The following is a 72089-nucleotide window of genomic DNA, read 5'->3' on the forward strand; positions in this document are numbered from 1 at the left end:
GAAACATTAAGTGAGAAAAGGAGAAACACATTCAGGCTCAAGCAAGATACTGTTCTCTTTCTCAATATTACTTCCTTATCTTCAAAATATACTTTAGATAGAAGCAAGACTCTTCAGCAGCATCTGTATCTTAATACACGTACCTTTTATTCAATTATAATTAATGTTGTTAATATGTATTGTTAGCTGATAGTGCATCCAAGGCAACAACTTTATGCATATTTTACTGTTTTCAGCAGAACATTCTACTGTTCTTAAGTTCAGCAGGGGGGATGCAGTGGCTCAGTGGCTAAGACGCTGACCTTGTCGATCAGAAAGGTCGGCAATTCGTCAGTTCAAATCCCTAGCACCGTGTAATGGAGTGAGCTCCCATTACTTGTTCTACTAGTGTTGGAGAATGAATCCAATGGCACTGGCTTTTCAGCAGCTCATGAAATATTGATCTCTTTGTCTATTACTCTGTCTGCTCTTTGTCTGAAAGATAACCAGCTGAGGTTATTTCCTTCTGCCTTCCTTCCCAGGCACTAATACACAGAACTCATGTGTTGACTTTCCCCATGATACGATAAAGTTATCTAAGAGGTAGACTATGTGTTCCTTCTAATATATTCCCTGTAAATAAATCTGCCTCACTGCTTGAGTGAGATTCCCACTTTAAGAATGTTAACATGCATATAACATTCAAAACTGAAACCCTCCAAATTTAAGCCCAAGGCCTATTGGAGCTTACAAACATCCTCAGGCAACCTATATTTTAGAAGTGAAACCTGCAAGCATAAATAAATATCTAGGGAATAAATTTCACTTGACACAATATCACATCTGAAAGAAATTTCCCAGAAATACATATAAAATAAACTAATCTATACATTAAATGAAGCATTTGAATGCAAGTATTCATAAGGGGACACGGTGGCTCAGTGGCTAAGACGCTGAGCTTCTTCATCAAAAAGGTCGGCAGTTCGGCGGTTTGAAACCCTAGCACTGTGTAACGGAGTGAGCTCCTGTTACTTGTTCCAGCTTCTGCCAAACTAGCAGTTTGAAACCATGTAAAAATGCAAGTAGAAAAATAGTGGCCACCTTTGTGGGAAGGTAACAGCGTTCCGTGTCCCTTCCGCATTTAGCCATGCCGTCCACATGACCACGGAATTGTCTTCAGACAGCGCTGCTCTTCAGCTTTGAAACGGAGATGTGCCCCTAGAGTCGGGAACAACTAGCATGTATGTGCGAGGGGAGCCGTTACCTTTACTTAATATATATGCAATGCAAATTTTGATTAAATGTTTACCACTATCTAGAATTAGTATATTACTGAGATGTACTGCCTATTCGCCCAACCACTCTGAATAATCAAAACAGTGATTAGAGGGTGGAAAGAAACAGTTCAAACAATCTATGTGTCACATGCAGAAGATGCGGGGAGGGGGGATGGAAGGAGAGGGAGAGACAGAGAATCCTGCAAGATGCATATAAATATTCCTATGCAAAACATGACTATAATGCAGAAATACCGTATTTTTTGGAGTATAAGATGCACCTCAAAAAAGAGGCTGAAAATCTGGGTGCGTTTTATACACTAAATACAGCATTTTTTTTGCCTCCTGAAGCTCCACTCCCTTCACCAAAATGGCTGTTCATAGCCTTTAGGAGGCTTTCAGAATGCTCCTGGAGGCTGGGTAGGTAGGGCAGGTAGGGCTGTTTTTTCCTCAGTTTTGCTCCCCTAGTCCCCAGGAGCACTCTATAAGCCTCCTAAAGGCTGTGCATGCCCTTTTTTGACAAAAAATGGGCCCGCTTTTGCAAAATATGGGCCATTTTTGGGAGGTCCACAGAGTGCACAAACTTTTTTTTTAATTTGCCTCTTCAAAATTTTGGTGCATCTTATACTCTGAAAAATACAGTACTTCGGACATCTGATAGCAATGTTATTTTTGTACTATTTTCCCCCCTGAAAATAAATTCTCAAATTGGGCTCCAAGTGGCACAGAATTTTATTTTGTATTTATTTTACTCTCAATATTATGAATTGAAATACAGTGAAAAACACTTTTTTTTTTGCAGAGGCCAGCTTACAGAGATAGAAACTTTTATAATACTCCTGATATTTTGACTATTTGTGCTAGCCCTGAAACATATGCCTGTTAGCAATCTTTAGGAGTGTCTTTTCTGTAATCTGGTTATTATTGTAGGAAATTCTTCTACAAGTGCTAATACACTTGGCATGATGGCTTTAAGGACCCTCTTCTGGTTCCCACATCTGTGAAATGTCCTCTTGGGATAATCTATCAGGCCACTATACATATTTCATACACTAAACTTTCTTGTTGTAGTATTTTGCCTTTAATAAGTTTCATTTTAACTGCTGAATTTTTTTAAATAAATTTTTATTTTTATTACACAGACAACACATACATAAAAAACAACAACAACAAAAAAAGCATCATCACATACAGCATGTCATTTGGTTATAGGTAGGGTGACCAGACGTCCCGCATTTGGCGGGACAGGCACACTTTTTCATAATTTTTCCCGCGTCCCGGGCTGTTCTCAAAAGATCCCGCTTTTTAATTTTGGCGCCTTCTTCGATTGCTCGCTTCCCCGCCCATCCGCTGCCGCTCGCATGGGCGGGGTAGCGTAGCGAGTGAGCGGGCGGATAGGCGGGGGAGCGAGCTTGCCTTTCCAGCCCCACTTCCACCCGGACAAGCCATGGGAAAGCCTCCGCCTCTCCGAAAAGAGCCACCTGTGTGTGTGGCCCTCGGCGGGGTCTGGAAGCGGCACCTTTCCGCCAAAGCATCCCTCGCACACTTCAGGGGCCGGCGGGCGAGGCGAATGCAGCGGCCGAAGACTCCTCCGCGGGACCCCTTCTGACTCCGTCTGCTTCCCAGCCTGTCCCGGCTCTCCTGACTCCCGGGGCTGCCGCTTCCCCGAACTCACCCAAAGAGAGTAAGTGACGAGCATGGGCGGGGTAGCGTAGCGAGTGAGCGGGCGGATGGCGGTGGGATAGCCGCCAGAAGCCTTCCTGCCCACCATCGGCTGCACTGCAGCTGACTTGCCCCGGGCGGGCTGGAAGGCTTTGGGCATCCGGGCGGGAAGAGCCGCGAGCGGATGGTGGTGGGATCGTCGCCCAGGAGCCGCCAGCCTTCCTGCCCAACACCTACTCTCCCCGGACTTGTTTTGATGAGCGCGGGATGACTGACGGTAGTTTGCGCCGGCTGCGCCCGCTCAAACTATCATCAGTCGCCCTGTGTTATAAGATTAAAATCTCTTGAATTAGATTCCGGCTGATGCGGCGGGCGGCGCGGATTGCAGCAGGGACAGCCATCGATTGCAGCCCGATTGTGCCAGGGGCTGCGCTGGCGGGGACGGGCGGGGGGGATGGGACTGGTCCTGCTAAGGGTGTGGAGGACGTGCCTCTTGTCGGTCGAGGCATCGGCTGCCCTCCCTTCTTCTGCCTTATCTCTCCGTCTGTCTACCTTTGCGTTGGGAAAGAGAAGCGGAGTGGGAAAGCAAGACGGATTGCCATTGTCAGTTGCCAGGCGTCCAGCAGGTTGGCTGGACGCCACCCCTGCACTCCCGCCCAGTAGCAGCAGCAGCAGGGCTGGTGCCTGAGTGTATGGTGGAGACACCCACAGCCTTCTCCGGCTCACTGATTCTCCCCAACCCCGCGATTTTCCTCCTTTCCAGCTGGGTGGCGGGAGCGCCTGGGATCTCCCTAGGTCAAAGCCGAGAGGAAGGGGGGAGATTCCATATGAAGGCATCCCAAAGCTCTACTTTAACCCATGCGGGAAGTTGGGGGGGGGTTGCATCTTTTCCCTGGCTTCTCCGAGCTTCGCTCCTCCCGCTTCCGCTCCTTCAGCTGGAGACAATTACACACACACACACCCCAAAGAATCCCAGGCACACAAACAAGCAGCTTCCCCACCGTGGGCTTTGTTCTTAACCGACAGCGGGCAAAGGGAATAGAGAGAGGCGGCGGCGAGGTTACCTTTTGCAGGGAGAGCAGGAGCTTGGCCAACCGTGGAAAGGTGCCCCGGGGCTGGGATCCAAGGCGTGCTTAACTAGGCGAGGAACTTGTGCGGACCTGCCGGGGTGTGGGAACTGAGGAAAAGAATAGAGAGGGGGGCGTGTGGAGAAGAAGGAAAATCGCAGGGTTGGGGAGAATCAGTGAGCCGGAGAAGGCTGTGGGTGTCTCCAACATACACTCAGGCACCAGCCCTGCTGCTGCTGCTACTGGGCGGGAGCGCAGGGGCGGTGTCCAGCCAACCTGCTGGAAGCCTGGCAACTGACAATGGCAATCCGTCTTGCTTTCCCACTCCGCTCCTCTTTCCGAACACAAAGGTAGATGCACGGAGAGATAAGGCAGAAGAAGGGAGGGCAGCTGATGCCTCGACTGACGAGAGGCACGTCCTCCGCACCCTTAGCAGGACCAGTCCCATCCCCCCCGCCCGTCCCTGTCAGCGCAGCCCCTGGCGCAATCGGGCTGCAATCGGCGGCCATCCCTGCTGCACTCTGCACCGCCCGCCGCATCAGTCGGAATCTAATTCAAGAGATCTTAATCTTATAACACGGGGTGACTGACGATAGTTTGAGCGGATGTGGCCGGCGCAAACTACCGTCAGTCGCCCCGCGCTCATCAAAACAATTCCAGGGAGAGTAGGTGTTGGGCAGGAAGGCTGGCGGCTCCCGGGCGGCGATCCCACCACCATCCGCTCGCGGCTAAGTGGAAAGCCAGGGAAAAGATGCACATGCTCAGAGGCCAGGGTGACGCTTGCAAAGGAGAGATGCGAGAGGCACTGGGATTGGTTAGAATCGGATGAAGCTTGGCTTTGGAAAGGTTGGGGGGGGGACAAGCGAAAGTGAAAGCCCCAGAGAGTGACGCAGCCAATAAGAGTTTTGCAGTGTTCCACGGCCTTCCCCCCTCGGGAAAGGAGGGTTGGGATCACAGGCACCTGACTCTATTTGCTTTGGGTGTGTATCATAATGTTGTAAGCCGCCAGGAGTTACCTGTGTGTGAGGTGGGCTGCCCTATGCATTTGCGTGTGTGCGCTGGAGAGAGAAAAAGAGAGGGAGAAATAATTATATTTATTAGATAGATCAGTGTTTCTCCACCTTGGAGACTTGAAAGAATTCTGGGAGTTGAAGTCCACATACTTTCAAGTCTTCAAGGTGGAGAAACACTGAGGTAGATGATAATGAGATGAGGGAGGGAGAGGGAGGGAGGGAGGGAGGGAGGGGAGAGAGAGAGAGAGAGAGAGAGAGAGAGAGAGAGAGAGAGAGAGAGAGAGAGAGCATAACTAGATAGACAGATAGGCAGGCAGATAGACGGATGGATAAAGAGAAAGAGAGAGAGATAGGTAGGCAGTCAGATAGACGGATGGAGAGAGAGAGGGGGAAAGAGGGAGAGGGATACCATAATTAAATAGACAGATAGGCAGGCAGATAGACAGACAGACGGATGGAGGGATAGAGAGGATATGTATAATTAAGGTGACCAGACATCCCTAGCGAGGCTGCGGGCTGGCAGTAACCGCCGCAGCCTAGCTCCCCCCCCCCGGTCAATGGTGTCCCTCTTTACCAATCTGAAAATCTGGTCACCTTAGTTATAGGTGTTTTAACATCCATATTCTCGAATAACATTTACCATCACAGATTTTTCATCTAACTATAACTATAACAGTATAACTAAATACCTCACTTTCATTGTACAGTATATGTTCAATTACGATTAGTATTATTTTTTTCCCAATAAATCAGTTCTCTTACATTCTTGATTATCTATTTGATAACAGTATACCTTTATATAATCCCCATGTGAAAGAAAAGATTTTTTTTACCAACCATTTATATTTATATATCACTATTTTCCATTATACATAATTCCACCAATCAGGTATGCTTATGTTCATTGTTATCCTTGTACCTCATAATTAACTGCTGAATTTTTAATATTTATCAATTTTAATATTTATATCAGTTTATTTCTGTTTTCTTATTTATAAACTTCTTTGACAATATTTGCTACTTAAGATCGTATATGCATTTCCATGTTAATATCTTTTAAGTTCTGAGAGCCATCTTTTCTGTGGGCATCTACTTAGTGTTCATCTTAAATCTAAATCTATAGTGATCAATCTATGGATTTTAGATCGCTGATGGTGCATGAGGATACAAAAGGAAAAATATTTCTTCAGTCAAGTTTCCATGAAGCTTTCTTCCTTAGTTCATGAAAACTAGACTGGAGGGATATTTTTTCTTTTTGTATCATGAACCATCAGCGATCCAAGATCAATAGATTGACCACTATAGAGTTAAGATCAACATTTTCAGTTGTCAGGGCTGAGAAACATTGGTCTGTAGGAAATTAAAACCCATCCCTCTCCTAGAAGAATGAAATATCCTAGGAAACATTGAAAAGGCAGATTATATTTCCCTGGATGTGAAAAGGGAGAAACATGTTTTAAAGACAAGGTAGCTCTGCAGTTTCCTGCCCTTTGTCAATGGGCCATTAAAATGCCCAAGCCAGTCCTTTTACATAATAAAGAGTTCAGTTCCAGAGTCATGGGATTCAGGCATGATAGTATTAGCCCTTTACCCCACTCACCACAAGGCACCTGGAAACTCAACCAAACTTGGGACTCAAAACACAGCCTAGGCAGTTGCCCCTGCATGGCCTCATGGGAGTCTGACAACCAATCAGAATACATTTTCTTACACAGGAACAGGAAACAGAGAGGTGGGGCCATAGAGAGTATAAAGCCAGGAACTTTGAGCATCTGACTCTCTTCTCTTCTTCTGCACCCAACATTGAAGCATGTGATCACCTTTTCTGTTCATGACAGGACCACATGTTCAGCCATGTTGTCCTGTCCACCATTAAACCATCTTTCCAAGTAGCCTCCATGTCTCCAGTGTCTTTTTCCCCACTTGGAGCTGAACCCAGAAGGACATTTCTTACAACAGGTCCACATAATGTTCATATTAGTATATAATGGCTGTCAGAAACAACACGAAGCCATCTACACACTCTTGATAGTTTTTTTAAAGTTACAAGATTCTTTAAAATCATTCCACGTGGTTCGCCATTGCTTTATTGCTAGGCTGAGAAAGTATGACCGTTGTGATGCGCATTACTAGGAATTTTAAAAAAGGAGATACCTAACACTAATTCGATCGCTACACTCATCCTTTCACTCCTACCGCCGCATGATCCTTTTTATCACCCTAAAGTTGGAGCAGACCGTCAGCGTGTGAGTTGTCCCGGGCCATTCCACATTCTTAAAGCATTAGCTAGCAGGAAAGGGAGCAATCTACAGATCATCTGCTGTCCTACCCGCGGACTTTTTTTTTTACAGCATCCGGTTTCTTCATCCCTCAAACCACCCGAGTGAGTTAGAAAACCGAGAGCGGGGAATGTTTCTCCCTACTTTCGCGTGCTCTGCGCATGTGCGTTCTGGCACCCAGTCCGGCCTTCCTGGAGCTGGTTCCAAAAGCTCTCCTACTACGAAAGGGTGATTCCCACGACCGGCAGGTGTGAGCATGCGCATACTTCCCCACCCCCGGCTTACAAAGCTTCTAAGGGGGGCAGGGGCAATTGCTTGTAGCTCCTCCTTTGTCGAAAGCGTGGCGGCCTGTGGGTTTTGGAGCCGGCTGTGAGTAGGAAGGGATGCCCTTTGGCAACCGCAGAGGTAGACGAAGCGGCTGAGCGTCGGGGAGGAGCGGGAGTAGAACTATCGGTGCCAGGGCACCTAACCTCCTGAGAACACAGGAGTTTGAAAGAAACCTTGCTACTGCTGCGGGTGAGGGAGAATCTTGGCTGGGGCTGGGAGATGTCGGGTACCGGGTGGGGCATTTGGCTTTCTCCTAGATTAGGGAGTGGTCATAGTTTCCGCAGTAATACAGAGGATTGATTGAGCAAGTTTGGGGTGCGGTGGGGGAAGGGGAAAAGAGAAAATGGGGCGCCACGTGTTGGAAAATGGGGCGGTTTTTTGCAAGGTTTCTTTCAGACTCCTGTGTTCTCAGGAGGTTAGGTGCTTGTGGGTCCATTGTGTGTATGTGAGAGAGAGATGAAAGAAAGGAGATGTGAAAACCTAGTTGCAATATTGCCCGATTTACCTATTGAGCTTGGGGTTTGTAAGGGCATTATTTAAAGGGCCTGGGCTGTATTTGTGTCTCTATATTCAGACACTGCTTTTTTAAAAATCTGGGATAGGTATTTTTACAGAATGAAATGTGTCTCATGATGTCTGAACTTGGGATATATTTGCAAGTAATTGGGCCAAGGCCTTTTTACGAATCATTTCACAACAGTATATGGAGATTGGTTGTGGCAATATTGGCAATAAAAAGAACAAAAGAAAAACATGGCATCTTCAAAACACAAACACATTTATTATATTATAAATATATGTACTTGGGTAGTCTTCTCAATTAATATTTCACTCCTGCTAATGAAATGACCACATATGTGAACATCTCTTGGCCAAAATCTGGAAGTGGTTTGTTGTTGCCTTTTCATTTTTTTGTTTTTGTTTTTAAACATTTCCCAATCTAGTCTACAAAGTGGATTTTCTGGTGGTCTCCATCAGTTTACTAACCATATTTGATCATGCTTATTTTTTTCTGAGCTGAGGTCAGCCACAATCTGCTAGGTGGGTTGGCTGGACACTTTAGATGGGTGAATATTTATATGGGAATTTTGGATACCTCACGGTTCACCTCTGTACCAACCAGGTTCTTTGCAAAATTGCCTTTTTCTGAGGGAACCTATCTGTCCCACCAGTTTGGATAGGTGAATGCTCCAGGCCCTTTCCTTTGAATGCTGTCATCTGGTGGGACCTTGGAGGCATGCCTTCTCTGTAGCTGGCTCTGAGTCTGGAATAGGCTCCCACTGAGATTCAGACCTTCCATCCCCAATCTTGTTAGCCTTCCTGAATGCTGGGAAGACTGAGCTAGGATGGGGATGAGCCAATGTATATGGAATATGGGTTTTCATGGCGCCATGGAAGGAATGATACAAAGCATTTTTATGTTGTTTTAATGATTTTGTTGTGAGCCACCTATGTCATATTTCTCATAAATAATTCTCATTTTAATTCTATATTACAGATCTCAGGGGGACATTCTTGAGCAAAATATTTCAGTGGAATAATATTTCAATGGAAGGAAGCTGAATTAAATTTATTATGAAAGTTAATCCTATTTTAGCTTATTAACACATAGGGATAAGAAACCTGCTACTCTACTATTTTTTTTACAATCTGACAGATACTGTTAAATCCAATTTATTGTGTTTTACATTTTCATAGAGTAAGCATACTCTTATACAAAGATGAAGTACTCTGGGCAATTTATTTACTTTGATGGTTATGAGAAAGTGAATAGTAAAAGGAAAGAGCAAAGGGAGCAAAGGGAAATAAAATGAAAAAGATGTTCACAATACAAAGATATATATATATATATATATGTATATGTATATGTACACACCACACACACACACACACACACACACACACACACACACACACATATATATATATATATCACCCAATGACAGTTTTGTGAATGGCCACTTTTATTGGCAATTATTATTTGATCTTTTTCATTTTATTTCCCTTTGCTCTTTCTTTTTACTGCTCATTTTCCCACAACCATCAAAATGGTACTCCTCAGAGAGTACTTCATATTTATAGAAGCTTACTCTATGAAAATGTAAAATAAGTTGAATTGGATTTACAAAGTATCTGTAATATGATAAAAATAGTAGAGAATCATTTTGGTAATAAATTAGCTTCTTTCAAACACATTTTGTGCTTTAAGCCTATTAGTTATGTAAACAATACTAAAATGAATTGATTTTTGTTTTTAAAGGCACCATGCTAGAGGTGTTTTGGGAAGGCTTCTTTGATACCTATTAAAAGATGGTATCTAAATAATAATAAAAGGATAAGAAGAAAGAATGAAGAAAGTACACATGAATGAGCGAGGGATTTAAAAATTTCATTGAGGTTAGGGCATCATTAATTAAACATAAATAACTATATATTGCTTTAAAAAACTAAAGAAAATCAGAAAAATCATTCCACTAAATGAATATCAAGAACTGATATAATACAATATAAATCACCTGGTACAATTTTGTGTTGGCTATGTCTTCCAGTAATGGAATAAAATTATCTCCAATTTTCCCAATGGTATCTTGCAAATCATGTGGATTCCATTTAAGGAGATATTATTCTGAGAATTTCAGTTATATTAAGGGTTTTCTAAAGGTTGTGGCTAATCCTGATGTTTTCATTGTTTCCAGATGTCTACTTTGACGAGGCCCAATAATAGTTCGGACCTGAAGAGTTTCCCTAGTCCCATTATGGTAAAATACAAAGAACCTCCAGTTGTTTGTTAGAACTATTTAGGTTCACTCGGATGTTTTGATGTTTTCCTGTTCCATGTTATCATTATTTTTAAAAGTTATAGTTAAGCTTTTTTGGGGGGGGGGGGGGATCTGGTAAATTTGTGCTGTTATTCTTTCTATTCTTAGAGATGATTCTCCAGAGACTACTACAGTTGAATGAAGGTTTATGACACATAGAAATAGAAATCCTAACCAAACCTATTTCACTTTCTTTGGAGGGAGACAGATAGACAGACAGACACATCCCCTCCATCCCAAGGACATTGTTTTGTATTCCTGAAAATCCACAACAGTGAATATTCCTTAAGTCTGGCCAACAAAATGTTAATTTAAACATCAAAGGAAGAGGAAGATTTGCCGTATTATCACATTATAATACATGTAAATAAAAGGCAGTCAATAAATGCTATAAATACAGACTTCAGCTTGCTAATATTCTTAAATTATTCCTAATAGTCTATCTAGATTTGGGGTTGCTTTAGCTAGTAAAAATATAACCTTCAAGGTTAACAATGCTTTGGAAAACTGTTTGCAAATCATTATTTTATTGTTTTTCTTTGAGCTGTGCAACCGCAGTCAAGCTTTGTATGTCTCATTTATCAGACTATTTGTTATCCTTTCCAGCTGCTTCATGTCTGGTTTTTAAATGTGACCAGAACTGAATGTACTCTTCCAGCAGAGTTTTTTCCACTACAAAGTAAAGTGAGAGAAGCAATTTCTGTGTCATGCTTGCCTAATACCTAACCATTATAGTGTACCTTGGCAATAAATGTGTTTGGACATCATGAAAACTATAAATCTCTGGTGTTTCAGTATGATTAATAGCTGAAGTTTTATAAACACTGCATCTTACTTATCCCTTCAATAAATTTCATGCAAAAATCCTCAAGCAGGTTTAATTAACTCCATCTCATGATACAGATATTAGAGTAACAGATAATGCCTTGGCGATAGATGGTAGAGGCCTAACTTTTTCTGCTCAACAGTTGTTTCTGGAATCAATTTTGTATGGAGTAGGTACAGTTGTCTCTAGGGCTTGCGATACCCCATGTATGATAGGAATATTTGGAGTTGTAGTCTAAATCTGAAGGGTAGTGGATTGGAAACAGCTGGTATATGTTTAACTTTTGTTTTTTTCTGACCAGTTGGCTGGGACGATTTAATAGGTGAGCTTGAAAAACAAGTTTAAGGCAGAAATACCGTATTTTTCAGAGTATAAAATGCACCAGAGTATAAGACGCACCAAGGTTTTGAAGAGGCAAATTTAAAAAAAAGTAGGTAGGTAGGTAGAGGGATAGAGAGGGAGAGAAAGAGAGAGAAATACAGTAGGTAGGTAGGTAGATAAAGGGATAGCGAGAGAGAAATAGAAAGAGAGAAATACAATAGGTAGGTAGGGAGAGAGAGAGTGTGTGTAGATAGGTAGGTAGGTAGAGGGATAGAGGGAGAAATAGAAAGAGAAATACAGTAGATAGGTAGGGAGACGGAGAAAGAGTAGGTAGATTGGTAGGTAGAGGGAGAGAGAGAGAGAGAGAAATACAATAGGTAGGTAGAGAGAGAGAGAGAGAAATACAGTAGAGAGAGAGAGAGAGTAGGTAGGGAGGGAGGGAGATGTTTCCAGATGTATTTATCCATGTACTGGAGAAGAAAATCGCTGACAATCTGTAGCACAAACAAAACGGTCAAGTTCTAAAAATGATTGAGTGGAAAATGTGTAAAGATAAAATCTGGCAATGAGTTTAAAACTAAAACATTAAAAAAAGAAACTGAAGGCTTTATTTTGGCTGTTTAAGAACAAGCTATTCAAACTAATGCAATCAAGGCCAGAATTGAAAAATCATTAAATGATTCAAAGTGCAGATTGTGCTAAGAGGCAGAAGAAACTATAGATTATATATTCAGCTCATGCAAGAAAATTGCACAAATTGATTAACAACACCATAACTCTGTCATTATGATTCTCTGGAACATCTCTAAAATTACGTGCTGTTAATGAAAAATTGGTGGAAATATATAGTTTAAAAATAGTTGAAAATGAGTAGGTTAAAATATTGCGGGGTTTTCAAATAAAAAAATGATAAAGTCTTGGCTGACATCAGATTTAACTCTAGTTAAAAAGAAGAAACTGGATAATTGATGTGGCAACACCCCTGGAATAGTAGAATAAAAAATTAAGAATTGAAGTTTACAAAGTATCATGATCTAAAATCAGTGTTGAAAGATTATGACGTAGACCGGCTGTGGCAGTCCCAGTGGTTGTTAGCACACTGGGTATCATACAAAAATATATTGGACAGCATTTAGAAAATTTGTGCATTGACAAAATTTCCATCTGTCTGTTACAAACCTTCAGTCTGCTTCGATTGCACATATATTGAACTGGATATATTATGTTAACCTCAGTTCTTGGGAATAATTTGATGTATATGAAGGCCAACACCAGTTAATAAACCGACAGCTATGGTTTCACATTGTAATGTATTTGATAATATTTCATAGTCAGCCAGATGTTTAGACTGCATTTGGCTTTATTATCTAAGTCAGTGTTTCTCAATCTTAGCAACTTTAAATCCTGTGGACTTCAACTCCCAGAATCCCCCAGCCAGCACAACTGATCTAAGTCATTGTGGAGGACTTGATAGGTGGAAATAAATGCCAAATACAGTCTAAACATTTGACTGACCAACTATAAATAAACCACATAGATAGATTTTCTCCATGACATTCTGTTCCCAACTTGGTCTTTAGGTCTTCCAACAACGTGTTCATTGCTGTTGTAATTTAGTCCATTCACATTATTGCTGGTCATTTTCTTTTTCCTTCCACCATTCTCACCATTGTAGACTTTTCCAGAGAGCTAGACCTTCACCTAATAGTCCTCGACTTACAACAGTTTGTTTAGTGACTTTGTAAAGTTACAATGATACTGAAAAATGGGACTTATTACCTTTTTCATAATTATGATCTTTGCAGCATCCCCATGATCACGTGATCAAACTTCAGATGCTTGGCACCTGGTTTATATTTATGACTGTTGCTGTGTCCCAGGGTCAAGTGATCCGTTTTATGACCTTCTGATAAGCAAAGTCCATTTGGAAGACAGATTCACTTAACAACCAGGATACCAACTTATCAACTGCAGTGATTCACTTAACAACTGAGGCAAGAAAGGTAGTAAAATGAGGCAAAACTCAATAAATGTCTCACTTAACAACAGAAATGTTGGGCTCAATTGTAGTCGTAAGTCGAGGACTACCTGTATATCATATCCATATTATAACATTTGGATCTGGCCATTTGTGCCAAGACTAGCTAAAAGCTGTTAACTAAGATTACACATTTTTGTATATATAATAAAATAAAATGTATATGCTGCTCATCACCCAGTAAATCTGGATGGTTTACAATTGTTAAACCACATTTAAGAATGCTGCTATAGCTTTGATTGAACAAAATTAAGGGAAAAAAAGGTACAAGATAGTACAATGAAGGCAAAGAAAGGATACCTGGAGGGGAACCAAAAGTCATCCTCATCAAAAGCCTGGGTGAGGAGCCAGGTATTTAAAGGAATAGTAGTAGATAGGAATCCATTTGAATTTTGCGGGGATCCTCATTCCAGAGGGCAGGTACTGCTACAGAGAAGTCACACATCTGGAGTCCTGACAGATATTTATTTATTTATTTTATTTATTTGTCTTGTATGCCGCCCACTCCCGGAGGACTCCGGGCGGTTCACGAAGGACAAGGGAAAGGGGGGAACGAGACAAAGACAACATATTAAAAACAAAACCAACATTCACAATTTCCGTGGAGGTAGATGCTTCTCAGCTCCCCCCAGCCTGCTGGAACAGCCAGGACTTGGTGGCTTTGCGGAAGGCCGGGAGGGTAGTAAGGGTCCGGATCTCAACAGGGAGCTCGTTCCAGAGGGCCGGAGCTGCAACAGAGAAGGCCCTCCCCCGGGGAGTCGCCAGCCGACATTGACTGGCAGATGGAATCCGGAGGAGACCCAACCTGCGCGATCTAATTGGTCTGAGAGAGGTAATCGGCAGGAGGCGGTCTCTCAGGTACCCAGGTCCGATGCCATGTAGGGCTTTATAGGTAGCGACCAGCACCTTGAAGCGGATTCGGAGACTAATAGGTAGCCAGTGCAGCTCGCGGAGGATAGGTGTAACGTGGGTGTACCTTGGTGCACCCACAATCGCTCGCGCAGCTGCATTCTGGACTAATTGGAGTCTTCGAACACTCTTCAAGGGCAGCCCCATGTAGAGCGCATTACAATAATCCAATCTTGAGGTCACAAGGGCGTGAGTGACTGTCTGAAGGGCCTCCTGATCCAGGTAGGGTCGCAATTGGAGCACCAGGCGAACCTGGGCAAAGGTCCCCCTGGTCACAGCCAACAGATGGTGTTCTAGAGTCAGCTGTGGGTCCAGGAGGACTCCCAAATTGCAAACCCTCTCTGAGGGGCGTATAATTTCGCCCCCCAGCCTGAGAGATGGAACAGTTGGACAATCTTTGGGAGGAAACATCAGAAGTCACTCGGTCTTGTCTGGATTGAGTGCTAACTTGTTTGCTCCCATCCAGACTCTAACAGCCTCCAGGCACTGGCACATCACTTCTACTGCTTCGCTGAGTTGGCACGGGGCAGACAGATACAGCTGCGTATCGTCTGCATATTGGTGATACTTATTCCCGTGCCGGCGTATGATCTCACCCAGAAGCTTCATGTAGATGTTAAATAGGAGGGGGGGCAGGACTGAACCATGCGGCACCCCATACTATCATTGTTTATTTGATGGAAACCAGAGCCTGCCAAACTTGTTAGATCACTGACTGGGCAGGGACACAGGTAGTACCCGAAGTGACCATGTTGGGCTTTATAGGTGATGGACCAGCACCTGGAATCATGCTCAGAAGTTGAAGTCTTTGTGTTTATAGTATAGGAATGTATAGGTTATGTTATCTCAGTAACGTATAATATATATACATATATACATATACAATGCATATTTGAAATAAATGGAGTGTATGTTTGATAGATATAGAGCAGTTGAAAGATCAAGTAATGTGATGTAGAAGTTAATTGAAAATATTTTAACTCTTCTGGAATTTGTGAATTCTTGAAGTATGACTATTATAGTCTCAAATTGTTGCCACCCCATGGAATCATGACTTGACTAATACAATTGTGTTGTCACTGAATATGGCCAACAATATTAAGGAGATCTACTCCTGGCGAATATATAAAATGAAATAACGAAGAAATGAACAGGGAGGGGGCAGAAACTTTGTTGCCGGTCTACTTTATATGTGCATGCTATATATAGTAATTCTGCTACAACAAACAAGTCATAATGTTTTGTATAGATTAATAAAGAACAGATTTGTCATCTGTTATTTCTCTTGTTATATGCCAGAGTGAGCACAGAGAGAACTAATTGGGAGAATAAACAGAGACTTTTTTGTTTACTTTCAGACACAAAGTAATCCTTCATCAAGTTCATTTATGAATGAAACATGTTGCCAGGCTCCACCAGGCTTCTATTCAGTGAAACCCATCCAGCATAAATCAGGTATTTGCTTTGAATATTAAACCACTGAGCTGAGATTTATTTCTTAGGCATGTCTTTATTATTATTTATTATTATTATTTAATGGATTTATAGGCCGCCCAATCCCGGAGGACTCTGGGCGGTTTACAAAACAAAAGAAAGTAATTAGTGAAAAAATAAAAGAAAAAAAAATTAAAACATCACCATGCACCCAATCTGATCGGGGCTGGACCTCAGTAATGAGGTCAACAGCTCCAGGCCTGCCGGAATAGACAGGTTTAACGGCTTTTCGGAAGGCCATGAGAGTGGGTAAGGTCCGGATCTCTGGGGGTAGTTCATTCCATAGGGTCGGAGCGGCCACAGAGAAGGCCCTCCTCTGGGGAGCCGCCAGCCGACACTGCCTGACTGACGGCACCCGAAGGAGGCCCACCCTGTGCAATCTCACCAGCCGTTGGGAGGTATGCGGCAATAGGCGGTCTCGCAGGTATCCTGGTCCTAAGCCATGTAGGGCTTTAAAGGTAATGACCAGCACCTTGAATTGCGATCGGAGACCAATAGGAAGCCAGTGCAGCTCACGGAGGATAGGTATAACGTGGGTGTATCTTGGTACACCCAATATCGCTCGTGCAGCTGCGTTCTGGACTAATTGTAGTCTCCGAACGCTTTTCAGGGGCAGTCCCATGTAGAGCGCATTACAGTAGTCTAGTCTTGAGGTGACGAGGGCGTGAGTGACCGTTTGAAGTGCCTCCCGATCCAAATAGGGCCGCAACTGATGCACCAGGCGAACCTGGGCAAAGGCCCCCCTGGTCACAGCCGACAGATGGTCTTCCAATGTCAGCTGTGGATCCAGGAGGACCCCCAAGTTGCGGGGCCTCTCTGAGGGGTGTAAATTCTCACCCCTCAGGGTTAAGGATGGACTATCTGGACTGTCCTTCGGGGGCAACATCCACAGCCACTCGGTCTTGTCAGGATTGAGTGCAAGTTTGTTCACTCCCATCCAGATCCTGACAGCTTCCAGCCATCGGCACATCATGTCCACCGCTACACTGAGCTGGCACGGGGTGGAGAGATACAGTTGCGTATCGTCCGCATATTGATGGTATTTAACCCCGTGCTGACGAATGATCTCACCCAGCGGCTTCATGTAGATGTTAAATAGGAGGGGGGACAGGACCGAACCCTGCGGCACACCATATTTAAGGGGCCTAGGGGTTGACCTTTGGCCCCCAACCAACACCGACTGCGACCTGTCGGAGAGGTAAGAGGAGAACCACCGTAAAACGGTGCCTCCCATTCCCACCTCTTCCAGCCGTCGCAGAAGGATGCCATGGTCAATGGTATCGAAGGCCGCTGAGAGGTCAAGGAGCACCAGGATAGAGGAATGTCCCCCATCCCTGGCCCGCCAGAGATCATCGGTCAGTGCGACCATAGCGGTTTCAATGCTGTACCCAGGCCTGAAACCAGACTGAAAGGAATCTAGGTAATCTACTTCATCCAAGGTCCGTCAGAGTTGAAGAGCCACCACCTTCTCAACAACCTTCCCCAAAAAAGGAAGGTTGGAGACAGGATGGTAGTTCTTAAGAATAGCTGGGTCCAGAGAAGACTTCTTGAGGAGGGGTCTTACCACCGCTTCCTTCAAAGGTTGCGGCAAAGATCCCTTCTGTAAGGACGCATTCGTAATCATCTCGTGTTACCTCCCTGCTGGTCGAGACCAGCCAGGAGGGGCACGGGTCCAGTAAACAGGTGGAGGCACTCATCGCTCCCATGGCCTTGTCCACTTCCTCAGGGGTGACAAGCTCGAACTCATTCTAGGAAATCTGATCAAGACTCTCCCTCGGCATCTCCGCTAGTACTGCCCAAGTGGAGTCCAGATCTGCCCGAATCTGAGTGATTTTGTCCGACAGAAACTGAGCGAACTCCTCAGCCCTTCCCTGTAAGGGTTCCCCTGAATCCTCACCCTTCAAGAGGGAGCGGGTTATCTAAACAGGGCGGCTGGGCGAGATTCTGCGGACGCAATAAGAGCGGAAAAATGTGCACATTTTGCCGCCCGTATCGCCACTAAATAAGTCCTAATAAAGGCTCTTAATAGTGTTCGGTCGGATTCGGAGTTACTAGCCCTCCAGCGTCGCTCTAGGCATCTCTTTTGGTGCTTCATCTCCCGGAGTTCCTCGGTAAACCAAGGTGCCCTCCTGGATCCACTGCCGCGAAGAGGCTGCAAAGGCGCAATCCGATCCAGCGCCTCAGTCGCCGCAGCATTCCAGGCAGCGACCAAGGACTCTGTCGGATTGTGGACAAGGGAGTCAGGTATCTCTCCAAGCTCCTTCTGAAATCCCAACGGGATTTCCTTCTGAAATCCCAATGGGTCCATCAGGCGCCTGGGGCGGAACCACTTAATCGGCTCCACCTCCTTGCAATGGGGGAGTAGCTTCCCAAAGTCAAGCCTCAGCAAGGAGTGATCTGACCATGACAAGGGCGAGATCTCTAGTCCCCTTAATTCAAGATCACGTCTCCACTGCCCCGAGAGAAATACGAGGTCGAGCGTGTGTCCCGCTCTATGAGTCGGACCCTGAACTACTTGGGTCAAGTCCATGGTTGTCATGGAAGCCATGAACACCTGACCCCGTCAGAGTGTTCGCCCAGAGATGGCAGGTTAAAGTCCCCCAGTACCATTAGTCTGGGGAACTCCACCGCCAACCTTGCTACTGTCTCTAGGAGCGCAGGCAGGGCTGTTGTGACGCAGCTGGGAGTTAGGTACGTCAGAAACAAGCCCAATTGAACCCCTAGGTACAACTTCAAGAGAAGAGACTCACACCCCACGATCCCTGGAGCAGGGATCCTGCGAGGAACTAATGACTTTCGGATAATAACTGCTACTCCCCCACCCCTTTCTCTGGTGTCGTGGTTGGTGGAGCACCTGGAACCCTTCTGGGCATATTTCTGAGAGGGGGACTCCTCCCTCATGGCCCAGCCAGGTTTCAGTAATACATGCCAGGTCTGCCCCCTCGTCTAATATTACATCCCGGACGAGGGGAGCTTTATAAACCACAGACCTGGCATTTAGCAACAGCAACCTGAGACCAGGGCCCTGATTTCCTCTGTCACCAGGTCCTTGAGTTGAACTTGAAGGGCCAGAACAAGGGATCGCTGTGATGTAGCGAGCCCTTCTTCCCTGGTAATGGCTAGCCCTGCAGCTCCCGTCATATCTGCCCCTCCCGGTCTTAACCAAGATGCTCCAACCTTCCCCCATCCCCGTAGACCCACCCCTCCCATGGCCCCCATTCTTCCCAGCAGGCAGCGCATACCATTCGTTCTAGGATGGGAGGCAGGTCTGGGCCTCCATCCACTTCTTCTTCTGCACTCAGTGGAGGGGGCTCCAGGCCGCACTCTCAGTCCTATCATGTATACCACACAAGCACTCTCCTCATACACCCCCCCACAATAATAATTAAAAAATACAACAATATAATAAAATAATAAATTAGTTAAGTTAAAAGTGGGTACATTCTTCTTCATTCAGACATTCACACACACACTCCACAAACAGGTTAAACGCAGATCTTGATTCCGCCCAAGCGGTGCATGCAAGTTCGAATAGCTGGGACTGATGATGGTTTGGGAGGGAGAGTTCCTTGTTCTCTTTTTCCCTCCTGCGAGGCCCAGAAAAGTGCAAAAAAGGGTCCATAAGTCTAGGGTGGCTGAAGTGGTTGGGGGGGGAGAGGAGGGGGTAGGCGCCAGTTGGAAGGGGCGCTGGATCCCCATCCACGTCTTCTTCGTCTTCCGTTGTCTCCTTCTGTAAGGGGTGTGTGACACGAGGCAAAACGCAGAAGTTGCCGACATGCCAGAAGATCATCATAGTCGTTGCAGTGGTGGTGTAGTCTGAAGGTAAACGGAAGAGAAGAAAGTGAGGCTCCGGCCGGAGCCAGGAATGGCGGCAGCTGGGGGGGGGGTGATCGCTCGACGGTGCCGAAGACAAAATGGTCTGAGAAACAGCGCCGTCCGAGGAGGCGTTCCTGGGGCAGCAGTGGACGGCGGCAACCGTAGCAGAAGAGGCCAGACGCAGGATCCCAAAAGCCGAGGTTGAGACAGTTAAAGCGTCGGGCAGTGAGAAGCCCTGCAGCGGTGGTGGCAGGGCAGAGCGAGGCTGTGGCAGGAAAGGAGGAGGGGTGGTGATGCCCGGAACAGCAATGGCGGTGGCAGACAGAGCCAGCCGCCCAGTCCCGGAGCACATCTCTAAGTGTTCAAAATGTTGACCTTGTGTGGAATTCTTGGTGCTGTTAGTGCTTGGTTGTTGCAGATGTTTATTCCCTGTTTAGGTAACATCACAAGTACAAGTAAGTGTGGGGTTTGCTTCCTGTTTATATACAATAGCTTGCTCTATCAGTGTTGGTAAATGCTGGAACCTGTGGAAACTTATTCTATAAAAGATGTTTGTTTCTGATGGCATAGATCAGAGGTGTCAAACTCAACTCGCGCTGGGTGCTTAGATCTGGGATGCTCTGAAGACAGCAAAGGACTGGCCTGTGGTGCCTCTGCCAGCAAAAACGGGCTCCCAATCTTCATTTATGGCTGGGATGGCCTCTTGCAACCTTTTACCTGTAAAAACGGGTTGCAGGAGGCCATCCCAGTGAAAACGGAGATTGGGAGCCTGTTTTCACTGGCAGAGCACTTGGGCTGCCTGAGGCGCCCCTGACACGAGTGATGTCAAGCTGCCTATGGCCATGGCCTCCACGCCCCCCCGAAGTCAATACAACCCTGATGCGACCCTCAATGAAATTGAGTTTGACACCCCTGGCATAAATTGATATAAGCTTAGCAGTTATCAATATATCAATTATTTATGCTTAAAAGTAGTTTATTCAGAGAGATAAATATAGTGAAGACAGGGGAAGCAAGGCTTCTCTTTGCCACCCACACCTTGCCCAATATTTTCAAGAATACCAATTGCACAAAATGTACAGGGGGTAGTCCTCAGCTTATGACCACGTGTCCCAAAATTTCTGCTGCTAAGGGAGCCATTTGTTAAGTGAATTTTGCCCCATTTTGTGAACTTTCTTGCCACAATTATTAAATGAATCACTACAGTTGTTAAGTTAGCAACAGAGTTAAGTGAATCTGGATTCCCCATTGACTTTGCTTGTCAGAAGGTAGCAAAAGGTGATGATTCCAGGGCGCTGCCACCATCATAAATATGAGTCAGTTGCCAAGGGTCTGAATTTGGATCATGTGACCATGGGTATACTGCAGTGGTTGTTAAATGTGAAAAACGGTCATGCCACTTTTTTCATTGTAATTTTGAACAGTCGATGAACTGTTGTAAGTTGAGCACTACCTGTACTGCAGAAGCCCAGATAATCATTAGATTGCAGCAGAGAGGACCAAATGGTTCTCCTGTGCTACAAACTAGAGGCCACGGTCTGCTAAATCAAGTCTTCATTTTGTATGGTTCTGCCTTTTTAGTTAAACCTTAGCTAAATCAATGGGGCATTAATCCAGTAAATGATAGCATAGCAAAAATAACTGAGCTTTGTAAGATTGAGGGGCATGAAAAGAAGGGGACAACAATGGGCAAGGGAATGAATGTGTTCATTGCCAGTGCAATGCTGGAAGCCTTGTTGGTTGCTTCTGGGCACACAGGTCAGAGTTGTGGACAGTTGTCCATACAGTTTCCAAGAGCCAGCCCCAACACAGTCCAGATGAGACTCTACTAATGTCCTTGAGTTTCCTTAGCTATTTTGTGAAGATGAATACAGATTGCTCCTAGGCTCATTTAATATAATTTTAAAGCAATCCTACTGCAAGATAGGTTAGAAGGGCAGGTGCTATAATTATGGTAAAACAATTGATTGCCATCTTACACATTTAAAAAAATGGCAAGGTCATTCTGTTTCATTCTAGCAAAAAGTATGTTAGGAGAGTAGTTATACAAGGATATGTCTAGCATTTCTGATTAAAACCACAGGTAGAATAAATAGCAAAAGTAACACTTGTTTTATGGCTGTCTGAGCACAACTTGGACATAGCAATGAGTCAAGCTTTTTTTTGGTGTGAAAGAAAGCTGTTTAACCTTTGATGTGTCAGATGGGAAAAACTGATTGAAATAGCCTCTACATTGGCTAGCCCAATACAGATACTGTAGAGAACAAATACATTTCTTAACAGAATAACAGAGTTGGAAGGGATCTTGGAGGTCTTTTAATCTGACCCTCTGCTTAGGCAAGAAACCCTACACCATTTCAGACAAGTGTTTATCCAATTGCTTAAAAACTTCCAGTGTTGGAGCATTTGCAACTTCTGGAAGCAATGTTCCATTGATTAATTGTTCTTTCAGGAAATTTCTCCTTAGTTCTAAGTTGTTTCTCTCCTTGATTAGTTTCCACCCATTGCTTTTTGTCCTACCCTCAGGTGATTTGAAGAATAGCTTGACTACGTTTTCTTTGTGGCAACCCCTGAGATATTGGATCACTGATATCATGCTACCTGTACATGGACTGTTTTTTTCCCTTTGTATAAAGACAGATGCAAAAAATGGGTTAAGTAGTTCTGCTTTCTCCCTGTTGCTTGTCACCTTGCCACTTTTTTCTTGTTTTTAACATGTTGGAGTAAGCTTTTTTTGTTATTTTTACTTTTGTCGCAAGCCTTTGTTCATTGTGAGCTTTAGCTTTCCTCACTTCATCTTTGCAGACTTGGGCTATTTGCTGATATTCTACCTTAGTTATGTGCCCCACTTTCCACTTTTTATACTTATCCTTTTTGTCTTTTAATTTGTCAGAGTTCTTTATGCAGCCATGCTGGGTTTTTTTGAGAGCTGTTATTTTCTTCATTGGTATTGTGCTAGACTGGGCTTTTATAATCTCATTTTCAAAATTTCTCAAGCTTCTTGAGTTGTTTTCCCCTTGAAGATCAGTAATGATATTAATTATAGCTTCAATCATAAATCAAAAAGCACATTGAGTTATTATTGTTGACTACTGCACCACTGGAGCATTTCATTCAAGTTGAATTCAGTATTTTTAAAATGGAGACAGGCCTTTAAAATACAAAAAAAAATCAATTCAATGGACATGCACTATATATATATGTATATGTATTTGTATATTGCATATTGCATATTGCATATTGTATATACATACATACATACATACATACATACATTCATTCATACATTCATACATTCATACATTCATACACACACACACACACACACACACACACACATATATCCCCAGACCCCTTTCCTGCCATCCTTCTGGGCTTTTATGAAAATTTTATTTACTATATATTGTAGACTTCTGCTGAATGGATTTTTGCATTCTAAATATCTTTTTTTTAGTGTCCTGCTGATTTTTCACACTGTCTCTTTTTTTAACTCCATTGCCTGGAGTTGATACAACCTGGTAAAAAGCCATTCCTTCCCTCACCCCTCCCCTTCCAGGAATTATGACTTATTATTTTATAGTGTCTGAACAAAAAGGTCCTATAAGCTTTAACAATTGAAATAGTGGTAAAACAACTATTCCAAATGGGCCTATGATGTGCTATGTGGGAACCCCATATTTTGTAACATTTGTACAAACATTTTGTACATTGTTTTTTATTGTTACTTTTTTCTTGCTGTGTCCCTATACCTTAAAAATAGTATTCCTTGGATATAACAAATATATTATTATTTTTTACATTGCGTGAAAAAATAAATTCGAAAACATTAGAGATTTAAGAATCTGAAGTTATATTACTCTCTCACATATTTGCTGTAAAAAAACACATGATCTGTACTTTTTCTGTTGTGTAGAGATCATCAACAGCCAGCCTCTTCCCATATTAGAAAATGGTAAAAGGAAAAAGAAAAAGCGGACAAGAGCTACAGATCATTTCCCTGGAAGGTTTGAAGGTTGGATTTATAACTGCTTGGATTTTGGGGGGGATGTAGTTTTGGTTTTGGGTAGATTTGTTTGCTTGTGTTCAATCCTGTATGGTAGTCTTGGAAATAATGTGAGAGTATTGCACTTTGATTTGTAGTGTAAATCTGTGTTTCTCAATCACAGCAACTTTTAAGATGCAGGATTTCAATTCCCAGAATCCTTTAGTCAGCATGGCTAGCTGGGGAATTCAAGGTTACACATCTTAAAGTTGGAAGTACTGGGTTAAAAGAACAACTTACATTTTTCTGCTTCTTGTGCATTGTCCTTGTTTGGCTTTGCTGAAGAAGAACAAAGTAGAGATACTCCCTGTTTAACAACAGCCCTATTTAGAAACCATTTGAAATTGTGACAGTGTTAAAAAGGTAACTTTATGACTGGTCCTTGAACTTACCACTATTACAGTTTACAGTATATTATCAGCATTCAGGTACTTTGCAACCAGCCCATATTTATGGCCATTGCAACATCCAGTGGTCACACGATTGTCACTTGCAAGCTTCACATCCAGCTTTCAACAAGCAGAGTCAATGGAGAAGTTGGCAGTAAAATTACAAGCGATATCTCAATAAGTGATTTTCTTATTGACCATGGCGGAACTGATGTTGAAAGTCATTTGTGGAAAAGTGATATTTCACTTAATGACCATATCACTTAGTGACAGTTGCTGGTTGCAGTTGTCATTAAGTGAGGACTACCTATAATTGAAATTCACATTGCATGATTCCATATTTCATTGATATTATTCCAAGATCATTGAAAAGGAAGAAGCATTAGCAATTAAAATTTAGAAGGTAAAATAGAGAGGATCACAACCTTTCAGAAATGATGTTTTCCACATGAAAAACCGATAAACTTTTCTTCCATGTTGTCTTTAATTTCTTGATGAACTTTTTCTTGTTTAGTAGCAATTGTGTTATCAGCACTAAGTTTATCCAATTGTCCACTATTAATTCCCTCTGTATATGGGATTATTATTATTATTATATCTTTTATTCATTAAACATGAAACACAGTCAACTGAACATTTAAACATGTATCACAAATACCATTGACTGGCTCTGATGGTTGATATGGGTTGCTACCAGAATCCTAGGTATCAACCAAGTATCTTCTTAAAATTTAAGTTGTTCCTAGTAGTGCAGTCTTTTGCAGCTCTGCTGGTGCTACAGCAGGAAGCTGCAACTTCTTGATGTATTTTGCAAAATTCTTGGACATGGTACCAAGTGCCCTGATGACAGTGGATACCACTTTTACATGTTTCATCCATAACCATGTAGTTTCTTATTATTGCTATAATATATATAATTACTATTATTACTGTTATTATTATTATTTGACAGATTTATACAAGCTCACTGCAGAGATGCTTGGTCAGGGCTCCTATGCCAAGGTTCAAGGAGCAGTTAGCTTGCAGACTGGAAAGGAATATGCAGTTAAGGTGAGGAAAACATCACAATTTTCCTTTTGATTAAGAGCATTATTGCTTAAAAATGTGATTTTATCTGCGAGAACTTACAAGAACCCAGTTACTAACTACACTAATAACTAGTTCAGAGGTAGTGAACTATGGCCCTTTATGATTTTTGGACTTCAATTCCCATAATTCCTGCCTTGAAGTTCTTGATTTGAAGTCCACAAGTCATAAAAGGGCCATAGTTCCCCACCCAATTCTAGTTCTAAACATTTTTCCCCCTTCAACATATTAAAATGAAAAGATTGTGTCAATGGCAACATTTGGCATCATGCAAAATTTTCTACTTCCGCAGCAGGAATTTCCCTCACTTTTCCTCCCAATGCTTCATGAAGGCTTCTGAAAGCTCATCTGGAGGGTGTAGGGTTGAGTAGATGTGTAACATGGTGCAAGAAATGATTTTGATCTGTCAATAAAACCCAAGTTTGGCAGGCAGGCAGAATTGGATATAATGCAATATTCATTCTGCAAGAAGTTTTTCATTTTAAAAAAACTTTCTATTTGTGCAACAGATAATTGAAAAAAATGCTGGACATAGTCGGAGTCGGGTATTTCGAGAAGTGGAAACATTGTATCAGTGTCAGGGTAATAAGTAAGTATTACAGTATTAATAAAATCTTGTATGTTAAAAATTCCACAAAATAAGATTGGCAGCAGTTGTTTATTCTTGGTATAGGCTTGGAAAGCAGAGATCAAATAACATCCCTCGTAAATTATGTTGATCAAGCACAAAGGATAGACTTGAAGCAGCTGCTTCTACCAAAATTGTTCAGTTCCTTTTGGCTCCTACATATTTATTTAGCAATGCAGGCGTGGCAATGAGAGAGAGCGCAAGACAATTGAATTATTTTTCATATGTATGAAAAATACTGATTAATTTTAAAATCAGTCATACTGATGATTTTAGGATTAGAATGATGTGATTTTTGTTTACCTGAAAACATCAGAATATTTCAAATAACACTTTTGGGCATACTTGTGCAATTTTGATGTACTAAGAAAATAAGACTTAGCATGATCACCTGTGCCTTGTTTTTAAGGAACATTTTGGAATTAATAGAGTTTTTTGAAAATAGCGTAAGGTATTACCTTGTGTTTGAAAAACTGCGAGGAGGTAAGTATTCATTCCCCTTCCTTTGCCTCTGCTCTCCCAATTTTGTGATAACATTGACCCTGCCTTAGTTTAATCATGCAAACCTTTCACAGAAATATGTAGTTTTATCTTATGTTACATAACACTTGGATTTTCATTCATAGCCTATTTTAAAGAGTATTATTGTATTCCTGTATGAAGCTGAAATATTATCCAGATAATATTGGGGTGTTCTTAAAAAATGAATTGAAGTCACTCAGAACAATTACATTATAGTAAAGAGCAGAAGACCTGTGTTTTTTAGTGTTGAGAATTGGCCACATATATAAAAAATACAAAGTTAGGAACAATGTTCCCTCTAAACTGTGCGCTTGCGCGGCTGCACACCTAAAAGAAAACACCGTGCAGAAGTTTCAAACTGCAGCGCAGTGTTTCTTTAAATGTGACTGAAAATATCCCTCCTCCCTCCCTTCTCTCTCTGCACCGAACTCTCTCCTCCATCTGGTGATTGGTGAAATCAAGGAAGACTCTGCCCAGAGACCGATGACGCTGCAGAAGGGAGAATTCCCGTTGGTCCTATGGGACTTCGTCGGTTCCTGGGAAAACATGATTCGCTGGTTGTAGCCTGTGTTTCTCTGCACATCTGGGGTTTCTCAGGCATTGTGTTGTGTGAAGCCCCGTTCTGGACTGGGCAGTCTTTCTGCGATCCCTTCGCTTCAGGGAGAGAGGGAACCAGCGTGGAATTGGACTGCCTGAGCCAAAGGGGTCCACAGGATCTTGAGACTTGATTTTTGAGCAGTACCAATCCTTTCTACTCTTTCCTTTTCCTTTCTGTCCTTCTTCTATCTTCCTTTCCTTTTCCTTTCCTTTCTCTTTTCCTTTCATTTCTCATTTCTTTTCCTTTTTTCTTTCCTTCTTTTCCATTTCTTTTCCTTTCTCTTTTCCTTTTTCCTTTCCTTTCCTTCTTTCCTTTTCTTCTTTGCCATTTCCTTTCCTTCTTTGCCATTTCCTTTTCTTCCCCCTCCCCTTCCTTCCTTCCTGGGGGTCTGAGGGAGAGGGAGGGGACCCTTTTCCTCCTTGCCTCCCTCCCCAACATCTGCTCTGATGGCAATTATGGCTTTAAAAAAATTCAGGTGTTCAGGCATGAAAATGTGCCACTCAAATACTATACTTTTCCGCACACTGAAAAAAATTAGAGGGAACATTGGTTAGGAAACGGATTATGTGCCCTTCTTTGCAGTGACAAAATATGATATACAATTTCACAGTAAAAATCTGTGCATCTAGATATTATTCAAAATTTGTTTTTGATGGGGAGAGGGTGGTTTCAGGAAATGTGAACAGACTAAACTTTTGGCCTATCATTCCTGATTAAAATAGCAAACTTGTATAAACAACTTTGGAGTAAATGTCACACTTGTTTCTGAAGAAAACAGACCAGTCCGCATGGTCTGTAACCTGTTGCGCTGTGATGTGGGGGCTATAAAATCAATTTCTCTTCTGTAATTACCTTTGCTACTATTTTTGTTGAGATAGAAACCTGAGCAATTTAGTTGTCACAAATATGTTTATACTTATTATAGAGTTTGGTGTCTTCAGTTGTTTTGCCTACAAGCATCTACCTGCCGTCTTTCCTCTATAGGCTCTATCTTGACTTATATACAACAGCAAAAGCACTTTAATGAGAGGGAGGCCAGCCAGGTGGTGAGAGATATTGCCTGTGCATTGGATTTCTTGCACACAAAAGGTAAAAACAAACACATTCCTATTTCCAAGCTCATTAGCCACCAGCTTTCAGGTTAGGCAAGGTTTGCTTGTATATTTAAAAAACCAGCATGACATTAAGTTTACTTCTGTGTTTAAGCATTTTGGATGTCTTTTTCTAACATAATAGCATAAGGATTTTGACACTGGTTGTTGACTTTGAGGTACAGTGAATGAACATAGTCCTTATTGAGCTATTGCACATGAACGATGATTCAATTTAAATGACACTTAATAGGGGATTTGGAGAAGATGAATAATGCTCATATTAACTATGTGCTTAAAGGTGACCCACATGCCTTGTAAACAGATACATTGCAGTATGTGTAGGATCTGGGTTATGAAGTAGCATGGATGATTTTTTAAAATTAAAAACAATACAAAATTATGGCTACCATAAGGTTGTAAAGATTTTTAAGTTTCAAGTTTTCAATCCATTATTACAGTCATGAGAATGGTACAGTAGTGCCACACTGTTCGTTAATAATAAACATTTAAAATCAATATAACGAGCATAAGTAATAGAAGTAAGGATGATTGGGGAATTAGAAATTAAGTCTGATAAAGACAGGCAAAAGGAAATAAGAATTGCGAAGAAAGGATTCTGGTAGAGTTTTTCAAATAGCTAAGACTGTCACACTGAAAGTCAAGACCTTCACCTGGGATATGGAACAATGGATTTAAGGTTTAAGAAGGCAGAAATACACTTGAATATTAGAAACAAACTTCATAAGAATATGAGCAGTTTGAAAATAGATCCAGTTATGAAGGGAGGTAGTGGCCATTCTCTGCTAGATATATTTAAGTGCAAACTAGACAGCCATCTGTTGGAGAGCCCTTAATTGTATAAACCGTCATTTCTAATGTCACGGATCAAAGTAATGTAAGTTTTGCTCACCACTTTACCTTAATAGTGGCACTTAATGATACCGATGATAAATTCACATTTTTAAAAATTGTTTACTGTATTTTTTGGAGTATAAGACGCACCCTTTTCCCTCAAAAAAGAGGCTGAAAATCTGAGTGCATCTTATACACTGAATACAGCATTTTTTGCCTCCTGAAACTCCGCCCCCTTTAGCAAAATGGCCGTGCATAGCTTTTAGAAGGCTTTCAGAGAGCTCCTGGGGGCTGGGGAGGGCAGAAATGAGCGAAAAACGGAGTCAGTGCAGTTACGGGAACACTGAAATTACAATGTAATTACAAGGTATTTTGAAGCCAGCCTGCCCCCTGCCCTCCATTATCATAGCTTTTTCTTACCAAAAGCAAGCACTAATGCCCTATGTAGTTCAATCCCAGCCATCCTATAAGAGATTCTTTGTCCCTAAATAAATCCATGTGCCTGAGTTCGCTTCACTAACACAGGCTGCTATTTGTGTGCAGAAATATTAACAATTGGGCAATACAATTCAATTACCCCATTATCTTCTGGTTAGAAGCAGGGCGCCCTTTTGTTTCCCAGCTGAACAAATACTTTGGTCAAAATTCTGAAAAAAGAAAACACTCTTTGAAGACCTACATGTCCTATATGTTATACATGTCAAGTTCCTTTGGAAACTTAAGATTCATAGTTTTACTTCTCTCAGTTGTGAATACTCAATCTGTGGGTGAAAATGCGAGTCAAGCACTGACTTTCGAAGTTATGTCACTGCCCCTCAGGACTTTTTAGAATTCTGGTTTAATTTGAGAAGGAGCCAGTCACTGCTGGTATCCGTGTATTGACAACACGAAGAGCTTGTAAAGGGAATATATTTTATTGTTTGTTCTTTAAAAAATGTACCAAGTAGTACAAGTATACACACATATCAAGAGCTATAAAAAAATAGTCCATTAGCCAATACATTTCATTTTGTGTCTTAGAAATGCTTCTTAAATGCCTGGATTGTACTATGTAATTTGTGAACGTTCAAGATTCATATGAAGGTATTATTTTAATGCCGTTATTCTAATGAATATTATTTCTCCTGTACAATTATTTGGAAAACATCCAGGAATATTTCATGAAGTTTGAATGTAACTTTAAGAGATGATTTAAGTGCAATGGAATTAGTAGCTACTGCAAACACCAAAAAGCAAATATTTTCTCTATTTTCTCCATTTTTGACGTTGTTTTGGATATGACTCCTTGTCTTTTGTGTTACTTCTTAGGTATCGCACATCGAGATCTAAAACCTGAGAATATACTCTGTGAATCTCCTAATAAGGTGCATCTATGCTTTGCAATTCTATCTGTTTACTTTTCATTAGGTTTATTTCCTCAGTGATTTGATTTGCATGTATTTTTCCTTCTTCCTCCATTTCAGGTATCACCTGTAAAAATTTGTGACTTTGATCTTGGAAGTGGGGTGAAACTCAACAGTGCATGTACTCCAATCTCTACTCCTGAACTGACTACTCCGGTATGTAGGCTCCTGTATTTTGGAGAGTAGTCTATGATGTGAGAACAAAGGCAACAATTCACTATGTTGTGCTGTAAAGTTGCTTAGATGCACAACCTAGCTGGCGTTTAGTTGAATTGCAAAAAGTGAAATATCCAGCAAGCTGCATTTTCCAGACAATATCTTGCTATTTTTGGGGGGGGGGGGATTATAGATGATAATATAGATTATAGAGTAAATTTCAAGTTTGCAAATAACTCTAATAATAAACTAAGTTGCATTTCTCAAGTTTGAAAATTATAAGAAAATAGCTGCCAATAAGATCATGGAAATCTTGACATTAGTCCTAATGTAAAGGATCATTCGGCTAATCGGGCTTTTGAATGCAGGCACTGAAATAAGCCCTCCCCTGAAAATAAGCCCTCCCTGAAAATATTGCAACACAGCAGCAATCATGAGGTGACAATGCTCCCAGGCTCCTGCACCTCAAAAATAATAAGACCTCCCTGAAAATAAGGCCAAGTCTTAAATCTGATACAGGATTGGATGATAGGCAGATTGAAGCTGAAACAAATGTGGCCTAAACTGGATAAGCATTCAGTTTTACGTACTTCAATGTCAGGAAAAAGTTGTTCCACAAGATTCCTTGAATGGATGGAAAGTTTGCCAGAAAAAGGAATTCTTTTGGGCAATTCCATCCAGTAAGGGGCAGTATAAGAAAATTAGTGGAATCGCACCAGGAAGCAGGAAACCTAAAGATTGCTGAAATTGGTAGTATGCAAAAGCAGAATTACATATATATCAAGTCCCTGTAAGTGTACAGAAGAGAGTGCAAATAAATAAGAAAAATTATAAACGGACTGATTTATTTTCCTAGATCATGTTTATTCTCTTGTAGCCAACAAGACTTGCATCTTTAACGCTGTATAATAGGACTGATTGAACAGTCCTTTTGCAATGTATTTCAGAGATTTTTTAGCATTGAAACTACTCATGTGATTATTGTTAGTTAACCTGTTAACAGCCCTCATATTCACGCACCAAATTCTGAAATTATGGCTTGCCCAGGCTAAATAAAACCATTATCCAGGCTAGGTAATCAAATTACTAGAGAATTAAGAAGAGAGAACATGGAAGTATTATTTTCAAAAACAACATACCGTATTTTCACGACCAAAAGCCGCATCGGATTATAAGCCGCAGTATCAGTTAAAGTTAATTTTTCAAACTTTTTTCATATATAAAGCGCACCGGGTTATAAGCCGCACGTTTTTTTTTGCAACATCTGCCACTCCTCGCACTCCGCACTACATGATACACACACCCCCGCACCGTTCGTCCAGTAAGGTCGGGGAGGCGTTGGGCAGAATTGGGAGGGAGATTTTCAAAGAAGCGCACCAAATATCTCCCACGAACTGAATCTGAATCTCCCTCTTGATTTTACGTTCAAACTGGAAGCTCTCGCACACGTCCCTCGAGTCTCTCCCTCTCAATTTTACGCTCAAACTGGAAGCTCTCCCACACGTCCCTCTGGTCTCTCCCTCTCAATTTTACGCTCAAACTGGAAGCTCTCCCACACGTCCCTCTGGTCTCTCCCTCTCAATTTTACGCTGAAACTGGAAGCTCTCCCACACGTCCCTCGGGTCTCTCCCTCTCAATTTTGCGCTCAAACTGGAAGCTCTCCCACACGTCCCTCGGGTCTCTCCCTCTCAATTTTACGCTCAAACTGGAAGCTCTCCCACACGAGGGAGGTGTGCGTGCCTGCGCGCGGTCATTTGCTTGCAAATTGAGAGGGAGAGACCAGAGGGACGTGTGGGAGAACTTCCAGTTTGAGCGTAAAATTGAGAGGGAGAGACCAGAGGGACGTGTGCGAGAGCTTCCAGTTTGAGCGTAAAATTGAGAGGGAGAGACCAGAGGGACGTGTGGGAGAGCTTCCAGTTTGAGCGTAAAATTGAGAGGGAGAGACCAGAGGGACGTGTGCGAGAGCTTCCAGTTTGAGCGTAAAATTGAGAGGGAGAGACCAGAGGGACGTGTGCGAGAGCTTCCAGTTTGAGCGTAAAATTGAGAGGGAGAGACCAGAGGGACGTGTGGGAGAGCTTCCAGTTTGAGCGTAAAATTGAGAGGGAGAGACCAGAGGGACGTGTGCGAGAGCTTCCAGTTTGAGCGTAAAATTGAGAGGGAGAGACCAGAGGGACGTGTGCGAGAGCTTCCAGTTTGAGCGTAAAATTGAGAGGGAGAGACCAGAGGGACGTGTGGGAGAGCTTCCAGTTTGAGCGTAAAATTGAGAGGGAGAGACCAGAGGGACGTGTGCGAGAGCTTCCAGTTTGAGCGTAAAATTGAGAGGGAGAGACCAGAGGGACGTGTGGGAGAGCTTCCAGTTTGAGCGTAAAATTGAGAGGGAGAGACCAGAGGGACGTGTGGGAGAGCTTCCAGTTTGAGCGTAAAATTGAGAGGGAGAGACCAGAGGGACGTGTGCGAGAGCTTCCAGTTTGAGCGTAAAATTGAGAGGGTGAGACCAGAGGGACGTGTGCGAGAGCTTCCAGTTTGAGCGTAAAATTGAGAGGGAGAGACCAGAGGGACGTGTGCGAGAGCTTCCAGTTTGAGCGTAAAATTGAGAGGGAGAGACCAGAGGGACGTGTGGGAGAGCTTCCAGTTTGAGCGTAAAATTGAGAGGGAGAGACCAGAGGGACGTGTGCGAGAGCTTCCAGTTTGAGCGTAAAATTGAGAGGGAGAGACCAGAGGGACGTGTGCGAGAGCTTCCAGTTTGAGCGTAAAATTGAGAGGGAGAGACCAGAGGGACGTGTGCGAGAGCTTCCAGTTTGAGCGTAAAATTGAGAGGGAGAGACCAGAGGGACGTGTGCGAGAGCTTCCAGTTTGAGCGTAAAATTGAGAGGGAGAGACCAGAGGGACGTGTGCGTGGCTGCGCGCGGTCATTCGCTTGCGAGCTTCAAGTTTGAGCATAAAATCGGGAGGGAGAGATTTTCGATCTTTTTCCATACATAAAGCGCATCGGGTTATAAGCCGCACTGCCGGTTTTTGATCAAATTTTAGGATTTTCAGTGCGGCTTATGGTCGTGAAAATACGGTATATAACATAATCAAATATATTGGGCACCTCAATCTCAACAATCTCAATAATTCCTTATCAATGCACATTGGAAGGATTCAGATTTTGCTTTTACTTGTTTTCTTGTCATTGTTTAGTTCAGTGTTTTTCAATCTCAGCAACTTTAAGATGTATGGACTTCAACTTCTGGGATCTTCAAAGCCGTTGAGGTTGAGAAACACTGGGGGCACTATGCTGACTCTGTCAACCGTTTAGAGAGGGCTGTAAAGCACTGTGAAGTGGCATATAAATCTAAGTGCTATTGCTATCAGATCAGAGGTGGCATTCAGCCGGTTCTCTCTGGTTTGGCTGAACCGGTAGAGGTGGCTGGAAGAGGCTCCGCCCACCCGCCCCAACATAATGCACGAGCACTGCGCTCGCTCACATTTGCGAACCGGTAGGGAAGGTAAGTGAATCCCACCGCTGTATCAGATGGTTGCAACACATGGTATGGAATCCTGGGTATAAGGTCCCTGGAACATGGTTTACTGTATATGTTTCTCCAAAACTCCTTCTAACTCATGACCAAACATTAAAGGTTCAGGAGAGATTAAAATTTGGAAATGATGAGTGAATATGAAACAGTACTGGAATAAGTCACTTCATATTGGACAATATGTTTCAAAGAGAGTTGCAAGAATGTTAAACTATATATTTAAAAGAGTTTTTATATATTGCTTGACCCAACGCATCCCGGAACCTGACTTGGGAGGTTTGGGATGATAAATGGGTATATTTTCATTTAATTAAAATCTGCAAGGTTAAGTTGTATCACCAAGCCAACTGTTTGTTACTACGCAAAAAGCATTATAAAATTGTGCATATATTCAAGTACTCTATACTGAGACATCTACAAATTAACATTCTCAATTTCATTTTTGCTTCCTCATAATTCTTGCTGTTGCCCAGCAACTGTGCTATAGTTCATTGCCAGGGTTGTGGGAGACAGACCAGAAATTTTATGCTTATTTCCATAAAGTGTGAAATGCTGCTCTCACTTAAAAAAAAAGTCTTGGCTTTAAAAATGTTCAGTTTGTATTGTGCTACAAAATATGAATTAAATTTACGATACAGCGTGCCTGGGTCTGGGAATCTCTTATCTACCAGGGTTAGACTGAATGAGTTGCGTAGACTAAATTTCCAGAGAGATAACGGCTTTGAATCAATGAGAAATAATAATCACGGTAATAATCCCAGTAACCTGGATAATAATCCCAGTAATTTGTATAGAACGGATTAGATCAGGGGTGTCCAATTTTAGAATCTATATATGCTGGCTAGGGAATTGAAGTCCACAGATCTTAAAGTTGCCAAGGTTGGATATCCCTGGCTTAGATCGTCCTCTCCTTCCTCCATTCTTCTGAACTTCTTCAGCATCTGCCAGTATGCTGCTACTAAACTGATACTGATTTAAAATTAACAGCAGCAGAATTTCCTGCATTGGGTTTAATACTCTCCCAGCTTTATGGGGAAAAATAGTCACTCCAAATAGATGTTACTAATCATATAATTTGTAATACAGAATCACAATTGAGCACAAGATTTATGTTGCTAAATTGAACATTAAATGAGTTTTGCCCCCTTTTACGACCTTTCTTGCCATAGTTGTTAAGTGAATCACTTAAGTCGTTAAATTAGTAAGATGATTGTTATGTGAATCTGCCTTCCCCGTTGACTTGGCTTGTCAGAAGGTCGCAAAAACTGATCACATGACCCCAAGATGCTGCAACCGTCATAAATATGAACCAGCTGCCAATCATCTGAATAGATAGTTGTAAATGTGAAAAATTGTCATGTCACTTTTTTTTAATGCTGTGAATGGTCACTATATGACCTGTAATGCATTGACCTTAACCATGGGTACTGCGTGCAGGGTTTTGGGTGGATCTGCCTTTCCAAAAAGAGTTATGTATTAACGGCACAGGTAGCCTCCCTTAATGACTACAATTGGAACTGGCAGATCCATTGCAAAGTCCTGTCGTCATTAAGCAGAAAATTGTATGATCACATTGGGCTTATGGAATCACTTCCTCTCCAGCCATGAAATGAGTCACTGTGGTTGTTAAGCGAGATGATATGTGACCACCACGTGCAGCATTACTTCCAGGTTCCCCATTAACTCTTCTCGTTGGAAGCTGGTTGTGAAACATGTGAATGGTAGTCACGTGACCACAGGATGCTGTGAGAGCAGTCAGTGCAAGGGGGATGGTTACAAAGCTGTTTTATGTTACATGGTTTGAATGGTCACTAAATGATGCAGTCATTAAGCAAGGACTACCTGTGTTGTGAATGCTTCCTTTTCTGCAACTGTCTGATATCAGTTCTGTCTCTTGCTAGTGTGGGTCTGCAGAGTACATGGCACCAGAGGTGGTGGAAGTCTTCACAGAAGAAGCCACATTCTATGACAAGCGATGCGACCTGTGGAGCCTAGGTGTGATTTTGTATATCATGCTAAGTGGCTATCCTCCATTTGTGGGTAATTGTGGTACAGACTGTGGCTGGGACAGGGGAGAAGTCTGCAAAGTTTGTCAGGTAATCAGTATATTTTGGACATGTAATAATGTAGCACAGAGGTGAGGAGCCATGGCCCCTTTATGACTTAAGGACTTCATCTCCCAGAATTCCTGGCTCAGAAATTCTGGGAGTTGAAGTCCACATGTCATAAAAGGGCCATCGTTCCCTACCCCTGATGTAGCAGGTTTAATTGAGCTTCTTTAAAATTATTCGGATATCCTCTGAGACATCTATGGACTTGAAGAATGAAGGCAATTAAAGCTGTTTTCAAAACCGTTTCAGGTTGAATGTATAAGTTCATAATGAATGTGAAGGTTTTATATTCAGATCATGTTCTCTAGTCTTATGTTCTTAAGAATTGTACTAAAAGTATATTTCCCACGATTCCCAGTTTGACCTCTGTTGCATGTAGAGAGGGAATAATATTTTTAAAAACTGTAACCCATTTAAAAATATTTGTAAATATAGTTAAAAATATATTCTGAGAAACATTATACTTTCCCCCCCCATAGAGTAAGCTTTTTGAGAGTATCCAGGAAGGCAAGTATGAGTTCCCTGACAAGGATTGGTCTGGCATCTCCAGTCAAGCCAAAGATCTCATCTCAAAACTCCTGGTTCGTAATGCCAAACTGAGGCTTGGCGCTGCCCAGGTTCTAGAACATCCCTGGGTACAAGGTGTAAGTGATGCCCTCTATTTCTATATGTCATTGGTGCATGTGAACCAAATCTTACAAAAGAACATAATGTCACATCTGTGGTGGGGAAAAAAGACCTTGGCTAAAAATGTGAACACAATGATGCTGTCTTAAACCACATGAATCCAGATCCCTAATGGCTTGTGATGGTACAAACAATCTCCCAGTTCAGAGTTACTTAACCTGTCTTATTCTACTGAAGTGAAACAGTGGGTATGCAGTTGGTTTCCTATATCTACAAATATTCTTTATTACTGAGAACTTAAAAGCTTTCCTTTGAGAGTCGCAAAGGGTTGTTTGCTGTAGTCAAATTCGATTTTTTTTTACTACCGGTTCTGTGGGCATGGCTTGGTGTGCGTGGCAGGGGAAGGATACTACAAAATCCTCTTTCCTCCCCACTCCTGGGGGAAGGATATTGCAAAATCTCCATTCCCACCCCACTCTGGGGCCAGCCAGAGGGGGTATTTACTGGTTATCCAAACTACTCAAAATTTCCCCTACCGGTTCTTCAGAACCTGTCAGAACCTGCTGAATTTTCACCCCTGGTTGTTTGGTACTAGAAGAACCAATTTCTGTTAATATAAATATATTGTTCTTTAATGAACATTTCTTTGGACATTGTAATTACTAATATCTAGTTAGCCAACATAGCATCTTGCTGTTAAAATGTGACTTATTCAGAAAAATGTTCAAAGTAAATGAACTGTGAAGATTGAGTATCCTTTGATTAGTAAAGATTTTCTTCAGGGTTGCTTCGCTTACACTGCAACTTTTTTGTGGCTTTCAGCATGCTTCTGAAAAAGGATTACCTACACCCCAGGTTCTTCAAAGGTAAGCTTTTCTGTAAATTTGTCACAATTAATTGAAAAAGTGATTAGAAGTGTTTCCAATCTTAGCATCATTAAGATGTGTGGACTTCAACTCCCAAAATTTCCCATCCTGCCACACCGCTTGGGGAATTCTGAGAGTCAAAATCCACAAGTCTTAAAGTTGCCAAGGTTGAGAAACACTGCAATGGATCCATTTTCTCAGCCAAGTTGAGAAACACTGGCTTAGAAGATAGATCCATTGCAATCAGAAGAATTTTGAGAGAAAGCGGAGGGTTGTATTAATTGGTAAAATGTTCCCAGAAAACATTGTTTCTTGGGTCTGAAGAGCCATTAATTGTTCCCATCACTTCTTGTTTGGAAATGAATCACAAAATTAACCTGGTTATAAGGAAGATAATGAAGAGACAACTTGTGCTTTTCTGATGGGCAATTAGATTGTTAGTTCCTCTGGTATAAACTAATTTTCTTTTCTCAATTCTCCCGCAGGAACAGCAGCACAAAGGACTTGACTATTTTTGCCGCTGAAGCTATTGCTCTGAACCGCCAACTCTCCCAGCATGAAAATCAATTCAGTGAAGAACAGGAAAGCCTCACACAGGCCATATGCTCCATGAAGCTTTCTCCTCCCTCTAAATCCCGCCTGGCCAAACGTAGAGCCATGGCCCAGGCTACCAAATCCAGTGATTTCCAGCCAGCTCCTCAGGCAGCTCTTTAATGTACATTTTATGTTTGTTAATTCAAGGGTAGCTTTGGTTATAACTGGTAAGGTACTCATCACCGATCAGTATATTGTACCCTCTTTACAACAAAGAAACTTTAGAACAAAAGTTGGAGGAGCTTTTTTGGATTTTTTTTTAAAACAAATATATGTTTTGAATTTTGTGAAGTTCTTAGATGAAATTGCTGCTCTGTTGCAATATAACAAACCACTTAGGCAATATTTGCACACTCCCGTCCAAAACCAGAGGATACATCTCTGTTGCCAAGCTTTGTGACTAATAGAACTCCAAATTTAAAGGGTATTGAGTTTTCAGTACTTTTATCGCTCTACGTCCCTACTTGTAGTCACAAACAATTGTAATGAGTTTTGTTTGAGAAACTTCATTATTCTGCTTTTTTTTAAAGCTTTCTTTGTCTGTTAATAGTCTATTGTAAGAATGAAGGTTATTTAATCTGGAAGTTCCTTCTTCCATCAGAAAAGGTAGAGTATATGAAAGTGCATTGATAATATGAGGCATATTTTTTTTAAGAAACTACCAAAAAAAAGGTGGTGACAGATCTCTGAGCCAAAGAGCTATTAAAGCATGATCTCCTTCCTTTCACTTTGGCAGAGAAGGAAGCATGAACCTCCATTTCACTATCTTTAAAACAAGGAATGAGCTCATTTAAAAAATATATCCTTGATTTGTTCCCATCCTGTAAGCATGGAACCAAGAGAGGGGTTTGTGCCAGTCCATCATCCTTGGTCTTTTGAGTCATTATTTGAACCATTATTCTGCATCTGCTATTGGATATCATCACAATTAAGATAATTACCTCCTGTTCAACTTGAAAATAGAGCAAATGGCTGACACACACATGCACTCATGCAGCCTTTTTCTGCTCACCTTGAATACTTGAGGAAAAGTACTTAATTGATAACTGTGAAATATTTAAGTATGTGCCATTTTGATCAATTTTCCTATCTCTCTAGCAAGCAGCTAGATCCATATAGAGCTGGATAAATCAGCACAGAGTGGTTCTTGCTGTTGAGGCATATATTCTATAGTTTACCTTATCTAAGGACAATAAAAGTGAAAGTGGAGAAAGGGATTTTTATAATCAGATTTTTCCATTATCGATTGCAAATAATTGTTCATGCGATAATGTTAGGCCTCTCTTACATGTTTATAAAGAGAGAAATGCACACACATATACATATATGCACCAATTAAGCAATCTTACATCTTGAACCTTGGATGACCTAGTTCAGTGTAATGTTGGATGGCAAGACAACTTAGGGCTACAAAGTCACGTTTCTATTTTATATTAAATATAGTGTACAATTATGGTTAAGTTTTCATGTGATCACCCATGATTACAATAGTCATTTTAAACTTACATTTAGGAGTTGAACATCTTAGAAATCCTTGGAAAGCTATTCATCTCATGGAAATTTATTTAAAAAATAAAAGTTGGAAATTTAGCCCGGTGCGTTACATAAAGCAGGAATTATCTAATATTTGAAGATCAGTATTAATACCTATGGGAGTAGGAAGATAAATCCAACAACTTTAGAAGGATACTGAGGTTTTCCAAAATTTGCCTGTCAAATAACTTCATATTCTGCCTTTAAATATAATTTCTATGTTTTATAAACTTTTAAATTAGTAGTGATGATAAAAACATGTAGAATGGGTGCTGCACTTAAAGTTTTTATATATTGTACATTTAATAATGTACAATAATGTACAATGTTGGTTTTTAAGTTACTGTTAAGTTACTGTTACATTTGTAATGTACTCCATGGTTAACTGAAAGCATTGGTTAAACTCAGGAAACTCAGGAAATATCTCCATATGACATCATTGCAATGTAATGAAAATTAAATTTGTCTAATTTATGAAGTAGTTTGCTACCTTATTGATCTGTACAGTAAAAGAAGCACCCCCTTTCACAATTTGGAATTCAAAGGGTGTGTTATATAATGGACACTAGCCTTTGTTTTTACAGCACTTTGCATCATGTCTCAGAAAAGCTGTCAACAATTCTGGCCAATGATTTATGCCAGAGTTGTTGCTAATATTAAGATCAAAAAGCCTAAGTGTGTGAGGTTATGTGTTGTGTGTGTGAGAGAGAGAATGAGAAAGACTCCGCTAAGAGGTTTTTTTTGGATAGTGCTAATTCTATATTTATTTATTGTATGGCACATTCACATCACATTTAGATAAAAACAAGATAATTCAAAATATAGAATGTAAAATCTAAATTATTATAAATGTATGTCTAGGTTACAGATATAATTTTTAATTCTATATCAAAGCATGCATTTTGGAAAAGAAACGCAAATAAAACTAAAGTGACATGTTGTTAGGTTTATCTAATAGTTTTTGTTGTCTCTCAAGAGGCTTTCAAAACCATTAAGCTTACTTGGGTTTCTGCATACACTGCAGTGTTCCTACCCTGATTTAGATATTATAGAATAATTTAGATGATAGAGTTGTAAAGATTGTAAAAAAAAAAATGTAGTCCAACCCTCTGTGGATCCTAGCCAGTGGTTTTCAGATTTGGCAGTTTTATGATGTATTAGACTTCCACTCCCAGCTAGCAACTCAAGTTTGCATCTATCCTAAATCTAATTCCTTGAAAGCAATATGAAGCAATAAATAATAAGTCTATTACTCCTTCATCAGACCTTCAAATACTTAACTGATCATTGTCATATCTCAGATATGTATATTAAACATATCTAGAATCTTGAATTATTCTTGATGCTGTTTAATTTCTAGGTCCTTCAATATTTTGCTTGTCTCAAAATTTCCTCCAGTTGGTGGAACTGTGGTAGCGAGAACTACATACAGTTTTTGAAGTGGTGTCTAAAGGGTAGAGCACATTAGAACAGTTCTTCCTTTGATCTGGATTCTATGTTTTTGTAAGTACTTAACAAGTTGTTATGCCTTTTTTAGCAAGTGCATCAAGTTATTGACGCAAGTTTAACTTCTAATCAATAAGAGCAGCCTTATCCTTTTCAAAACTCAGTTCTCCTTCCTATACTTGCCTTCCATTTTTCCTATTCAGATTCAGAACTTTACATTTCTCCTGATTAAATCTTTTCAAAAGCTAAAGACAGTGATAAGTCACAGTGGCAAGCAGCGAAAACACTATGCCCCCTAGCATTTATAACACTTGAAGAAAACATGGTTCACTTTTAAAATACAGGTAGTCCTTGTTTAGTGACTGCCTTGGAGAGCAACCATTCAATTACAGTGCTGATGAAAACAACTTGGCAACCAGCATTTATGACTTGCAGCATCTGTCTCAGCCACATGTTCACTGTTACAGTCAGTACAATATTTCATAGTACTATGTCTGACCCCTCCCCATGACCTAAATAAGCTACCTAGAGCTGCTTTTCTCCAGAGTACAGCATGTCCCTTAAAAAAAGTGCTAATCACAAGTTAGGTTCAGGTTTGTGACTTTAATTAGTTGATTAGAATCTGCAGGCTGCCATCTGCTGCCTGAAATTGACAAGCCCCTAATCATTTTCACACTAAAGGCTTTTCTTTGCCTCCTAAGGTATTAGTGGCTTGAGGCAAACAGCTGGAGCTAGCATATTCCTTTATTTGTGTATTTCCCACTGCGTTCCTGATTACTTCCTAGTAAACCTTTCTCTAATGAATGTACATACAAACATTAATTCCCTTCTCACTAATTTTCCCAATGCTGGAGTGAGAATTCCAAAGGATGCAGAGTGGGATAAAAGTTCTGTAAGATTTGCCCTTTTACCTGGTTTCCCTCTGACTTGAGTGCTGGAAAACTTTCCCTGCTGTTTGGGATCACCTGGCTCTTTGGGGTCATATCTGACAATATAAAGCAGGGGTGTCAAACTCACTGTGTCACATTGCCATCGTGATGTTTTGTGACATTTCTGCCATTTGTGGAGCTGGGGTGGGTGTGGCCTGCATGTGATGCATCTGGCCTGCAGGCCGCCAGTTTGACACCCCTGATAAAGTGAAGAAAAGCTGAAGTAAAATTGTAAGTCCAATTGTGGTCACATGATTTTTCACTTAGAGACAGCCTTCCTTAATGACCAGATTTTACATTACATAAAGATTCCCCTCACATGTATGTTCCCGACTCTAGGGGGCGGTGCTCATCTCCGTTTCAAAGCTGAAGAGCCAGCGCTATCCGAAGATGTCTCCGTGGTCATGTGGCTGGCATGACTAAATGCCGAAGGCACACAGAATGCTGTTACCTTCCCACCAAAGTGGTTCCTATTTTTTCTAGGTGGCGCAGTGGTTAAATGCAGCACTGCAGGCTACTGCTAGATCAGCAGGTCAGCGGTTCAAATCTCACCGGCTCAGGGTTGACTCAGCCTTCCATCCTTCCGAGGTGGGTAAAATGAGGACCCAGATTGTTGGGGGCAATATGCTGACTCTCTGTAAACCGCTTAGAGAGGCCTGAAAGGCCTATGAAGCGGTATATAAGTCTACTGCTATTGCTATTGCTATATTCTACTTGCATTTTTACATGCTTTCGAACTGCTAGGTTGGGAGAAGCTGGGACAAGTAACCTGCTTACTCCATTACATGGCACTAGGGGTTCAAACCGCTGAACTGCCGACTTTTCTGATCGACAAGCTCAGCATCTTAGCCATTGAGCCACTGCATCCCTTTACATATGCATACATTAAATTATTAACAAGTGTACAGATTTATAACAATAGTACTAATATACTAACAATAATACTAACATACTTCAAAGTTAATAGCAATCCTGATGTCACCTAAATGAACTTGTGTCTTGATGAATTCCAAACATTAAATATTTGAGAATACATACAACTTTAGACAGTAATACAGTAATATAGAGTAAATCAGTCCCAAATAATAGTACAACAGGGCAAGACAAAGCGATATGAACTCATATTCTAATTCCTGAGCTGCACCTCCATCAGCAAAGTAAGTATAATTATTAGACATTATCTAACATGTCCAATAGATGTGAAATACCCTTTTGCTACATTTAACCTTATTTTAAATCAATTTCATATAGTTTCTGGTGTCCTACCACTGATTTACTGAAATGACACATTTTGTTCATTATTACAGAAATCACATAAATAGTACCAATTTTATCAACTTATTTCAACTTCAAATAGCATTACTAGGTGGGAAACCATAGTTAATGTCTCCAAAATTACCAAGTATTGTAGAATTTTGGAAGCAGCAATGGTATCATGGAAAAAATAAGCAGAATAATGTATTTAAAATCAGTAAGCTGCCAGTAAGCCCTCTGAGGCAAGCAAAACTTTTTATTCCATAAAAGTTTAGAAACAGTTTGTTTTGAACTGCACTGTTAAAAATAATAATGTTAAGAATGATCTAGTTGATCCCAAACCAGCTTAGATGTGTTTAATTTTGCGTTATCCCTTAATATTGTAGGTAAATAAATCAAGATAATACCTGCAAACTATTATTTTTTAATATACAGGTACAGCTGAAACTCGAAAAATTAGAACATTGTGCAAAAGTTCATTTATTACAGTAATGCAACTAAAGGTGAAACTAATATATGAGATAAGACTCATTACATACAAAGCAAGATAGTTCAAGCTGTGATTTTTCACAATCCTGATGATTATGGCGTACAGCTCATGAAAACCCCAAATCCGCCATCTCAGAAAATTAGAATATTACATGCAATCAATAAAACAAGGATTGTACATAGAACAATATTGGACCTCTGAAAAGTGTAAGCATGCATATGTACTCAGTACTTGGTTTGGGCACCTTTTGCAGCAATTACTGCATCAATGCGGGGAGGGGGCATGGAAGCTATTAGCCTGTGGCACTGCTGAGCAACTTTTGCATCTCATTTGGAAACCAAGGACCCACAATACGGAGGAAGAATGGAGAGGCCAATCAAACACAGTAATCCCACAGTCATTGAACCAGGTACTTTTGGCAAAAGTTGCTCTTATCAGAAAAGAGGAATTTGGACCACTGAGCAACAAGACTTTGGACCACTGTGCTTCATTAAGACCAGGGTCAACGCAGCCGTCTACCAGGAGATTTTGGAGCACTTTATGCTTCCTTCCGCAGGCGAGCTTTATGGGGATGCTGACTTCATTTTCCAGCTGCCCACACTGCCAAAAGCACCAAAACCTGGTTCAGTGACTGTGGGATTACTGTGCTTGATTGGCCAGCAAACTCGCCTGACCTGAACCCCATAGAGAATCTATGGGGCATTTGCAAGAGAAAGATGAGAGACATGAGACCGAACAATGCAGAAGAGCTGAAGGCCACTATTGAAGCATCCTGGTCTTCCATAAAACCTCAGCAGTTCCACAGGCTAATAGCTTCCATGCCACGCCGCATTGAGGAGTAATTGCTGCAAAAGGGGCCCAAACCAAGCACTGAGTATGTATGTGTTCTGTCCCCCCCTTCACAGCTCGTTAACAAATGCAGGCAGGCAACTTAAAAGAAAGTCTTTCTTTATCAGTTTTCAGTTCAAACTGGCTTCGAGCCCAAAAATAACATAAATACAAGTCTCCGACAAGAATGCAAAACAAAAGACTCTTATAAGCACTGCACTTCTTCCACAGTCTCCACGAATCAGGTTTACATGAAACACCAAAGCACTTATCCAAGTGTAACAGGCATAAATCACGATTAATAATCAAGCAATGTTGTACCAAACAAGGAACACACGAAGGAACGTTGACTCCAGCGACTGGGGCGTGGCAGCATCCGTCCTTTTATCTCCAAACTGCATACTGAATCTTGTATCCCGAAAAAACTCACAGCTGAACTGCTGAGTCACAACACTATCCCCCACTGCAGGGCCCTTTTCCCGGGGTCCGATGGTCGGGATGACGTGTCCCCAAGATGACCAGCACCCATTTCCCTTGGTGCCTTTTTCATGAATCCCAAACCTCTGGAGGCATAGCCCCCTTGAATCAGAACTCTTTAGGTAACCGGTGGCCACCATGTTTCCTTCCACCTTTCCCGGTGTTGACACCCCGTTCAGGGTCATCCACCCTCCTCAAGGCCAACCCCCCAGTCCCCCTACTGTTGGAGGTTGATGGCAGCTCTACCAGCTTTGGCCGAGCCTTAACTCCCTGTCTAGGGTCCTCCACCCTCTGCAAGGCCGACCCACCAACCCCCTTTCCATCGGAGGTTGACAGCAGCTCTACCGACTTCAGCCGAGCCTTATCTTCCTGTCTAGGGTCCTCCACCCTCTGCAAGGCCGACCCACCAACCCCCTTTCCGTCGGAGGTTGATGGCACCTCTACCAGCTTTGGCCGAGCCACCACGCAATCCCCTCCTGCAGAGCCCTTCCCCTGGTTTCGATGATCGGGGTGCGGCCCAGAAGGGTTGGTGATGGCCTCCCCGGAGCACGGTCTAAGACCCTTGTACCCCTCAGGGACCCTAAAGACAAAGTCCAGTGCTGCGGGGACCGGAGTCAACAACGGCTGGAATCTCGGCGGAGTTCTCTTTGTAGACCTGGCCCAATGACATTGAGCACAGGACTTCACGCACCTCCGTACGTCATTTTTCAGATGGGGCCACCAAAATTGACAGGAGACCAGGCACAACATACGAACAAACCCCCCACGTCTTGATGCAGATGGGCAGTGAATCTGCGAGAGCACCTGTCGACGGATGTGCCCTGCGGGAACATAGAGCCGGCCCCTACATTTCAAAATATCCCCTTCCAAAGTCCATGGGGATGCCGGCCTCACTTCCGCCTTTTGTCGCTCCACCCAGTCGTCACCCCGCTGCGCATCCCGTACCAGAGACTGCATGCTCCCAGGATGACAAACGGCAGCGCAGGTTGCAATGGGTAGAACAGTCCGAGGTGGAAGCGAGTTCGCAGGGTCGGAGTTCTTTACTGTACTCGGCAGGGCATCCGCCCTGGGACTCCACACACCCCGAACGCACGCTATCTTGTGCGAACGGGGTAACACGGCCGCACCAATGTGCTGGTTGTCCGACTTGATCGTGCGTTGCTGAGGGATGGCTGCAGTCCGCGCAACCCTTCTGTTCTTCTTGGGGCAGCTCCCTGCCAAGTGTCCAAGATCCCCGCAGTAAAAACACAATCCCTCCGCACGTCTTCTGTCCATCTCTGTCCGTGACACCCGAGGTTGGACAGCACCCAACTCCATGGGCTCCTCCCAGTCCACTGCAGTCTCTTGCTGAACTGGCATGCTGGTGGTTTCCTGGAATACCCGGCGAGGCCTTCGCCTCTGCAGCCGGGCGTCTATCCGGAGGCACAGGAGGACCAATGCGTCCAACGTCGGTGGCCTGTCCACCCTCACCAGTTCATCCTGCAAGGCCTCAGACAATCCATCTTGGAACGTGTTCATTAGAGCTGGTTCATTCCATGTGGAATCCTGGCTATGTAGCCTGAATTCCGACACATAGTCCTGCAATGACCCAGTTCCCTGCTACAGTGATTTCAAACTTCTGGCAGCTGTTTCCCCTTTGATCAGATCTTCAAACATCCATTTGAAATGCTGGCAGAAGCCCTGGAAGTCATCCAACAGAGGGCTCTGCTGCATTAACAAGGGAGTGGCCCAATGGGCAGCCGTGCCTGAGAGCAAACTGATAATGAATCCCACCGTCCGGTCAGTGGGAAAGTCCTCCGCTGTCAGGCTCAGGAAGAGCTGGCATTGTCCCAGAAACACGGCAAACATAGCCAGACTCCCGTCATATTTATCTGGCATGGCTACTGGGCACTTCCTCCTTGGCTGGGGGGGGGGGGGGGTCTTACAGCTCTCTGCAACTGTTGAATTTGGTCCGACAACATTGTTATTTGCTGCGCCATTAATCTATTCTCAGCCATGAGCTGTTCCATAATTACTGAGATTAAGGCTTGTCAGGATGGAGTCAATCTGTTCTGTCCCCCCCTTCATGGCTCGTTAACAAACGCAGGCAGGCAACTTAAAAGGAAGTCTTTATCAGTTTTCAATTGAAACTGGCTTCGAGCCCAAAAATAACATAAATACAAGTCTCCGACAAGAATGCAAAACAAAAGACTTTTACAAGCACTGCACTTCTTCCACAGTCTCCACGGATCAGGTTTACATGAAACACCAAAGCACTTATCCAAGTGTAACAGGCATAAATCACGATTAATAATCAAGCAATGTTGTACCAAACAAGGAACACACGAAGGAACGTTGACTCCAGCGACTGGGGCGTGGCAGCATCCGTCCTTTTGTCTCCAAACTTGCCTCCCACAAGCTCCAGCTGCATACTGAATCTTGTATCCCAAAAAAACTCACAGCAGAACTGCTGAGTCACAACACATATGCATGCTTATACTTTTCAGTGGTCCGATATTGTTCTATGTACAATCCTTGTTTTATTGATTGCATGTAATATTCTAATTTTCTTAGATGGTGGATTTGGGGTTTTCATGAGCTGTATACCATAATCATCACAATTATGACAAATCACGTCTTGAACTATCTTGCTCTGCATGTAATGCAGGGGTGGGTACCTTCCGGTTCGCTGGTGAACCCGGAAGTAATTAATTTCCGGGAACGCCGATACCGGTCCTGGCCCCTGTCGCTGCAAAGCGCCCTTTTGCCGGCGCGTCGCAGCTCACTTGCTCATTCCCCCGCCCATCCGCAGCTCGCTCCCCCTCCCGTCTGCACTAAGCCCAGCCATTGGCTGGAGTCCAGCCAATCAGTGAGCGGGCTGGAGGCAAAGCTTTTTTCGCGCTTGACCTCCATTTCAAAATTCCCTTTGGCCTTCGCTTGCTGCTTCCCCCTCAGGTAAGCAACAAAGCCCCAGCGGCGGGACTTGGGAGGCTTCGGGTGGGTGGCGGCGGCCCAGCTTTCGTGAGGGAAGGCCTCCAGGCCTTTGCTCATGAAAGCTGCGGGCTTGCGTGCACTACGCGGCCGAAGCTGGGTGGGTGGCGGTAGCGGTGGTGGCGTTAGTGGCGTTAGCGGCGGTGGCGTTAGCGGCTGAAGTGGGGGGGCGGCGGCCTAGCTTTCGCGAGCTAGGCTTGCGTGCACTACGTGGCCGAAGTTGGGGGGGAGGCGGCGTTAGCGGCGGCGGCGTTAGCGGCTGAAGCGTTAGCGGCGGCGGTGGCATTAGCAGCGGCAGCGGTAGTGGTGGCAGTGGCGGTAGCGGCTGAATGAGGGCGGCGGCCTAGCTTTCGCGAGCTAGGCTCGCGTGCACTACGTGGCCGAAGTTGGGGGGGAGGCGGCGTTAGCGGCGGCGGCGTTAGCGGCTGAAGCGTTAGCGGCGGCGGCGGCATTAGCAGCGGCGGCGGTAGTGGTGGCAGCGGCGGTAGCGGCTGAATGAGGGCGGTGGCCTAGCTTTTGCAAGCTAGGTTCGAGTGCACTACGCAGCCGAAGCTGGGTGGGGGGGGGGCGACGTTAGCGGCGGTGTTAGCGGCGGCGGCAGTAATGGCTGAAGTGTTAGTGGCGGCGGCATTAGCGGCGGCATTAGCGGCGGCGGCATTAGCGGCGGTAGTGGCGGCAGCGGTAGCGGTAGCGGCTGAAGTGAGGCGGCGGTGGCCTAGCATTCGTGAGGAAAGGCCTCCAGGCCTTCCGTTGCAAAAGCCGCGGGCTCACGTGCACTCCATGGCCGAAGGTGCGTGGGGGGCGGCGTTAGTGCCGGTGGCGTTGGTGGCGGCGGCATTAGCAAGCCACTCTACTGCTATTACTCCCATCCGGTCACATGTGTAGCAAGCCACTCCCACAAAGGATGCCACGCCCACAGAGTAGGTTCGAACAATTTTTGAAACCCACCCCTGATGTAATGAGTCTTATCTCATATATTAGTTTCACCTTTTAAGTTGCATTACTGAAATAAATGAACTTTTGCACGATATTCTAATTTTTCGAGTTTCACCTGTAGTCTTCGACTTATAAAATTTTGCTTGGTGACTATTTTAAGTTACAATGGCACTGAAAAAAGTGACTTATGACCATTTTGCAGCATGTCCATGGTCATTGACTTACATTCAGATGCCTGGCAACTGACTTATATTTATGATGGTTGCAGTATCCCGGGGTCATGTGATTATCTTTTGCGACCTTCTGATAAGCAAAATCAATGGGGAACCCAGATTCACTTCACAATTCTGTTACTAATTAAACAACTACTTAATTTATTTCACGTAGCAACATAAATTTGGGGGTCAATTGTAGTCGGAAGTTGAGGACTACCTATATATTGTGCAGAATGAAGTGCAAATATAAAACAGTTCCCTGCAAAATCTGTGATCTCAAGTAGAACTGAATTCTGATATTCATATTTCCATATGTATAATTGGAGCTAAGATAAATGACCAGTGATAAACTTAAATGCATAGAAAGATAATTCCACAGAATGTACTGTATTTTTATATATAATGTCATTAAATAAACATTTGAAATGCAAAGATGATTTAAGGTTGACCATTTTTACTGCGTGTGTGCATGCATGCAGAAGTCCTTTGTGGGCCATAAAGTACCCTTTCTAAGGCCGTCATTAATTCAAATCATCATTAAGTGAATGGTCATAAGTCAAGGACTACCTATAAAAACTATGAAAACCCCAAATCAAAACCCACCTGAAATATATCCAAGGAACTATTCCAACAGCCTTCACGACATCTTTAAGGTTTATAGTTTATTTTTATTTCAAACATCAGTTAAAAATCTGATATTCTTAGACATTTGACAGCACTACCTATATCTATGCTGAATACATAATAAACAGTTAAAATCTTAACATCCATATTTATAAAGAAACAGGTCTATAATTAGAGTATGTAGTAGAATACCTGCCCAGTTTAAGAATAGCTATTTGCCTTATTAAAACTAAAATAGATTTATCTTATGAAAAATCTTAACCATACCCATCTACTAAAATAGAAGAAAAAACTCCAGCATAACTTTCATACTGAACTATTGGAAAACCATCAGAGTCAGGAATCTTCTCTGATTTTATAGATTTAACTATAATGACAAAACCTTGAAGCACAAGAAGTACAATAAAATTAATAATCTTGTTTGATAAATACATTCTCTGTAAAAAAAAAGAGCACCAAAATGACAATAAATATTAGATGCTGATAATCATTTCAACAATCAACTTAGGAAGTCTACTAATTAAAACAGAAACATTTAGAAATTTAAAAATGGAATGGATTGCTTACTGAAAAAGATGTCATTGTGAACCCTTTCAAATATTCGTTTTTTGGTGTTTTTTTTCTTTCTTTCATCCTGTCTAGCTAATGTCAGACTATGAAGGTGAAACAACCAACCTGACTTATTGCTTTCTTTTGAATCTAGTTCACCCAATGAACCATTCATCGCTGAGGTGAGGTAAGGTTTGTTCACCACTGAGATGAGCGAGAGAAACCAATAAGCACTGCAGTTCACCCTGTTGTGATATAAAAATTCTGCAGTGTTCCTAAATGGCTACTTTTATCAGTGTCCTTAGGTGGATAAATCAACCGCTGAGGGAACTCTTTCTGATACTATTCTGAAAAGAATCCATCTTAGGTCTGTGCTGGCATTATGTTTTCAAGGCATCTAATTATGTGAATGATATGTAAAAGGGAGGTTTTTTTGAGGTTTGGGGAAATAATACTTCCTGCTTAATTCTTAGCACTTATGTTTTTTTCTTGTGGACCATTCCCCTGGTAAGGCATAAGCATCTAGTTTGGTTTCTTTAGGAACATGCTACCATGGCAACCAAAGGTTTGACAATTCTGAAGAAACGTACGTTGGTGCCCACTTGAAAAGCTTCCCTTTTATGCCTTGCTTTATCACTTATTTCTTACTAGTTGTTACCAACACAATATTGAAGAGATTGTATGATTATTTTTCAGGTTCAGATTTGGAAACCTGCAGGCTTCTTTTCCCTGAAAGGCATCACCAGGAGACAATGGGAAGAGCCAAATAAAAATACAGGGTTCACAATTCACTTGAGCTGAATGGCATTGTGTCAAGAGGTTGCTTTGTGCAGAGAATACAGAGAGAGAGAGAGAGAGAGAGAGAGAGAGAGAGAGAGGGAGGGAGGGAGGGAGGGAGGGAGGGAGGGAGGGAGAGAGAGAGAGAGAGAGAGAGAGAGAGAGAGAGAGAAAACACCCTTGGGGGGGGATGTTCTGTTACAATGCAGCCTGTTGTGCCTTAAAATGGATTCTACTGTTCTGTCATAAAATGGCTTCTACTGTACTCCACAAGGGAGCTTCCTCTGGTAAGGGGGAAAATCCAACATTAGAAATTACATTTGGTCCAGGCATTTTCCCCCTATTGATACAGGAGGGGGTGCACAGGTAAACCCACCAGTGCTGGCCAGGTTAGGTGGTCTTAATAGAATGGACCTTATAAATTCATATTAGCTTGGCTTTTCATTCTAGTGCCCGGGAGTTCCAAAGTTGACTTTTAGCTGGAGTGAACTTTCTCTCCAACTTCCTCATAAGTATTAAAAATAGGGCTGAACAGTGTGGCAAGACCCTGTAAAGGAGGGGCACAGGAAGCCAGGCGTGGGTGAGAGATAGAACAGAGGTAAAAACTGCTGACAGCTTAAGACATTATAGGAACTTCTCTTTTTTGTATTTCTCCTATGTACTTTGCTGTAACATTCCAAATGAACTTCTCTTTTTCGAAATGTCATGCTTGTCTCGTGTATGGAAACGCCTTGAGAATGCACAGTGTGGAACACGGCATAAAAGTAGCATCCTGGGCAGAGCCCAGGCAGTTCAGATTTTGGTGTGTGAACACGCTGAACTTGATGCATCAAATAAACCTGTTTCTCTCACCTTCGTGGTATCGAGTCCTGGTCTTTCGTAAGTAGATTACAAACCTCAATCTGCTGCAACATTTTTGGCGAGCCAGCCAGGAGTCGAGGGGTCTTTGGGACCCTCTGGAACGTCCACCCCGATGTCGGGGCTCATCCTGTCAGGGGGAACCTCCCTGGCACCAACGGACCCTTGATCCGAGGGACTTCCCAGCGACAGAGGGCTCCAGCAGCAGTGGTTGGCGATTCCAAGAACCACCAGAGAAGGACCAGAGACCAGGCACCTGAAGGCTGGCCAGCATCGCAGGAGGGAAGCCAAGTACAGGAGGCAAGTACTGTGGGAACCCTATTTAGGCCCGGACTCCTTGTTGAGCCGGTGGCGAGGCCTGATCTCCCTCGCTAGGTGGAAGGTTTTGGGGAAGATTGTTTAGTGTATGTGTGTGTATGATTGAGCGGGGGTGGGGGCTACTGCATTTCCCTATGGTGGCCGTGTTTACACGGTACCCTGGGTCAGAGCCTGTGTGGGGTGATTGCTAAATCTTTGTTGTCTGGTACCCTGGGAGGACCATGGGTGGGGGCAGCAGTGTTCCCTTGACCCCCTTACAATGTATGTTAAATCATTTTAAAGAAGGATATATGACTCAGGATTATGGCATTGAGTTGAGCAGGCATGAGCTTAAAAAGTTTTGTGAATTTGAATGGCCCACTTTTGGTTTTGGGTAGCCCAACAAAGGCACTTTTGATCCCAACATAGCTTTGAATGTCCATAGGTTAGTGTTTGATCCTGATGTAGGACATCCGGATCAGGTCCCGTATATTGACGTGTGGTACAATTTGTTGAGGAGACAGCTTGGCTAAAAAAATAAAAAATAAAAATGCAAAGACCAACAGTGTATTCTTATGGCTGTTCGGGTTGCACACCCCAAATGTCCCAAGCAGAGACCACCAATCCTAGCTAGTGCCCCAAAAGAGTTGCCAGAAGAGGAAGAGAATCACCACCCTCACCGACCCTCACCACGACCATACCTAAGGGGACCCACACCTAGTAGATCAGGAGACTCGAGGGCATCAACAAGCCGTTCATCTGTGAAGTGGATAGAGCAAGGGCTGGACATTGTGACCTCTATGATGTCAGAAGAAAGTCCTGTCAGAGGGACAGGGGATGGGGACCCTCTGAGCTCACCAGAATTTTGGGAGAAGAAGGAAGAGGAGATAGAGCAGTCTGAAGAGAGGGAGAAGATTAGAATTGCAGTGTCTAACATTCTAGAACCTGATGTCCCTGCTCACACCAATCTGGCTGACTTTACTGAGCAACACTTCCCTTCAAGGGACCCGAGATGGAGCCCCTATGATCCCCACCAGCTGACTCTGCTACGTAATCATCAACAGTTAATTGTAAGGGCTGTCCGGCTGGGAGGGAAACCAGCCACCAATATGTCTAAACCAAGCCTAATCACTCAAGAAGCTACTGAAAGCCCCGAGGCTTTTTATGCTCGTTTGGTAGAAGCCTACCAAATGTATACTCCAATCGACCCACCCTTCCTGAAAATGCTCGGATGCTGGCTATGGCCTTTATTTCTCAGTCAGCCCCTGACATCAGACACAAGCTGCAGAAGCTAGAAGGGGCCCTGGGGAAGCCCCTCAACGAGCTTATGGAAGTGGCTAGAAAAACTTTCGTCAATAGGGACTTGTTGGAGGAAAAGAAAAAAGGATTAAAAGATGCAGAAAAAAGTAGAACTGCTCGCGGCAGCAATTATGACCATGCCAGGAGGGAGAAGAGAAATTAGGGAGGGGGACAGGGCCCCACCCTTGGGACAGAACCGATGTGCCATCTGTTACGAACATGGCCACTGGAAAGGAGAGTGCCCCAACCGGGACTGGGCTCCACCCCCTGAGGAAAGGGAAGATGACCGCCCTAGGATCCCCTCCCCTAACAAGCTGCCCCAGGAGACGTGAATCTCACAGGAGGCCCTTCAATGGCATGCAGAGGTGAAATGGTTTTCAGTCATTGATTCAAAGGATGCTCTCTTTGCAATCCCCATCCATCAGAAAAGTCAGCATTTGTTTGCCTTTGAATGCCCAGTCACAGGCAGAAAGCAGCAATATGCTTGGACACATTTGCATCAAGGCTTTGAAAAAACTCCCCCACCTTATTTGGAACTGCATTAGCCATGGATTTGGAACTTTTAGACATTGCCCCACCTGATGTGGTTTTGCAAGATGTAGCTGACTTGTTGGTCACAGGCCAGATGGAGGAAGCCTGTCATGCCAATGCAGCAGCCCTACTGCTCCTCCTACAGGAGAAAGGCTACAAGGCCTCTCGGACCAAAGTCCAGTTAGTCCAGTTGGAGGTTAGATATTTGGGTTACGACATCTAACAGGGACAAAGGACTCTGGGCCATGAAAGGAAGGAGGCCATTTGCCAATTGCCAGCCCCACGAAATAGGAAGGAATTAAGGGGCTTTTTGGGAGCAGCTGGGTTTTGCCACATTTGGATTCTCAACTTCGCATTGTTAGCAAAGCCACTCTATGAAGCTACCAAGGGGAATGGAAAAGGAACCCTTGAGGTGGGAGGAAGAGGAACACAATAGCTTTTTGGAATTGAAGCATTCTGTGACTGAGGCTCCTAGTTTCCTGACTTGACAGGCCTTTCCAGTTGTTTGTGTACACTAAGTAGAATATGGCCTTGGGGTACTGATCCAAAAGTTGGGAACATGGTATCGTACGGTTGCATATTTGTCCAAACAGCTGGGTCAGGTGGCCAAAGCGTGGCCAGCCTGTCTCAAGGCTGTGACAGGAACTGCCCTACTTACTCAGGAAGCCAATAAGCTCATCTTTGGACAACAATTAGACATCTACACCCCCCATGTACTCAGAGCCGTCCTCGACCAAAAAGGCCATCTGTGGCTTACCAATCCATGAATGCTGAAATACCAGGGGCTTATTACACATAACCCCCTCATCAAGCTTGTCCAGTCATATGCTTTGAATCCAGCAACCTTATTGCCTGAACCAGACTCTGAAATCACCCATGATTGCTTACAAACAATTGAAGAGACCTATGCCAGTCACCCAGATTTGAAGGATGAACCCCTCTCCAACCCAGATGCAACCCTTTTTACAGATGGAACCAGCTTTCTACATGAGGGCGTGCGAAAGGCAGCTTATGCTGTGGTCACCCTTGATGTGTGGGAAGCCATGCCCCTACTACCAGGAACCAATGCCCAATTGGCAGAACTACATGCCCACACAAGGCTTTGGAATTGGCACGAGATCTACAAGTCAACATTTACACAGACTCCAAATATGCCTTCCTAACCATCCAAGTCCATGGAGTTTTATATAAGGAAAGAGGCCTCATCACAGCAGGAGGAGAGGACATCAGATATGGCCCCAAATTATGCGTCTGCTGGATAGTGTATGGGCAGGTAGCTATTATGCATGTCCAGGGTCATCGAAAAGAGGTCTCAACAGCTGAAAGAGGAAACAACAAAGCTGATCGAGTTGCCAGAGCAGCAGCCTTGGATCCCCCTTCTTTACAGGCCGCATGCCTCACTCTGTGGACCCCGGCCCAGGAAGAACAACCTCCATCATATAGTCACTCCGAAACCCAGCAAGCTGAAGCGATAGGGGTGGAACTACTAGATGGGTGGTGGGTTCTGCCAGACAAAAGGGTGTTTGTTCCCCAACAGTTGGCATGGGACACTGTCTCCTCCCTGCATAAGCAGTTGCACCTAGGAAAAACGGCTTTAAAAAAAAAAAAGCCTTGGCTCAGGGAGGTCTATATCAACAATTTGTCTAGCCTGGCAGCTGCTGTTTGCTCTCAATGTCAGGTATGTGCTGCTAATAACCCACATCAAGGCCCAGTTCAGGGGGGAGGGTCAAGAGGGCAGATCACACCATAAAGGATAAGTTGGCCAAAATTTGTCAGGAAACCCATCTCAAATGGCCGGATGCCCACAGCATGGCGTTGCTGGCAAAGAGGTGCACTCCCACCAAGGAGTTGGGCGTCTCGCCGTTTGAATTGTTGTATGGGAGGGTTCCTAATTTGCTTGGCCCACAGGTGTTGCCCACCCCCAAGTTGCAGACATGGTGAAGCTCAAACAGTTGCAAGCCCTGAATGCCATAGTCCACCAATTGCAAAAAAATGTTCTGTATTGTCGTTCTCCTGTAATTGTAACTCCAGTCCACAACTTCCACCCAGGACAAGAAGTCTGGGTGAAGGACTGGTAGAAGGAACTCTTGGGCCCCAAATGGTGTGGGCCGTATACTGTTGTTGTTTTTTCTCCCCTTGTTGTTAAGGTAGCTGAAATTAGGCCTTGGATTCACTGGACCCATTTTAAATTGGCTGCGAAAGCTTACTGGAAGGCCTCCAGTGACCCCGTGGAGCCTCTGTGCCTCACGTTCCAGAAGCACCAGGAGGAACGCCACCTCTTCTGTGGACACACGGGAAGCTGTCACTTTACGAACAGGTGGTGAAGAACCAGCGCCCCCTGCAGGTGTCACTCAGGATGTTGATATCCGTCGCACAGGCAACATACCGCGCCTACCGTGGAAACTCCGCCCCCGTCCAACGCCCAGGCACAACCATGGAGACTGACTAGTGCCTACGCCAAACTGCGTGCATTAGGAGAGGCCTGATGCCGGCAGTTCTGATTGTCGTTTTTTCTCCTATTCATTTCTTTTCTCATTGACTCTCTTTATCTCTATCAGGCAATCCTGGCCAGAGCAAAGGGTGAGGCCCCACTGGTGGTGTGGGAGGTTCCGAATGATTACAAGGACCCAACCCCCTCTCCTGCTCCATCCTTTCCTAAAGGGGGGAATGGGGGTACTCCCCAACAACTGGAAGCTAGGCCCCTCACCTCTACAAATGACTCCCCTCCACTGGTAACTTCTGAACCAATGCTAGAAGAAATGAGTTCAGGGCCTTTCCCTCTTTGCAAAGACTGCTTTTATCAGGGTGAACAGGGACTGCATTTTGTGCATAATGAACGCTGATTATTAAATTGCCATCCTGAGGAGGGGCCATCCCCCTGTTCAGAGGAGACTGGGAACTATTGGCAGTGTCGAATGAACCCCAATGTCACAACTTGGGCACCAAACAAACGATACAATTCGACCATTAGGTGCCATCGCAAAAAGCCCATTCAGAGACCCTTCCCAGACCCCTTTTCAGAAAGGACAAGGGCTCAGGTGAAGCGGGCACCCCTTGATTTCAGCCTGACAATGGAATATGACATAACTTATGACCAGATTCCCATAATAGTGGAGATAACGTCAGCTTATTGGGGATGTAGGGAATCAGTGGTTTCTACAATGGTGGTCAGAGGATGGGAATCTGTCAAGCATGAATGCACAAGACCTGAGTAAGTACTGGCGCATAGGTATAACATGCAACAATAGTGCTAAAGCCAGTTGCCTGGAGGTCTGGATAACCCAATCCAACTACTTGGAAACATATCAATGCCCATCCAATCACGACAGATGCTAGGGGTCCCGGTGTATGACTCAGTGGGCCCCACACGTCAGAGGAGGGAGGCTGACACAGCCTTCTGTAACTTTCCCTGTAAGGAAGTGGCTGAATACGAGAAATCCGACATGTGGAGCTCAGAGAGAATCTTATGCACCTATGGGAGGGCCACTTGGGCTGAGGATGGGTCTTGGGGTTACCGCACCCCATGCGCTTGCAGGCAGTATTGGACTTGCCTGGGGAGAGGATTGATAAATCTTTGAATATCCTCTCCACTGCCACTGACAAACTCCGTACTGCAGTGTACCAAAATCGATTGGCTCTTGATTACCTCCTCGCAAGGGAAGGAGGGGTCTGTGGGAAGTTCAACTTGTTTAATTGCTGCCTTCAAATTGATGAGACTGGAAGTGTCATTAAGCAGCTCACCACATAAATGAGGCAACTCACTCATTTCCCAGGGCAGGAATGGAAAGGATTTGATTTAACCTCCACTTTTAACTCCTGGTTCCCAAAATTGCCAGGGTTGCAGGCCATCATTGCCTTGATTGGCCTGATTGCAGCGGGCTGTGTAATCATCCCCTGCATTATGCCAATCTTTGTCCACTATCACAAACTCTTTATCCCTCTTGATGGAGAAATGGGCTACTGCAAAGGTCCTGGCCCTGGTGGGACGCTCAGAAGAAGGACGCTCGAGCAAATATGTTGAGCTCATGCTCAATGGAGAGGAACCTGCCATGTATGAAACTACACAGTAATCTTAGGATTGGGTGCAGTTTCAAAAGGGGGGAATGATGCAGGAGGGAATGCACAGGTAACCCCACCAGTGCTGGCCAGGTTAGGTGGTCTTAATAGAATGGACCTTATAAATTCATATTAGCTTGGCTTTTCATTCTAGTGCCCGGGAGTTCCAAAGTTGACTTTTAGCTGGAGTGAACTTTCTCTCCAACTTCCTCATAAGTATTAAAAATAGGGCTGAACAGTGTGGCAAGACCCTGTAAAGGAGGGGCACAGGAAGCCAGGCGTGGGTGAGAGATAGAACAGAGGTAAAAACTGCTGACAGCTTAAGACATTATAGGAACTTCTCTTTTTTGTATTTCTCCTATGTACTTTGCTGTAACATTCCAAATGAACTTCTCTTTTTCGAAATGTCATGCTTGTCTCGTGTATGGAAACGCCTTGAGAATGCACAGTGTGGAACACGGCATAAAAGTAGCATCCTGGGCAGAGCCCAGGCAGTTCAGATTTTGGTGTGTGAACACGCTGAACTTGATGCATCAAATAAACCTGTTTCTCTCACCTTCGTGGTATCGAGTCTTGGTCTTTCGTAAGTAGATTACAAACCTCAATCTACTGCAACACTATAAATAAATACCCAGGGAATGTCGGATTATCAGCACTAGTTATTAATAAAATAACTACCAAGTAAACACCTCATTTGATCTCATCAGTAGTAGTGCACCATCTGGTACATACAGGTAGTGCTCAACTTAAGACCACAATTGGGCCCAACATTTCTGTTGCTAAGTGTAACATTTGTTAAATGAATTTTCCTCCATTTTACAACCTTTCTTGCCACAGTTGTTAGGTGAATCACTGCAGTTGTTAAATTAGTAACATGGTTGTTAAATGAATCTGGCTTCTCCATTGGCTTTGCTTGTCAGAAGTTTGCAAAAGGTGATCACATGGCCTCAGGACACTGCAGGATTATGTGACCATGGAGATGCTGCAGTGGTTATAAGTGAAAAATGGTCATAAGTCACTTTTTCTCAGTGCCATGGTAACTTTGAACGGTCACTAAATGAACTCTTGTAAATTGTGGACTATCTGTATTTGGAACTGGCCTACTGAAGAAGCAATGATAGAACATTGTGGTGTGTGCAACATACCTTCATCTCTCTTTTACAGATTTAAAGGTCACTCATGCAGGAGAAAAAAAATGGGCCCGTGGCTTTTTCCAATCTGTGGGTATATATGGGAACATGGAGCAAAATAAAGTTCTTTGAAAAAATAGTGAAAATCTTGCCAAGAAACTGCAGGGACTTGTCCAGGCAAGTGCTGAGAATTGGGATATGATTGAATGGGGGGAAAATGCAATTCTTCTGTAGCAACCAAAGATTGAATTACATATAGAGGCCTTGAGGATTACCTGCATCCTGGTAAGATTCAAGGAGAGGCAGACAAAAGTTATGCTCGCCACCTGGGAATTTCACCAGAAAGGGATAGATGAAAATAATCTGCATTTCCCTGTAAAGTGGGTAAAAAAGAAATACACGGCCTAAAAACCATTCCCTCTGAGGGCCTATGTGTTGATATAACAAATCTATTTGAAACACCTCAGCAAAACAGTCTAGGATATTTCATGCTATTTAGCCAAAGTAAATGTATACTGAAGCTTTGAAATAGTTTACTTTATTGTCATTGCACCTCGTACAATGAAATTAAATGCTATCTTCAGTGTACATCATACATAAGAAAACCATAAAAATAAAACAAAAACACACATACTTCACATTCTATACAATTGAATTGAAAACCCCTGATATTGTATTAATATTACGCTGTACAGTATAATTCAGTATAGTTACTGCTCTGGGATAGAAGCTGTTTTTCAGCATATTTGTCCTTGTTTTTATTGTCCTGTGCCATCTGCCAGATGTAATAGTTCAAAAAAAGGGTGAACAGGATGAGATGGATCTTTAAGAATGTTTTAAACTTTCTTAAGGCAGCGGAAGCTATAAAGCTCTTCCAAAGAGGAAAGAAGGCAACCAATGGTCCTCTGGGCAATGATATTAACTTTCTGGAGTACTGTCTTATCTGCCACATATAATAGTAATAGAAGACAGATAGAAAGCTGGTGCATACCGATTTGAAAAAAAAATCTCACATGTTATGGATTAAAGAACCAGCCTTAGACTGATTTGAAAATCAATATCTCAGATCCACTGCTTTAGAACATTTCTGGCACTTTCAAAGCCTCCTGTGCAAGGGCTCTCTGATGAGAGTCCTAGGGAGTAAAGCTTGCCAATAGCTTTCTTTTTAATCATCTTGACTTAAAATAGTCTGGTGGAACCAGTGGGGCTAAATCACACTGATGATATTACCTAGGAGGGTAATGAAACATCTGCAAGCAAGATGTTGCACAAACAAGAAAGCTGCATGTCTATTATCTTCTTTTCAGATACACCCATTCCAAATGGCATGAGGATAGATTGGTACAGAGTAAAAACAATGGATCATTATTTAAAGGGAATCTATTCTTTATGAATAGAAATAGATATCTTGGAGGAATAAACTAGCTTCTTTCTTTCAAAACTCTGAAAATCTTCTAGCTTTCTCTTTTTAGGAGCAAGTCTGCGTCTAACATAGGCCTAGGTAACCCTCCCAAAACCCACTAAGAGTTTTCTCCAAGTTTTATAGTTCTACCTTTAAATCAAAGTAATAGTTTTTACAAGTGAGGATTCAGGAATATATTTCTATGTGGAATTCTATCCCCAGGATGTTTTTCTTAGTTACTTCAACACATCTTCTTTCTTGCATTTTTTATTGCTGTTGATGTTTCTTTTTAACTACTGTCCTACTGTAATAAAGCAATCTGCAGGGAAAAGCCAGACTTTGAATGCTACCTAGTTAAATTTTAATTATTGTCCTTTTTGTGCACAGAAAATCCCATACCTGCCTTGATGTGGCTTTTTATTATTTTGTCAGGAATCAACTTTAGACTTGGGGAAACCCAATGTTCAAATGCCCCGTGAGCCTTGAAACTTCTTGGCTAACATTGTTTTATGTGCTCTCAAATCAGTGTTGATTCCTGGTAACTGGTCCCTGCAGTTTTTTGGGGGTATAATTTTTCAGAAGTGGTTTCCCACTGCTTCCTTCCTAAGATTGAGAGAGAATGAGTGGTGGACTTTACCCCAATCCTAAGAGGTCTATAAAGGGGGCGTGCATAAGGCACCAGGGTGCCTAATGTCCCTGCCCTACTGTCCCCATCTATTTGTATTAATTTCTTTCGTTTATAAATATGTATATTTAAACATGTACAAGATAGCAGGTATAAACATATATTTATATCTGCTATCTTGTATAAGTTTGACAAGCTAATAAATACAAAGATCACCCAGCTGTCTAGGAGCTTGAGACAGAAGAACTTACATCTCCTGGTTCCTAGGCTGGTACCTGAACTCCTGCCCTTCCTGGCTAATATTGGGAGAGTCAAAATAGAGATGGACCAAAGGCCAAAACATGGTGTCATGAACTGCCTATAGAAAAGACAGAATCAAAAGATAGCAATAAAATGTTACGTTTTCAGAGGGTCATTTGAGGCATGTGCAAAAGTCCCATCTGTAATCTCTGTTCTAAATGATGTGAAAATTTATTGACCATAATACATTATAAACATTGTCTTGCTGCTGCATTAGTCATTAGTGGAACTCCTTCCTTCCTTCCTTCCTTCCTTCCTTCCTTCCTTCCTTCCTTCCTTCCTTCCTTCCTTCCTTCCTTCCTTCTTTCCTTCCTTCCTTCCTTCCTTCCTTCCTTCCTTCCTTCCTTCCTTCCTTCCTTCCTTCCTTCCTTCCTTCCTTCCTTCCCCAGGGAGTAAGAATATATTTCAATGTAGAAACCTGATCCAAGTAATGTTGCCTGACTTATTGTTATGTAACAAGAAAGGCAGGAGTGTGGCTTTAGAGTCAAGGCAACCTATTTTTAGATATTGTTGCCTGAAGACCTATTGTATGACTTCATTAAAGACTTGATTAAAGAAACAGTCTCTTCTCCAGGAGCTTATTGCTTATTATATGAATTACTGTCCTATACCTTAATAACCATGCATTATTAAAAAACACCTGCAATCAACTCCTGTGTTGATGACTATCAAGTATCTAACTATCCTTTACTCTTTGTGTATTTTCTTCTAAGCCTGAAATTCATTAGCATATTAACATTAGGAAAATCACTACATTTTCTGCAAATTTTCAGAAGTTTTTCTTTCATACCCCACCCCCCAAGGTCAGCTTTTCATATCAGGCCACTTTTAATGTGGTTACTCCTTTGCACCCTAATTCCCTCACCTTATGTCTTTACTGAACATGGGTTTGAGGACTGTTCCTCTCTCAGCCTTGGGAAGCAGGCAATAGAAAGGCACATCTGAAAAACCTTGCCAAGGAAACTGCAAGGACTAATCCATGCAATTGCCAAAAGTCAAAAACTGATTCGAAGGCATAACAATAAAATGAAAAATAAGGTTGATAATTTATGGTTATGGTTTTCAACATTTTGTATTTAGCCCAGACTAGTATTAAAGATACTGTTAGATATTCACCCTATCTACAGTGGTTTCCACCAAGGTCCTCTATTCCCGCTGGAACAGAGGTTTAATTCTATTGGTCAGGGGGTCTGATAGCTCCCTATAAAAGGGCCAGGGACGTGCAGTCAGGTGAGGCAGGGGAGGCGGGGCCTCACCAGTGTCATGAGGAAAAGAAAAGAAAAATTAAAAGGAAAAAGGCTAAGGTAGTTGCTGCCAGAGTCACAGTGGATGACTCTGCTTAGTGCTAAGTGCAGGGGGAGGTGAGAGAACTACGGGCCTCCTTTGCATAAGGAATTTTTTGCCTTTTAACCCTTGCTCATAGTTAAGCAAGGATTAAAAGGTGAAAAATTCCTTATGCAAAGGAGGCAAGTGGTTCTCTGCCTCCTGATCTGGCAGCAGCAACTCTTGCTTAAGTTGCCTTTTTATTTTTACATTTTTTACATTTTCATCATGGCGGGCGGACAAGAGGAGAGTTGAAATCCTCTGTGACACAGCTGGAAAAGGTATGTAGGTTGGACGGAGGGTGGGATTCAAAATTATTGTAATTTAATTTGTAATTTTTTATTGTGAGTAATTTGTTTGTGTGTGTGTGTGTGTGTGTGTCTCAATTTGAGAGAGTGTTTGAGAAGAGAGGGGCAGCCCTCCCCCCCACTGGGAGCCCTGTCCTGCTCCCCTCTCCCTTTCCTCCTCCTCCTCTTCCCTTTCTTTGCCGGCTGCCGCCTCGCCCCCCCCACCTCCTCCATCCCGCCACTGTATCCGACAGGCCTTCGCTGCCTTCGGGACAGTCCTGGAAGCCTCCCTGCCCAGGAAGCCCGATGGGAAGATCCGGAGCTTTGCCTTCGTGCAGTTCAGGGTCTTTTCCCACCTCCAGGACATTCCTGAACTGCACGAAGACAAAGCCCAGGAGCTTCCCATCAGGCTTCCTGGGCAGGGAAGCTTCCAGGACTGTCCCGAAGGCAGCGAAGGCGCTCTTCAGCTCCTCTTCTGTGCACTTGAAGCTGAGGTTGTGGATGATCAGCCAGGCCTTCTTGGGGAGCCCCCTGGCCTTGGGGGGCTCCGGCCCTTCCCGGGGGCCTCTTTGCCACCGCTGCCTTCTCCTGCCACCCTCTGCTTCTTCTTGGGCCACAACAGCGCCAGGCTGACCCGGCGGCCGCCGAAGATGCAGATCTCGCTCAGGGCCCGCTGCGCGTCCTCTGGCAGCGAGAAGCTGACGAAGCCCAGCCCAGTGAATGTCTCTCCACTGGGCGCTGTCACGGCCACCGCCCGCCGCACCGGCCCTGCCTGCCCGAACTCCTGCTCCAGGTCGGTGCACGTCTCTCCGCCGGGTGCCGTCATGGCCACTGCCCGCCGCCTCACCCCCCGCCTCCTCCATCCCCGCCGCTGTGTTCGACAGGTGTCTCGTGTTTATGGCGGACATAAACACGAGATGCCTGTTGGACACAATGGTGGGGACGTTGCTTCTAGCCGCTGCCGCGCTCTTGCCTCACCAACCGTAATCCTCACTGCACATCACTGAAAAGGGCTGCTGTCAGACTCAACCTTCGCTGGACTGTTCTTACTTGTTGTATTCAATAAAGAGCTGTTGTTACCGTTAAGCCTGTGTGTGCCTATCCATTACCCAATCTAACAGATACTATCCTAAAATTTGTTCCAACAGGGGCAATGAGACTTAATTGCATATATTTCCAATAACAGAAGAAGATGAAGAGTTATTGTAAATCACTCATTCTTGCCCTTAATCTGTGGGTCAAAGCTTAATTGAGAATCTGCAGGACAGATATCAAAAAACACCAAAAGAGATAGTAGGACAAATAATAGTAACAAATCTTGAAAAAGGTTAGAAATCACACCTACCTGCTTGCAGTCTCAGGTTCATATGACCCCAAACATCCAGGATTCCAGTCTTGTTGCTCCTGACATTTGAGACAAACTGGTGGGAGGAGGTTAGAGTTTCCCAAACATACAGTACAAGAGAAAATTTAGGTTCCCATTTTTTTTAAAAATGAAGTTGATCTGTGAAGAATGAATGCAATCACCAGGATCAGTGTGTTTTAACCTCCTTTTCTTGGCTCCCTTCTCCATTATCCACACTGTCTGTATTGGCATCTCAATTAATATATTGATTTCTTGGGAGGAAGACTCTTAAAGTATTTATGCCTTCTTGGTTGCTAAATACTCAATTTCATTAATGTTCAGAAAGACAGAGAGAGTATTGGCTGGGGGTGTAAAAACAAAATCCATTCCAGACAAAACAGTATGTGCATAAAGAACACAAAGCAAAACAAGGAAATATTGACCATATGCCTATATTTGTGCTCCTGTATGGGTTCAGCAGAATCTACAGGGCCTGAATAAATTGGTGCTGGAGTGGGATGACCGTATTAAAAAAAATCTTTCTTGAATGTAACAAGAGATTAGGAAAAAAAGAACATGCTGCAATAGACAGTAGAACAGAAGAACATGCTTAGAAAAGAAGAGACATCCAACAGGAGTCTTGAGTCTGGAAGTGACCCCAGATTGCATAGCAGATCTGTCTGAGGAATGGCTACCTCATACAGAACTGAAGTACTAATAAGGTACCATATCTGGATGACAAACAATTGACCACTTGACAGTAGCAAAGAGATTCAGAAAAGGCATTATATTTGTTGCCATTTATTGGTTTTCTGAATTTTTGCAGTCCGGATAGGGTAGCTCTAATACAGGAGTGTCAAACTTGCATCATCCTAACATCGTCAGATGATGTATCACAACTTTTTTCTGCTTCACTAAACCGGGTGTGAGCATGGCCAGCTCATGATCCATCCGCCCTGTGGGCTGCAAGTTTGACAGCCCTGCTCTAATAGATCCATCACAGTGGGTGCTGTTTTATATATATATGTTTATTTTTAATTTATATGCCGTCCTTTTCCCCCGAAGGGGACGACACCAAACAATGCATAGTTTAAAACACACAACAGTCATACCATTCGAGACAGGGGCAACAGTTCTTTAGCCCCAGGCCTGTCAGAACAGCCAGGTTTTAAGGGCTTTGCGGAAGGCCTGGAGGGTGGTGAGGGTTCGAATCTCCATGGGGAGTTCGTTCCAGAGGGTCAGAGCAGCCACAGAGAAGGCTCTCCTCTGGGTAGTCGCCAGTCAACACTGGCCGGCGGATGGAATTCGGAGGAGGCCTAATCTGTGGGATCTAATCGGTCTAGTGGAGGTAATTGGCAGCAGGCGGTCTCTCAAGTACCCAGGTCCAATACCATGAAGGGCTTTATAAGTGACTATATCTAAGTTACCCAAAGTACTTGTGTATCAGAAGTTAGACAGGGTTGACCCTAATTGGCATTTAGGTGGCATTCTCAAAGAAATGCCCAACCTGAAAGCCAGTTAAGAAAAAAACACCTTTTTAGAAGCAGTGGCAAACAACTTTACATTTCAGCTAAGAAAATTACATGGATGCAGCCAGGAAATCAGCAGGAGCTAAGCTCTTTCTGCAGGAGAGTTGACCTTTTAGTTTTTTTGAAAGGTAATATTTTGCTAAACAATTGCAATATTGAGATTTATTGCTAAACATTGTCCTGAATTTATGTGGCAATACTTGTTCTGCCTGAAGCAGCAAAATATCTCCAAATAAATCTGGTTGTTTCATTCTGTTGGGTATGAAAAAGTTGTTTTGAGGGGCAAACACAAAAGCACCTGCTGTGTGTGATTGTGTGTGTTTAAAAAAAGTTAAAAGTAACTGCAACTGTAGGATCAAAACCCCATTTTTTGTGTATGTCACATGCCAGGGGAATGTAAAATAAAGGCATGGGTTGCAGTAGCAGTCATAGATACAATCTTGAAAGTTTTTGATCCACCACTCCAAATGCCCCTAGGTCAGGGATGTCAAACTCGTGTTGTCATATGACACATCACGATCTCCCCCCCTTCACTCAACCAGGCCTGCAAGTTTGACACACCTGCCCTAGCTGAAGATAATATTAATGAAGACAATAATTTTCCTGCCATTCAAAACATACTAGTTTTATTTTGATTCTTGAATCCAAAGGACATTTTATTTATATTAAAAATGCACTGTTTCTCTTGCTTGGGTAAGACAAGAGACAGCCTCTTCAAGTACAACTCAATATTCTATACACTCTGGGGATCAAACACAACAATTGGAGCTGCATGTAATGAACTTGAACTTTCTAGAGGGAAATCTTTTAAACTGCATTCTTAATATAGAGACAAAAGTTAACAAAGCTTCAGTCCTTCCTGACTTCTCATCCCAGCAGACTGCAGACTCAATAATGAGTTTCTGAGCACACCATTTTCCATTCAGCAGACTGAGAATTGTGTCTGGAATACATGCAGTACCTTAACAAAAATCTTTAAATGCGAATGATCAATATTGTGATCTAGGTGTGATAACTTTGTAAAATAGATTTGGATGTTCATTGCAATAAGTGTAGGTGAGTTAAAAATGTAAGGAAATGGCTAAATTGAAGATCAATTATCCGTAAATAAGATTTCAAACACTCAATTTTGCTTCACTTGATGCACCTTGATTCAAAAGATAGGGATGGCAAAATATGACCAACCACTAGATGGCAGTATGTTAGATTGGTGGGAATGTCTCTTCACTGACATCTGGTGAATATCTGGACATCCAGCTTTTTTAATTACAATGCAGCACAATATTCTCCCAATTTCTATGGTTTCCTCCAAAATTATCTACTTTTGCTTCAAGCGAGAAAGCTAGCAAGGATACCTGGAATATCTATGCAATATTTGTCTTTAATATGCTTATGAAATCAAAAGTAGCTAAAATACAGGTTACATTAGAAGACAATCTGAATTTCTGCAAAGGGTTATTTAGTGTTTGGAATGAAGGAAATGGCTGATTGTGTCTTAGTATGCATGAGAGTGCAAAGACTGTTGTCACCTTTAGAAGTTTGTTTCCCAACCTTGGCAACTTTAAAATATGTGGACTTCAACTCCCAGCATTCCCCAACCAGCCATGCTGACTGGGGAATTCTGGGAGTTGAAGTCCACATATTTTAAATTTGTCAAGGTTGGGAAGTGTTGAATATTCATTAGTTGGATTGTGTATGCATTACGTTTTAGCCGGCAACAGCCTCTTGCGCCCTGATTGGCTGGGACGCAGCTGAGGCTGTTGCTGGCCACAGTTACTACTGATTGGCCAAGATTCGATCTTAGCGGTGCCGCCCAGTTCTCGGCCAGTGGTTGGTTGTATAATTGTATAAATATCTTGGCGTGTGTTTCCCCACCAGGAATCGTTGTCACCTCTTTTTAATGTTAAATAAACCTGCTACTGTTTGTTAATCTTGGCTTCCGTGTCCTCCTTCTGCCAAACCACAAAACTGGCGACGAAGGTGGGATGCTTTGCAACGAACGCTGACTTATGGAAGGAAAAATTTCTGGTCTCTCCTCTCCACTCCGCAAGTCCTTTCCGCATCTAGCCACGATGACTTCTGCCTTGCCTCCGTTTGCTCCCTACGGTTCGGGGGGAGAATCCTGGGAGGGATTCATGGAACGTTTTGAGTGCTATCTCATTGCGTCCAGGAGCCAGGCACAGACCGACGAGGAAAAATGCAGTTTCTTCCTTTCTTGTTGCGAACCCTCCATGTTCGCCTCCGCCCGAGCCTTGGCCGCTCCAAGGCCGGCGTATAAGTTAGGCTGGGACATTCTATTGGCCAGGCTCAAAGGACATTATGCACCGACACCCTCAAAGATCGTTCGCCATTTCGCTTTCCGTCGCCGGGTGCAGAGACCTAACGAGTCAATTAGCCAATTTTTAGAGTCCCTGCGGACCACGGCTGCCCAATGTGACTTTACCAACTTGGAAGAAAACCTGGTGGAGCAGTTTGTCTGTGGTGTGCGGGATGTAAATCTGCGAAGCCGTATGTTCCGCCATCAAGACATTACCTTACTCCAGGCCGTGGAGACTGCTAGAGCAGCTTCGCCTACTCACACCTCTGTTGGCCCTTTCTCGCAAACGAGCCTAGTCGATGACCTGCCACCCCCAGAGGACCCAACTGATGAAATCGTGGGGCAGCTTAGGACGCAACAGAAGCACAAACCTCAACCGCAGTTGGTTGCGCCTCCAACAGCTGGCGCCCCTTGCCGTGGCTGTGGCGGTCGCCATGCCCGTACAGCCTGCCCTTTCCGCAACGCAACTTGCCGCCGTTGCAACGGGCAAGGGCACATCGCTAGGGTTTGCCGGGCCTCGCTGCCTGCCCCATCCTTCCTGCAAACTGCTGTCCAACCCCAAGTGCAGCCGCGCCGCCAACCATCGCGGCCTGCTCGGCGGGCTGAAGACTGCTACACCATTGATCAATCGCAAGCCTTTGACTGCTCTCTTAATCAAGCCTCCGCCGGAGCCCGGAAGATCGCTACCTCGGTCCAACTGGAAGGTCAGCTCTGCCGGATGGAGGTGGACTCCGGCTCTTCTCGTTCTCTGTTGTCCTGGGCTCTTTTCTCTCGCCTCTGCCCCATGGTCTCTCAAAGCCAGCTCCTGCCTGCTAAGGCCACTTTAAGGGACTATCAGGGGAATTTCATTCCCACCTTGGGCTCTTTCCCCATTTCAGTCTCTTATGGCCCCTTTGAGGGAAAATTGCCCATCCTGGTAGTTAGGGATTCCCTCCCTGCTCTTTTAGGCCTGGATTGGTTCCCTGCTCTGGGTCTTTCAATTGGGGGGGTGCACTGGGTTGTTTCTTCTATCCTAGAAAGCGTCCTGTCTGATTTCGCGGACGTTTTTGACGGCCAGCTTGGCTGTTATAAAGGCACCCCCATATCTCTTAGTCTGGACCCCCAGGTTGCTCCAATTAGGCTGAAGGCCCGCAGGGTGCCTTTTGCCTTAAGGGCCAAGGTTGACGCTGAGCTTGATAAGCTCCTGGCGCAGGGAGTCATCGAGCCCGTTGACCACTCACCCTGGGAGACCCCGATCGTTCTCCCAGTTAAGCCGGACGGCTCGGTGAGGATCTGCGCCGACTATAAGTCAACGATCAACCTGTCCCTTCAGGCGAACCCCTATCCAGTCCCTGTGGTGCAACACCTGCTCCACTCATTGGGGCAGGGTTGCACATTCGCCAAACTGGATATGGCGCAGGCTTACCAACAGCTCCCGGTGGATGACGATGCGGCGGCTGCGCAGACCATCGTCACCCACCGTGGGGCTTTTCGTTGCCGCCACCTTCAATTCGGCGTTTCCGTGGCCCCGGGGATCTTCCAGAGCCTCATGGAGTGGTTGCTCCACGGGCTTCCCGGCGTAGTACCGTATTTCGACGATGTTCTGATCGCTGCTTCCAGCCGCTCAGGACTCGTCGAAGTATTAAGGAAGGTCCTCCTGCGTTTTAGGGGGGCGGGTCTCAAGTTAAAGCGCAGCAAATGTTCGTTTGCTGTCCCGAGGGTGGAATTCTTGGGCTTCTTAATTGACGCCCAAGGCATCCACCCTACGCCTTCTAAGGTTGCAGCTATCAGGAACGCCCCTGCACCCACCTCCAAGGCGGAGCTACAGGTGTTCCTCTACGCGCCATTCATTCCGCATTTGGGGAGGAGCTACTAGTCGAGCCGCTGCATCGGTTGCTCGACCGATCCGCGGCCTGGCGCTGGGGGAGCCGCGAAGCGCATGCGTTCGCGGCTGTCAGAGAGGTGCTGACGTCATCGGCAGTCCTGGTTCAATATAATGACAGGATGCCTCTGACACTAGCATGTGACGCCTCTCCCTACGGTCTGGGGGCGGTCCTGAGCCATGTCCTTCCAAATGGCTCAGAGGCCCCGGTGGCCTTTTATTCCCGGACACTTTCCTCGGCGGAGCGCAATTACAGCCAGATCGACAAGGAGGCTCTGGCTGTGGTGTCCGGGATTAAGAGGTTCCACGACTACCTCTACGGTCGGCACTTTAGCCTTGTCACTGACCATAAGCCGCTCCTTGGGCTTTTGGCAGGTGACAGGCCGACCCCCCCCATTCTCTCCCCACGCATGACACGCTGGACGGAATTTCTTGCGGCGTATTCTTATACGCTGCAATATCGTCCGGGCAAGCAGCTTGGGCATGCAGATGCCCTTAGCCGCTGCCCACTGCCGGAGACTGATACCGCCCCCGTGCCAGCCCTCTCTGTCCTATCCATCGCGGCCTCCGGCCTACCCATTTCAGCCGCGGAGGTCGCGGCCTACACGAAGGCCGATCCTATCCTTTCCCAGGTCTCCTCCTGGGTCTTGAGGGGATGGCCCACAGATAAAGTGGCGGAGGGTTTCCGGCCCTTTAAAGCTCGGCAAGCAGAGCTTTCCATTCACGGGGGGTGTCTCATTTGGGGGGATCGGGTAGTGATCCCTGCTGCACTACGGCCACAAGTTCTGCCTCTGCTCCACAAGGATCACCCGGGCATAGCGCGGATGAAGGCTTTAGCCCGCAGCTATGTCTGGTGGCCTTTGTTGGACTCAGAGATAGCGGCTTATGTGGGCCGCTGCGCTACATGTCAACTCTCCAGGCCCAATCCTCCGGCCGGGCCTGCTCGGGAGTGGGAGGTTCCGAGAGGCCCGTGGTCACGCCTCCACGTAGATTTTGCCGGTCCCTTCCACGGCCAGAATTTCCTAATTGTGGTGGACGCCTACTCTCGGTGGGTGGAACTGGTCCTGATGGCCTCCACCACGGCCGAGAGTACGGTTCGGGCCTTACGTAGACTGTTCGCAACCCATGGGTTGCCGGACATACTTGTTTCGGATAACGGCCCGCAATTCACAGCCGCCACATTTCAGGAGTTCTTGGCCAAGCAGGGGATCCGGCACGCGCCCATAGCCCCGTACCACCCGGCCAGTAATGGCCGGGCGGAGCGGGCGGTCCGCTCAGCTAAGGAGACACTGGGCCGTATGGACCGGGGCGACTGGCAGACAAGAGTGGCGGCTTACTTATTAAGCCAGCATTCCACCCCCTGCCCGATAACCAACAAAAGCCCCGCGGAGCTCTTGATGGGCCGGCGCCTGCGGACCTCCCTGGATAGACTCCATCCGCTCTATTCAGGGGACCAGCCATGCAACCTGGGGGTTCTCCCTTCCCGTTCCTTTAGACAGGGGGATCTGGTGTGGGCCCGCTCTTTTGCTGGGGAGCCCAGGTGGGTCCCAGCTAAAGTAACTGCCCTGACAGGCCCCTGTTCTTT

General features: G+C 43.8%; 1 protein-coding gene across 4 annotated transcripts; it reads left to right on the forward strand.

Annotated features, from left to right (window-relative positions):
* The first annotated feature begins 7483 nt into the window (after positions 1-7483).
* On the forward strand, positions 7484-40323 carry MKNK1 (MAPK interacting serine/threonine kinase 1). 4 transcript variants are annotated; one of them, XM_087719716.1, is made up of 14 exons: positions 7484-7525; positions 10301-10363; positions 15876-15972; positions 23741-23839; positions 25211-25308; positions 25854-25933; positions 26382-26455; positions 28077-28181; positions 30347-30402; positions 30502-30597; positions 36020-36214; positions 36709-36873; positions 37679-37722; positions 38208-40323. In XM_087719716.1, the coding sequence occupies exons 2-14, from the start codon at positions 10301-10303 to the stop codon at positions 38434-38436; spliced, it is 1401 nt and encodes a 466-aa protein (XP_087575842.1). In that variant the 5' UTR covers positions 7484-7525; the 3' UTR covers positions 38437-40323. The 4 variants fall into 4 exon arrangements, with proteins under 4 accessions (XP_087575842.1, XP_087575841.1, XP_087575844.1 ...); XM_087719715.1 differs by lacking the exon at positions 7484-7525 and adding an exon at positions 7562-7682; XM_087719717.1 differs by lacking the exon at positions 7484-7525 and adding an exon at positions 7723-7793.
* Positions 40324-72089: the final 31766 nt, after the last annotated feature.

This window comes from Thamnophis sirtalis, unplaced genomic scaffold, assembly GCF_051295495.1.
Source record: "Thamnophis sirtalis isolate CommonGarterSnake01/CBP01778 unplaced genomic scaffold, rThaSir2_p1.2 scaffold_7, whole genome shotgun sequence".
Lineage (NCBI taxonomy): Eukaryota > Metazoa > Chordata > Lepidosauria > Squamata > Natricidae > Thamnophis > Thamnophis sirtalis.

Coding starts and splice junctions, on each gene's coding strand:
- MKNK1 (XM_087719716.1), top strand. CDS start 10,301: ATGTCTACTTTGACGAGGCCCAATAATAGTTCGGACCTGAAGAGTTTC. Junction 10,364..15,875: donor GTTTCCCTAGTCCCATTATG/GTAAAATACAAA, acceptor GTTTACTTTCAG/ACACAAAGTAATCCTTCATC. Junction 26,456..28,076: donor GTTTGAAAAACTGCGAGGAG/GTAAGTATTCAT, acceptor TTTCCTCTATAG/GCTCTATCTTGACTTATATA.